The sequence below is a fragment of the Miscanthus floridulus genome, chromosome 10 (genome assembly GCF_019320115.1).
Source record: "Miscanthus floridulus cultivar M001 chromosome 10, ASM1932011v1, whole genome shotgun sequence".
In the NCBI taxonomy this organism is placed as follows: Eukaryota; Viridiplantae; Streptophyta; class Magnoliopsida; order Poales; family Poaceae; genus Miscanthus; species Miscanthus floridulus.
The window spans coordinates 121,506,987-121,558,395 of record NC_089589.1 but is presented as its reverse complement, the minus strand read 5'-3'; the positions used below and the strand labels follow the sequence as shown (position 1 = coordinate 121,558,395).

Genomic DNA, 51,409 nt, shown 5'->3' with positions numbered 1-51,409 from the left:
AAAAAGCAGAAAAAAGATCACCTCCGCCTGGTAAACAACGTAGCAGTCCAAGGCCCAGCAAAATACATAGATTGGTCCAGAGTCCCAATCACCTTCATAGAAGAAGATCTCCAGCTAGAAAGCTACCCTCACACAGACTGCAATGGTAATCAAAACAAACATAGCAGCATGGGAGATAAGCAGAGTGTTGATCGACACGGGCAGCTCAGCAGACATCATCTTTGCAAATACCTTCGACCAAATGAAGCTCAGCAGGAATCAACTACAGCCTTCGAATCCCCTTTGATAGGATTCGGAGGCAAGCAGATACAAGCACTAGGAAAGATATCACTCCCAGTGTCGTTTGGAACCCAAGCAAACGCTAGAACCGAATACATAACCTTCGACGTCGTCGATCTGTATTACCCATACAATGCCATCTTGGGCAGAGGATTCACAACCAAATTCAACGCAGCCCTGCATATGGCCTACCTGTGCATAAAAATACCAGCACTCCATGGTATCATCACAGTCCGAGGCAGCCAGAAAGAAGCAAGAAACATAGAAAAAGCAATCTACAGAGCCCAAAGAAACATCAATGCAGTCGAGTCGGCAGACAAAGAACTAGAGCCTCCGGATATGCCCAGAGGAAAAACAGATATGGCAGATCAAGAAGAGACAAAGCTGACCCCTCTAGAAAAGGAGTTACCAGACAGGAAAGTAACAATCAGCTCAGAACTGAGCAAGGCAGAGGAGCAAGTGCTCATGGAAACTCTAGTAAGAAACAAAGACATCTTCGCCTGGTCAGCCTCCGACCTCCAGGGAGTCAGCAGGGACATCATACTAGCATGAACTGGATATAAATGAAAACATGAGGCCAAGAAAGCAGAAACAAAGAAAAATGTCGGAGGACAGAATCCTAGCAGCAAAGGCAGAGGTGCAAAGATTGCTAGATGCAAAAGTCATCAGGGAAGTCAAGTATTCAGAATGGCTCGCAAATGTAGTACTGGTACCAAAGAAGAATGGCAAAATGAGAATGTGCATAGATTTCACAGATCTGAACAAAGCCTGCAAAAAAGACCCTTTCCCATTGCCAAGAATAGATGCCTCCGTCGATAAGGCAGCCAGATTCCAGAGGTTTTCTCTCCTCGACTGTTTCTCTAGGTATCACCAAATCTAGATGAAAAAAGAAGACAAAGACAAGACAAGTTTCACCACTCCATTCGGGACATACTGCTACACCAGAATGCCTGGAGGGACTCAAGAATGCCGGAGCAACCTTTGCCAGAATGACAAAGGAGGTTTTGGGATCACAGCTAGATAGAAACATCATAGCCTATGTCGATGACATAGTGGTCATGAGCAAGAACAAGGATGATCATGTCTCCGACTTACAGGAGACCTTCGCCAACCTAAGGGCAGCTGGCCTCCGCCTCAACCCAGAAAAATGTATATTCGGAGTTACAAAAGGGAAGATGCTCGGATACATCATAAGTAGCGAAGGCATCAAAGTGAACCCAGACAAAACCAGAGCAATAATGACAATGGCAGAACCCAAAAACAAGAAAGAAGTGCAAAAACTAACGGGAAGAATAGCAGCGCTCAACAGATTCATCTCAAAATCAGCAGAACACAGCCTTCCTTTCTTCCAAGCCCTGAGAGGCGGAGGCAACTTCGAGTGGGGACCCAAGCAGTCGGAAGCATTTCATAACCTGAAAGAGTATCTGGCAAGCTCACTGGTGGTCTCCGTCCCAGAATCATAAAGCCACCTACTGCTGTACGTGGCGGCCTCCGACCATGCAGTCAGCGCAGTCATAGTTCACTGAGCTTGAAAAAGAATCAGGCAAAACTCAAAGGCCAGTTTATTTTATCTCAGAAGCACTGTCCGGAGCCAAGCTAAACTACACAGAGGTGGAAAAAGTCGTCCTAGCGTAGTACTGATGGCATCAAGAAAACTAAAGCACTATTTCCAAGCACACGAAATCTCAGTTTCCAACATCACTGCCATTGCAAGACCTGCTCAGAAACAAAGAAGCCTCTGGCAGAATAGGCAAATGGGCTACAGAGCTATCACAATTTGGTATCTCATATGTCCCTAGAACAGCAATCAAATCACAAGCACTAGCCGATTTTGTAGCAGATTGGACACCTCCGACAAAGTCCAAGGTACAACCAATCAACCAAGGCTGGACAGCATTCACGGATGGAGCCTGGGGCCAAGCCGGAGTAGGAGCCTCCGCCGTCTTAACGGCACCCTCCAGCGTCAGAATGAAATACGCAGCTAGGCTAGAGTTCAAATCAACAAACAACATTGCAGAATATGAAGGCTTGATCCTAGCGCTAAGCAAAGCAAAGGCCCTAGGGGCAAAAACATTGACAGTCAAAACAGATTCTCAAGTGGTCACTGGCCAAGTAGAGAAAGAATACACAGCAAGAGAGCCGGAACTCATCAAATACCTATCCGTTGTCAAAAATTTGGAGCGAAGATTCAAGGGCTTCACCCTGAAGCACATACCAAGAGCAGAAAATGCAGAGGCAGATGAATTGGCAAAGGCTGCAGCAAACAACATGCCACTGCCACCAAACACTTTTTACTAGATCTTGAAGTCTCCAGCAACTACAGAGATACCTAAGGCACCAAAGGCAATACTACACCTGCAAAATGAAGATTGGAGAAAGGCGATAACAGAATTCCTAGAAGGCAAAACCAGTGAAGAAGATGAAGCAAAAGTAGCAAGAATACAGGCTAGAGCAAGGAATTACACAATCTTAGATGGTGTACTGTACAAGAAAGGAGTAGTCCAGCCTCTCCTCAAATGCATATCGCAGAGCGAAGGCATAGAGTTACTTCAAGAAATACACTCAGGAATTTGTGGGTCACACATTGGCTCAAGAGCGTTATCAGCAAAGGCAATAAGGCAAGGCTTTTATTGGCCAACACACATACAAGACGTAGAGAAGACAGTCAGAACATGCAAAGCATGCCAAACATTCTCTCCAGGGCAGTCAAAACCATCGTCGGAGACCCAGCTTATACCTCCGACATGGCCGCTGCAAAGATGGGGTATGGACCTAGTCGGCCCATTACCGCCATCCCAAGGAGGAAATAGATTCGCAGTAGTAGCAGTGGAATATTTCACAAGATGGATAGAGGCAAAGCCGCTGGCGAAGATAACCTCAGAAACTATCAGAAAATTCTTCTGGCAAAACATCATTTGTAGATTCGATGTACCGAGGATTTTGACAGTAGACAATGGAAAACAATTCGATTTAGAGAACTTCAAAGAATTTTGCAAAAGCATAGGGACAAAACTAGCCTTCGCCTCAGTATACCACCCAGAGTCCAATGGTGCTGTGGAAAGAGCAAACAGAATAGTGTTCTCAACAATATCAAAAACATTGCTGGGCCTACGCAAAGGAAAATGGGTAGATGAATTACCTAGAGTCATTTGGTCACACAACACATCTGTCTCAAGAACAACAGGATTCACACCATTCAAACTGCTTTATGGAGAAGAGGCCATGATGCCAGAAGAAATAAAGCATGAAAGCCTCCGCACAACAAGTCAGCTAATGTTACAAGATGAAGAATATGCAAAAGAAACAATAGAAGCAATAAGACTGGAAGCAGTCGAAAACATCGCAAAATATCAGTCCCAAACCAAAAAGTGGAGAGACTCCCAGGTGGTAAGGAAAGACATAAAACATGGAGACCTCGTACTCAGAAGAAAACCCAACGCACAACTCGCAGGCAAGTTGCAACTGAAATGGGAAGGCCCATACACAGCAACAGCAGCAGGCCGACCTGGCTCTTTCCACTTGACCGATAGCGAAGGTGTCATGACAACACACACATGGAATATCGATAGCCTTCGTAGATACTACATCTAGGCAATGTACCAAAGGGCAACCTCCGCAAAATATAAGCGGAGGCCCCTCAATCTATTTACCTTTAAGTTTTTTTTACTTCAATCAAAACAAAGTGTAAAAGAGCCTGCACTATTTTCCTCACAGGGGAACTCCAAGCGGAGGTGAGGTTTTTAACGAGGCAGGCTCAATGTAAAAATCCTCTACAAGTATAAAGAGGTAATTCCCCAAAAGAACGCCCCAAAAACCCAAAACCGAAAGCGGCCAGCTCTGGCGCCGCAATATTCGATAAACAAAAAGTACAGGTCCTTTCAAAGCGCCAGCCATAGGCACGGGCAATTTGAAACGACCTCTATGGCCAAATAGGCCTTCGACCTTGACAAAGACCTGTCCAAAGTCAGGCATCAAGGCAGCAAAAAACAGCCAAAACAGGCCTTCGACCTTGACAAAGACCTGTCCAAAGTTAGGCATCAAGGCAAAAAAATTTCGGCCAAACAGGCCTCCGACCCTTGACGAAGACCTGAACAAAGTCAGGCAGCAAGGTCAAAAAAAAGGGGGAGAGCCAAAAAGGCCTCCGACCCTCGAAGAACAAATTCAGGAGCCAAGGAAAAAACAACCTCGGCAAAACAGGCCTCCGACCTTAACGAAAAACACCCCTAGCATCATAGGCAAAAAATTTGTGGCGCTAGACCAGGAAGAAGGTCTCCAGCTAGAAAGCTACCCAAGGTCTCCGCCATCAAAAACAGGAAAAACAGAAACTGCCTGACAAAACACTGCCACCACTGCGGCGCCAGGCCTCTTTACTTCAAAAGATCTCAAGGGGAACGAATGATTCAAGCAAGATACAGGCTATTAAAGCCAAGATACGATCCAACCAACAACGTACAAAAATGTTAACACCCGAAAGCCACCACCCCGCTATAAAAACGGATTCCCCCATGCCCTTAAAAACTCAGTCAGCATAGGGTGCAAGGGGGGAGCAAGGCATAGCACAGGCAAAAGCCATAGTGACAGCCATGGAGGCAGGGGTCTCCTTAGATATCCAACTCGGCCGTAGATATTGTATGAAAACTCGTAAAATCGGAGGCAACAGTAGACAGTCGGAGGCAGTGGGAAAAGAGATAGGACCTATGGCTCGGTGATGAACAGCAGAGGCCTACGGAAGCAGGGGGATATCGCACGAAATCTCGTAACATCCCCCTGGTGCCGGAGACCTAACCTGCCATCTCCAAAGATCAACCATGTCCCACGGGTGTGCAGCGTCGGAGACCCATACCTTCAGACAGCTAAAACACCCAGCTAAAGAAATATCTAAAGTCTCCGCCGTCTGCACAAGCTGCGCCAAACCTCCAGTCGGATCAAACAACGATTCGGCAAGCCTCGCCAGGCGGACTTCAAGTACGCCTCCGCCTGTCGAAAAACTGCGGAGACTTCTACCCCGGCCATCAAGCGAGCACAGAGAATGAGAAAAAATGGGGCGAAGGTCCTGGCCACCACCTCTGTATCGCGCGCGTTCGCCCAAGCAAAGGACAACGGTGTGCGAGCTCGGGACTAGACGAGATATGTAAACTAGCACGACGGGCTCAAGCCACCGCACAAACAATCAAGAAAGTGAACCTGTCCTGTATTCCATAAAGCGTCGAGAAACATTCTTACAGGACACCAACTTGAAATAAAATCCTAACTATTGTGGCGGAGATCTGCGCCAAGCGAGCGCGTGAGTAAACCCAACGCGCTCATCGTCTATGTCAAACCTAACTGACTCGAACACGTCACGCGCAACGCTAAGGGGAAAGGCCGAACGCCAATACTCCCAAAGCTCTCCGCTCACATAAATACCGTCGTTGTAGAGAGTCAAAGGCGCAACATCTTGCGCAGGCTCCCGATTCGGAACCTGCGCAAGGTTAAAATTTTCCACAAAACCATTCAGAACAAAATAAACTTTATTCACAAAAGTCCAGTTGGACTGCAAAATACACACTAAAACAACTAAGTGCTACAAAGAGCCTAGACCTCCGGTGCATCGGCCGCAGCGGAAATCCCTGGAGCGGAGCCCGCATCAACTATGGGCGGGCATGGCGCCTGCGGCCTCCGACCACCACCACCACCACCGATCGTAGATCCCCCCGGAGCGCCACCAGCGGTGGAGGCACCGACCGCAATCGCCGAGCGCGGAACTGACGGAGGCCTGCTCGCAAGACTCTTCTGCGCATCCTACAGCATAGGCTAGAGTGCCAGGGGCAAAAGCAACGAAAGCCTTCGCAGCATCGCCAAAAACAAAAAGAAAAAGGGGCGGCTACAAAGACTACAAATACCTTCGCCCTCTTGTCCTCCGCCAGTTTCCGGGCAGCAGATCTCCCAAATGGAACCCAAAAGTGCCCAATGAAATTTCTCAAGGTTTTTCGCAAACCAAGAGAGGTCTCACCGAGCTCCTCCAGACCAGGCAGCGCCCCCTCCGGAATACTTTCGGTATGTGTACACCCGCCGCGTGCCAAAAGTTTGGCATAATTCGCCACTCCCGCTAGCGCCCCGTAGTCCGTGCAACCGTTGATCAGACCGGGGAGCTTCGCAAGGTGACGCTTTAGCCAGGAGGCGAGGGCGTACACGCTGTCTTCCTCCGGTGGAGCGGAGGTTTCGCCTCCGAGCTCGGCGACGGTGGCCCGGTAGTGGCCAACGGTTGCAGCAAGGACTCCTTTGACCGAGTCCAAATGCCTCGTCGTCAAAGACAGCTGCTCCCTCATCGCTGCTGCGGATTCCTTCTCGGAGGCAAGCTCTCGCCGGAGACCCTCGGTCAGCTCGTTCACCCTACGGGCCTGCTCGATGGACAAAACCTCCGCTTCTCGGGCCTTGGCGAGATCGGCCCTCAAGCCATCCTTTTCTCGCTCCTTCTCCGTCAGAGACAGGTGGAGAGCTATAAGAGAGTCCGACAGACCCTATTTTTCACCTTCCAGGCGCTCGATTTCCGCCTTGAGCGCTTCGATCGCGGCGTCTCGGTCGGAGACCTCGCGGGTACAGAGCTCTTCCACAACAACACCCATGTGATACCCCTACGACCAGAGGGAAAAAACCAAAGCGATCAGCAACGGAATCAAGAACAAGTCTAGAAGCGAGCATACACAAAAAAATAAAAGAAGGAAAGGGGCAAAACCACCGGAGACGCACCAGGCTCTGGTGTTCCAGGTGAACGCGGAGAAGCTGGAAGAAATGCATGTCCCTCAGACGCTGTTTGAAGCGATCTGTTCAAAGAAGAACAAACAAACACGAAACGATAAGGTGAGAAAAGCAAATCTCACGTTAAACGCACCAACAGCCAAAGACCACCTCCGACGTCTCCAAGAACGGCAAGATAACACTCCTCCCAACCTGAGATAGAAGTGTTGGAGGAGCCTATGTAAAAAAAACAACAATAACAACTCAGGTCAGAGGGCAGATCAGAAACAGGCCAAATGATGATCAAAATAAAAACATTTTATACTCACTCGGACCCGGCGCCGTCAGCCCCGGCTGCCCCGGACCGAACCTAGCGCCCGCAGCGGCTGCTCACTCCTCCGGGGTGAGGAGTCCAGCCATGACATCACCTGCAAAGCAACAGATACATAGTATTAGCACTTAGCGCAATACGCAAAGGAATGAACCGGGCGAAGACAATAAACACAAATATGTGCACCAAACAGACTTACTCATAAAAAGCCCAGGCTGGGCAGCTTGCCGCGCCCTCTGAGTAGAAGTCTCCACCATATCGTGTGGCGGAGGCCCAAAGGGCCGGACTTCCTTAGCCAGTGGTCCGGCGGGCGTAGGACTCGAAGAAGGCCGAGCCACCGGGGCCTCCTCAGCAAGCGCGGCCTCCAGCCGCCCGACGTCGGCCGCAGGCATGGGCGAAGGCGTGACAATGGCAGGGGACGAAGGAGCATGCCGCGGGATGGCCTCTGTGTCCTCTTCAGAGCTTGAGCATAGCCCACCAAGAACGTCGGGCATAGGCTCGACGGCGCTATCTTTCGGCTGTTCGCCAACGCTCGTAGCACCATGCGAGGAGCGCGCCGGGGCAGCGCTGGTTTCCGAACGCCTGGCACCGCTCACAGCTCCGCTCGTTAGGCACACCAGAGCTACGGGAGAGCCGGGATCCCCTCCGCTCGCAACCCATGCGTCCGCTAACAGGACAGAGGAGCTCTCAATGTCTTCACTGCCGGCGGTGGCCACGCCCGCACTACCGGTAGAAGACATGGCCGGCGCAATCAATGGAGCACTGCTCTTCTTCTTTTTCGTGGGCGCCCGAGCAACAACGGCGCCCTTCCTCTTCTTAGACTCGGCCTCCGCCATAACGTTCTTCGTGAAGGCCTTCTTCTTCTTTTTCTCAATCGAGGCCAGAACCTCAGCGGGAACCTCGCGCTCCCGGTAGACGATCCCGACCTCCTCAAAAACTCGATTGAGCCACGGCATGGTGCCTGCCACGGCCATCCGAGACATGTACTCACACTCGGAAATCTTGACAACCAACCCTATGGTGGCTTGCTCAACCTCGGAGATGAAACTGTCCTCCGTCACCCCCTCCCGCAAAGACTGACCAAAACGGGGAAACGGAATCCTGGCCTCCGGCCCAAAGACGGAAAGGTTGGGTTGTTTTTGCCCAGGGGCCAGTAGTTGGAGGCCATAATCTCCTCCACCAGGCCGCGGCCACCGGAGTAGCGGCACGCTGCCGCAAAAGCCTGATCACAAGACTCCCTCGTCGGAGACACCTCCTCCGGCGGATCCACACGCGTGAGCGGCGCCATCTCCTCCATCCTTGAAGTCAATGGATACTCTGAGAACTCCACGCCATCCTCGGTAGTGCTACGGACCCCGTAGGTCTTCACGTAGAACCATTGCTCAAGCCAGCCGCGGTCCCACTTGCCCTTCTGGCAGAAAGAGATCTCCAGGCGGTCCGCGCCCTGGTTTCTCTTAGACATAAAGGTGCAACTACCGTACTGGTAGATCACCTCCACCTCCTTGCCCTCTCGCACCTCCTTTTTCTTCTTCAACTACTTCTACAGCTCGTAGTACGCGCAGAAGGTATCCACATCTAGCTCGGCACCGTAAGAAACGCACGCCCAGCAAAATTTGCTAAGTGTGCGGAAGGCAGTAGGGGTCAGATGATGGAGCTGGACATTGAAGGTCTCCAACACCCGGCGAAGGAAGGGGATGTAAGGAAGGCGGAGGCCACAGGTGAAGAAGTCCCGAAAGACCACTACGTATCCCTTCTCCGGCTCCGGAACAGTCTGACCCGGCGGAGGGATTTTTACCCTGGAAGAAGGAAAACATGACTCCTTCAACATCTCCACGATTGCCTCCTCAGTAATAGAGGAGGGGCCGAAGTCCCAAGACTTTATCGCCATATCTCTGGAGTCCGCAGCGACCAGGTCTCCGATAGACGCAGAGACACTCCCCAAATCCTCCTCCGCTTGTTTTTCAAACTCCAACACGGAGGCAGAGGCAAGCATGCACTCCTCAAAGCGCGCACCCCAGCCAATGGCCCTAATGCCGAGAAGGTGGTGGTAGGGTCCGAAAAAGGCAGGCCGGCGAGTTTGGGTGGAGGCGAAAAGGAAAGCCACCGCGACAGCAACCTAAGCGCGAGACGCAAGCAGAAAGACGGAACGCGCGAGGGCAGCGAAAGGTGAAAGTGAAGAGAGCATAGAGTGATTTCTCGAATGCAATGAAAGCGAATGAGCGATGGGGGGGACCCCGCCACCAACAGCACCCTTATATAGGCAGCGGGCAGGCGGTCCGGCTCCCGCCACACAACGGTCACCTCCGGAAAATTCGCTCGCCGCACAACGGTCACCTCCGAAAAAGTCGCAGGGTATGCAATAGAAACTGACACGGCAGAAACAGCCGCGCCGTAGGGCAACGGCTAGATTTGCTGCCCAACGGCTACTCTCAACGAGACCAATGGCCACGCCAGAGCGGGCCAGGGGGGAAGTTGCGGGGCCTCGCTCGAAGACACCGATGAATATGGCCTCCGCCCCCGCGGACGCCTTTGTCCAAGGTGTTTTGAGCTCATGGCACGCTTCGGCGAACCATGGTCTCAAAAGGGGGAACTATTGTAACACGGCTTCGGCGAGTGACAAAGGCCTCCGACAGCAAGGTGTCGCCAAGGCGTCTTCGGCCGTCTTAGGGCGGAGACCTGGCGCTGATTAAAGGAAGTTTCCTGGCTATGCTCATAGGGCACTACATGAGGCTTGGCGGGCCTGTCGCGAATTTCACCCAGGCCGAGCGCTGAGACCTCCGACCTATAGTCAGGCGGACGCTGCCCCGCTTTGGCTCACCTCCGGTGATGAGGGCGGAGGCCGCCTTACCTTTGAACTAATTAAACAAACAATCTTGCCTGAGTGTGTGCAGGTACTCAAGCGCAGGTGCCCGTGGTCCGCACGAGTGCGCCAGCATGACCCCCGCGCGGCCGGGCGGAGACATATGGACGATGTCTCTGACCGGACCGGCGGAGACCCGCCAAAGTGACGGCGTGCCCCCAATGACGTAGGCCAGCGTCGGGGACCACGGCCCCCGCGCTGCCGGGCGGAGACATACGGACGATGTCTCCGACCGGACCGGCGGAGACCCGCCAAGGCGACGACGTGCTCCCGAAGACGGAGGCCAGCATCGGGAACCCAGGCCTTTGGGCCGAAGACCAAGGCACGGTGGGCCGACCGCTTATAGAGGCCCGTTACTCGGAGACGGAGTGGCAGGAATGCCCTGCAAACAAGAGACCAGAGGCAGAATATTCCAGGAATGTACCGTAGCAGTTAAAAGGCATTGTAATAAATTCCGTCAGGAAGTAGTTGAGCCCTATAAATAGGGAACACTTGTAACCGTGTGGATGGTTGGTGAATGAATCAATGAAACCCTAGCTTTCCGTGCCAACTCACTACACGCCCTCCTGTCGTGCCTATCCTGAGCCTCCGCCCAAGGGCGACGTTCGACGGGCGGAGGCCTCAGTCTCCCCCACGTTGTCTGAAACCGCCAGTTTCAACACTAGTCGGCATTCTCTTAAGATGCAATTGCTCGGACAGGACGACAGCCACGTCCTGAAATTTAATTTGTTGGCCTAGAATGAGACGAAAATTAAGCAGCACGCAGGCTCCTTGCACAACTGCAGATGCCCTCTTTGCCGAGTGCTGGGGGCACTCGGCAAAGCCAGCCAAGCACTCGGCAAAGGCTTTGCCGAGTGCCGCACTCGGCAAAGGTCTCTCGGCAAAGATTTTATCGGCAAAAATTTCTTTGCCGAGTGCCAAAAATCGACACTCGGCAAAGTCTTTGCCGAGTGCCAAGCCCGCACTCGGCAAAAAAATAACTGCCGTCAACATTTGACGCCGGCTTCGTCGAGTGCCTAGGGACTGGCACTCGGCAAAATTTGAATTTTTGCCGAGAGCCAGGGCTCAGCACTCGGCAAAAAAACCATTTTTTTTAAAAAAAATCTTTTTAAAAATAGTCTTTGCCGAGTGGTACCATCTGGCACTCGGCAAAATTGACCTCTTTGCCGAGTGCCAGGCTGTGGCACTCGGCAAAACTGGGGAAGTGGCTGTTTTTGCAGCATTTTTTTTCCAGCTTTGCCGAGTGCCACACCCCTGGCACTCGGCAAAGACTTCTTTGCCCAGTGTTGGCACTCGGCAAAGCTGGGAAATTTGCAATTTTTTTTGTTTGTTGCTTTCCTTCAAAAGCAAACACGCAAAACTCATATATAATACATGAGACAGCACACATGCATTTAGCATCACACAAAACGCATACATAATCCATCACATACATCCATAATACATCACAAGCACATCCAACATCCATCACAAGCACATCCTCCTGCATAATCCATCACACGCACATCCAATGTGCAAATCCATGACAACATCTAAGAAGTCTTCATCCAACACAAGTCCTAGATCAAGAAAAGTCAATGAAATATGAAGGGGCACCACCTACTGCCACTGATCCCAATGGGAGCCTGAAGGGGCACCTCCGTGCAGTGGTGGACCTATCCAGCCGGGGTGTGTGTGCTGAGGCGAAGGAGTCGGGTTCGAACCCGACGACTATTGCACAAAGAGAATTGAATTCATTAGTATCTACACAAGCTAAAGGACTTGATCAACCATATATATATACTCACCGGAGTGCCTAGAGCCAGAGGAGTAGGAGGCACAACTGAAGCGAGCAGCGACTGGGGCACCACCACACCCGGGAGAGTGGTGCTGAGGCTCGACATGAATGAGAACATGTCCTGCATCCTCTACGCCTCGGCCGCCCTCTTGGGCCCTCAGGACCTCCCACTCGGCCCTCTCGGCCTCCCTCTGGGCCCTCTCCCTCTCCCTCTCGACCCTCTCGGCCTCCCTCTCGGCCTCCATCCTCTCCACAGTGGCCTGCAATATTCAATCACCAACGTTTAAACAATGCAAATGCAAGGTACATGTGTAAAAGTAATGAACGGCGAATGAAATAGAACTAACCTGGAGTGCCACCATCTGCTGCAGTGTGCTCGCCTGCCGAGGTCGAATGGGGATGGAGGAGCTCGTGCTCTGTGCTCGGATCTGGGCGAGGTTGGGCACAGAGGTCGAGTCGACCATGTTGGAGGCCATCCAGTACCGGCCATGCTGCTTCCCTCCTCCGAGCCTCATCACGAGGTCGGTATCAAGGGGCTGGGTGGCGGGGTCGAAGTCCTCCCCATGCCGCTCACGAGCCGACGAGGCGTAGTCGATGAGCTTGCTGTGGACGCTCGTGTTGCTGTACGCCTCGGGCCCGTCCTCCGGGTTGTAGACAGTGTCCGGGGCTGTCGCCTTGCCCTTGTGTGCCATGGCGTACGCCATGAACTTGTTGCATTCCTGGCCATCATGCGACTGAGACAGCGAGGAAAACACAAAGACGATTAGAAGTAATGAGAATTGAGCGTTAGAACAAATAAATAAATAAGTGTGTAGCGTGTACCCAGGCCTGGGAGTACGAACTGAGGGGCCAGTTGCCATGGTGGTGCGCCGGCCCACCCATCTACAGGCGGCACTCCCGACGGAGGGCGTGCCTCTCCCTCCACTCATCGGAGACCCACTTGTCCACGATGGCCGCTCAACAGTCTCTGTGGGTGGCGCACCAAGAAGGACACATCTGCATGCCATCAAGTATTGTATTAGAAATGTTAGAATATAAAATGAAGGCTACCTATTCTTCATGGAATGAGTCAGTAACAATGTTTTATAACTTACTACGAGGTACTGCTCCCTGGTGAGTGTCATGGTCCTGGCCTCGCTCTTCCCCGGGTACCGACCAAGGACGTCGCACGAGTGGTTGATGTGGCACTACAGCCTCGCCTCGTAGTACAGGTCCGTGACTCAGCCCCTGCATGCCCTGTCCTGCACCTTCGTCACCCAGGCGGGGTCATGCCCCTCCTCCAACGTGAAGAAGTCCTGCATACAGACATCATGTGTCCTTTCATTATTTCAAGAACGTCTAATGATTTCATAGTATTGAGCAATGTAGTGTGATGTAGACTCACCCAGAACTCACGCCTGATCCTGCTCCTATACGGTGCCGTACACGGCGTCCACGGCGGAGTTGAAGTGGTCCCACGTCCAGGGAGGCAACTCAACCTGGGCATGGGTGACCAAACCAGGGTAGTGCAGGCGGATCAGGCCGCCAAGGATCCCATTGCACTACCGATGATCGCCCCCGGACACAAGTTCCTAGTTCTTACAGGAGTCAGTAAGAAGAATTGTTAGTCCGCAGTTCGGTTTTCAGCATATGAACAAGAAGAGATGCAAAATGAACGAATACTTACTTGTCGCCCTTGGGACGAATCACCGGCCTCCTCTGAAACGGGATCGGCCGTGTCGGGAGCTGCGAGGACCCACGCAAGTACGGTGCCGATGAGGTGCTCGAAGTGGAACCCCCCACCACCCCCTAGAGGAAGTGTCACCCCCTGCCACCCCCCAGAGGAAGTGTCACCCCCTCCTGTCTGGGGGGCCAGCTGCTGGTCCTCGTCGTCAGTGGTCGTTGTCCGGTCCTCCTCGGGCGGGGGGACGGCAGACGACTGCACCGCCCTCCTCGGACGGCCACGGGGGCGGCGGGCCGGACGGCTCCTCGCCTCCGCCTCCGCCTCCGCCTCCTGAGTCATCCTCGCGTAGAGCTGAGTTGCAGGTCCGGGTCCGCCTTCCGCCCGGCATTTTGTCGAGTGCCTGCAAATACAAAGAGTAAACCAGTTAGCACAATATAGACAAATATAGAGATGCAAAATGAACGAAACATAACTAGAAAATAATAATAATATAGTATTACATGAATTAGAAATAATCTTCAGGATCGGCAGCTGGCCGGATCATAAGTGTCGTCATCACTAGCAATATTGTCTAACATTTCCGCCTCATCTCCATCGTTGTCATCAATGGCAACGCCAAACCGTAATTGCTCAAGCAGTGCTAAGTCTTTGGCATTTTGCACCTCTTCTCCATCGTCCTCATCTCCATCGTCCTCATCAATGTCATTGTCTACTTCCATGCCCATCAGCGAAAACATGTCTATGTGAAACATGCCATCTAGCCCCTCAGGTTGATAGAACTCCCATGTATATGTGTTTGGGTCAAAGTTGTAATCCTCATCGTTTGGGACAGGCACTTTGCCATGCGGTGATACCAACTGCGCAAGGTACCAACCCTCAAGAGTGGGATCTTTTTGGCACGCCCATGGAAGATAATAAACTTGCGTGGCCTATTGAGCCACAATATAGACATCGTCTCCTTGATAGAGGGAATCTTGTCGAATTTCAACTTGTCCAATCTCAGAGGCTCTTCTCGTGACATTGGGATCGAACCAATGGCATTTGAATACGACTGGCTTATGACCTCCGCGAAGCTCAAAGTTGAGCTCGTATATTTCTTCGACTATGCCGTAGTAGTCGCGGTCATCGGTGCCGGGCGTACGAACTCCAGTATTCGTGGTTTTTCGATTGGGCCGACTGAGCTCGTGGCTTCTTGTGTGGAAGCGATAGCCATTCACATCATATATGGTGAATGACTTGACCCTATAGGGGAAGCCTTTGACAACCTGTTTCAACTCTTCATCCATTTCCGCATCCGTGCATGCCTGTAAGGTGAGGGCGGATAGATCATTACTCGCTCGTAGGAGCAAAGTGGGATGTCACAGATGGAAAGATGTAAATTGGATGGTACCTTCTTTTCGAACCATGAAATGAAATCGGGCACACCATCTTTGAGAAGACTATCTTGTTCTTGAGGGGAAGGATCCCTATTTCCTGTCCAGTATGTATTCAGAAATTCCCTGAAAAAGCAAGAGACAAGGGGGTTGGATAGATAGACGATAGTGACGGCGTATGTAACAAGCTCATTGAGAACTTACTGCACATAAGGGTTCACTTCGTCAAGGTTCAACAACACATACAACATGATAGTGCGCCACTCATCATTCCGCAAGGTCTTGGTGCTCGAAGCACTTGCCCTGCCAAGTTGACCTTTGAAAAGGCTGAGATTTGATGACCTCTCGTCGGTGTTGTAACGAGGGATTGGATTGTGCACGCTGGGAAGGCTATCCTTATAGTATGATGTTGTGAAGTTTGACACCTCCTCAAGAATGAATGCCTCTGCCATGGATGCCTCAATTCTAGCTTTATTTCTACACTTTTTCCGAAGAACCTTTAGACATCTCTCGATTGGATAGCACCAACGGGCTTGCACAGGCCCCCCCATTCGTGCCTCGTGAGGCAGGTGCAAAATCAGATGCTGCATTGAGAGGAAGAAGCCGGGTGGGAAGATCTTCTCCATCTTACAGAGCAACACAGGTGCCACTTTCTCTAAGTCATCAATCACGGCCTGAGATAGCTCCTTGGCACAAAGCTGGCGGAAGAAATAGCTCAACTCTGCCAGGACGCGCCACACATGCTTGGGGACGAAACCTCTGGTCATCGCTGGAAGGAGCTGCTCAATCCATATGTGGAAGTCATGACTCTTCATCCCTAACACTCGGCAAGTGGACACGTTCACTCCCCTCCTCATATTCGCCACATACCCATCAGGGAACATTAACGACTGAACCCACTGACATACTTCCCTCCTTTGGTCCTTCTTCAAAACGAAATCGACCGAAGTCCTTTTCCATTTCTTGCCAGGCGTGGGAGTCTTCATCACTTGCTTTGGTCTATCGCACAGTGCTGCCAGGTCCACTCTTGCCTTAACATTGTCCTTTGACTTTTCTGTGTCCATGAGTGTTCCCCAAAGCGCCTCGGCGATATTCTTCTCTGTGTGCATTAAATCAATGTTGTGTGGAAGAAGAAGATCGTTGAAATAGGGAAGCCTAGTCAAGCCCGATTTATGAGTCCACATGTGGTACTGACCATATCCATCAAAATGACCTTTCTCTTTATCAACTTTGAGAGCCTCTATCTCAGCGCGGATCTCGGCAGCGGTCATCATCTGAGGTGCAGGATCGGTGACTTCAACACCTTTCGTGAAGTTCTTGATGTCTCGTCTGAATGGATGGTCAAGGGGGAGGAACTGATGATGTTGGTCGAACGAAGAAAACTTGCCACCACTCTTCAGCCAAGTGAACCTCACACCTGCCTTGCATATTGGGCATGGGAACTTCCCGTGAACACACCACCCGCAGAATAGGCCATACGCCAGGAAGTCATGCAGGGAGTAGTGGTACCACACATGCATTGTGAAGTTTCTCTTTGTAGCTCGGTCGTATGTCAGTACCCCCTTTTCCCAAGCATCAATCAAATCATCGAACACAGGCTCCATGAACACACCCATATTGTTCCCCGGATGTCCAGGAATTATCAGCGACAAAAATACATTCTTGGGTTGAAAGATGACACTGGGGGGGGGAGATTCAGGGGTATCACGAACATGGGCCAACAAGTGTATGGGGCCGTGGACAATCCATACGGGTTGAACCCATCTGTTGCCAACGCTACACGTACATTGTGAGCCTCCTCAGCTTTAACACGATGTATGCCATCGAAATGGGTCCAGGCGTCACCATCCGATGGGTGTACCATCTTGTCCGGATTGTACCTTTTGCCATTTTTGTGCCATATCATCTATTTCGCGGACTCCTCTGTCATGTACAGCCGTTGGATCCTCGGTATGAAAGGAAGGTACCGTAGGACGTTCGTAGGGATACTCAGCTGTTCCTTCTTGCCATCACTAGTGTCGACCTCCAGCTACCTAGAGGATTTGCACTTTGGACAGTGCGTTGCTCCCTCGTGATCTTTCCTAAAAAGGACGCATCCATTCGGACAAGCATGGATCTGCTCATACGGCATCTTAAGTGCACAAAGAAGTTTCTGTGACTCGTACAAGTTCTTCGGCAGGATGTGATCCTCCGGAAGCAGGGATCCAAAAACTGCCAACATACCATCGAAATTGTCCCGAATCATGCTAAACTGCGACTTCAACCCCATGATGCGTCCAATTGCATCTAGCTGCGATACCGTTGTCTTTTCGTGCAAGGGCTTCTGCGCTGAAGACAGCATATCATAGAATGCCTTTGCGCTTTCCTCTGGCTTCTCCTCCAATCCTTCACCGAACCGTGCCTGCTGAATGTCATCCATCCAGTCTGCTACCCTACCATCTCCATCATAATCCTCGAGACGCTGTCTCACCACCTCCTCTCTAATACGATCGGCTTCACCATGGTGGATCCAGCGGGTATAGTTTGCCGTGAATCCATACTTGATAAGATCTTCCCCCACGAGCCTCTTAATTTTTCTTTTCTTGTTGCCACATCTGCTGCACGGACACGGCATCCGGGCTCACCCTTTAGCAGCCTCGCCAAATGCATGCTCCAGGAAAGCATTGGTCTTGGTCATCCATTCTAGGGTCATACTTGCGTGGCCCGTGTACATCCACTCACGGTTATCCATCCTCTGGCACATGCATATGTAAGCGAGTAATAAAAACTGCAGGTAAATCCACAAGGCGTTCCTACTATACATCTAATAGGTGAAGGATAGGTCCTAATCCCACCCGAGGATGCGTAGATGAGGTTGGCTTCCATGGTCCGCTCCTATCCAAGATAGAATTTCGGCAGCACCTCCCCGCTGTTCTCCCGATACACGTCCTGGCAGGGAGATTGTGTATCAGGAGAACAACGAGGAGGTGGTGCCGAAACTCTGTCTCGGATAGGAGCAGGCCACGGAAACCAACCCATCTACGCATCCGCGGGCTATCCAAAAATCGTGGACAATCCAAAACAGGTATGGAATTTGGTATGCAAAGATCTGCATACCAACGACCGTATCTCTTTCGGACGGGAGACGCCTAACTGGGGTTACACGAGATACAAGTATGGAAGATGGGTTATACCTAGGGTGTCGGTGAGGTCAGGCTAGTGGGGCGGTGGCGAGTCACTGCAGTGGCGAGGCGACGTGGTGCAGGCAGAACTGCAACGCCGACGAAGACGATCGGGGTCGCCGAGTGCCTCCCAATGGTCCTCGTCCTGCAAAGAAAAGGCAAATGGTTAGACTCCATTGAAAATTTCGGCAGCACCTCCCCTGCACGGAGAGGTTCCCAAAACCTGCAGAAAACATTGGCACGAAGGCCAACAACCACATGTATACCAAACATAGGCACGAAGGCCATCAACCACATACATACAACAATAACTACTACTAACACTAAAACTATGAACAACAACTACAACTACTACTGTCACAACGACTTGCCAGCGAGAATGCGAAGACCGAGGGCCGGCGACGACAACGGGGACGACCGCTACGGCGTGAGGGTCGACGAACCGAGACGGCACCTTTCTTCTCCTCTCTTCTCCTCTTCTCCTCTTCTCCCCTTCTCCTTCTCTCCTCCCTTCTCTTTCTTCTTCTTCCTCCTCCCCTTCTTCTCCTTCCTCCTTTCCTTCCTCCTCTTCCTCCTACCTCCTCCTCCTTCCTACTGCGGGCGCGCGGGCGCGGCAGGCGCGGGGCCGAGGCGCGTGGGCGCGCGGGCCGGGGATGATGTCCTGGTTTGTGAACACCATACGTGATGACGTCCTCCAAACGTTTTCAAATTTTTACCACCGCATATGCATGTGATATCACGACATCTCGCCAAGTTTCAGGATTTTCGGGATTCGTTTTAATTTTATAGAATTAAATAACCACTCGCACGCAAGTTCGCGATGTTGCCCCGTGAGCACGTTGATCGAAATTTGGAGACAGTTCCTAGATTTAGCATAAAGTGACACTAACAAACAAGAATAACATTTTTGGAATGGATCAAAACTATTATTCGATGCACCTGCAGTTCAAACCTACATTTTCCGGAAAATTGCAAGAAAACAAAATAAAGAGAAGAAATATAGCAAACAGCAATGAAATTGTGCCAAATTTGAACATGTTGTTCATGGTACAAATACAAATCTAAGAAAAAAAGTTGGTGGCAAAAAACAAAAAAAAAATTATTTTGCCGAGTGCCAAGGTTTGACACTCGGCAAAGTGAATATTTTGCCGAGTGCTAGCCCTAGGCACTCGGCAAAGCCAATATTTTGCCAAGTGCCAAACAGAAGGCACTCGGCAAAGAGCACGGTGTTGGGTACCGTTATCCCCGGGCGCCTCTTTGCCGAGTGCCCAACTTTGCCGAGTGTCTGGCACTGGGCAAAGTTTGGCTTTGCCGAGTGCCTTATTTTGCCGAGTGCCAGACACTCGGCAAAACCCTATTTGCCGAGTGCCAAGTTTCACCGAGTGCGGCACTCGGCAAAGGTGGCCTTTGCCGAGTGCCCGATATTTGGCACTCGGCAAAGATTTGAGCACTGGGCAAAGTCCCAGTTTCCTGTAGTGTTGATACATAGTAGTAGTATTAATTAAAGTGCATCTCAAAGCAATATTAGTGTCAAACAACGGTACACTTATTAGATACAACCAATATGGGACAGACGATCACGGAATAGATCCTTAGATGGCCTTAGCAGGCAGTGGATATTCCATAAACACTAGTTTCCTCGACCTCAAGTCAGCTGACGGTGGCCGCCACTGATGCCTTTTGACTTGTTATGCGACCAATGGATCAGTCCTCAATAATCAAGAAGCTGCACACTACAAATATAGTGTGTACAGATTAGCTATCGGCGCTAATTGGACACAAAAGAATTAATTCCACACAACTGATATATATGAAACCAAATAAACGTCCCCATGTTTTATGCACATATTATGTATCGTCTGACTTTCATTGCTTGGACATATATCATCATGGATATTCTGTTCTCTTTTCACAAACACGAATAATGTCTTCTTTGAAATATATAGTTGTTTTACACTATTCTGTCTTCAACAAACGAATATCTTCTTTGAAACAGATTGGTATTGAAATTGTTTAATTTAGGCAATGCTAACTATAACTAATCCATGCGAGAGAGAGCTTCTAAATTACTTTCTTAACTTTTTTTCCTTCTGCAGTAAATTTTGGTCCTACTATTTGTATGCAGCAAGGAAACTAAAGTACTGCACGGTCGAAGAGAATACAAACAAAGAGCATAGTTGTATAACGGAAAACTTGAAGCCTGAAATGAGATATAGTGGAGTTCGTCATGCGAAACTTACTCTAATGTTTATGTGAGACAGCTTCGCCTTGTTCTCTTCGGATTCACACCACTTCTTCAGATCCTGGTTGCACCTAATCTCTAGCTTCTGACGCTTGGTGAGTTGCTGTATGCATGGAGGCAACGACTTGATGCTCCTACATCCTTCGATGACAAGGCTTTTTAAAGAGGAGAGGTCGCCCAGCCATTCTGGCAGTGCTGATATGCCTCAGCACCAAGCCAACGTCAGTGACTCAAGAGAAGTGAGGTGCCGCATGCTTTCCGGCAAGCTCGTCAGATGTCCTTCGATACACAACTCTCGGAGGGCAGGGAAGTGGTGAAATAGCCTTATGCTCTGGCAGGGGTTGATCTCCACGAAGCTTATAGCCAAAGCCAATTTGATGGCTGGCCTAGAGGAAGAGCAGTGATGACTGGTTTTGTCTACCTCCTCCAGTGAAAATATAACTTGGTTGCTCCAATTTATAACGCACAGAGTATGTTGTGTTCCACTCCTCCAAGCCATTCATATCTCTTCGAAAGTTGACAATCTACGGAATGCTCCTTTGCCACCACAAAATCCCCTGTCCATTCTTTTAATGGCAGGCAAATTCCGGAGCGACAGCTTTTCTAGGTGCGGAAACTGCTTAAGTGGTGGCAGGTTTCTACACGTGGGCAGATCACGCAGTTCAATAGAAACAAGGTTTATGAGGTGACGAGAAATGCACATAAGCCAGCTTGGAAAGCTTGTACTGCTGTAACCTTGGAGGCACATACTCTTCAAACCTGTTGGTGGCACTAGTTGTTCCAACAAATCTTTGTCCTCCAAAATTTGAACCGAACGCTTGGTCGACCAAGCCAATGTTAACACCGAGAGATAATTTTTGTCTGACAGCATAACTTTAGTTGCTTCTTCTAGAGACCTTACTTTTTCAAGACAACATATTCTTAACTCACTAACATGGATGCCCTTGAGCAGATGAAGATTGCTGCAACCATTGACATGATCAGCACCAACCTTGAAGACTGGTAATGTTTGTGCATAATATGCCAGAAGTGAACTGGCCTGATCCTGCAGTGCATCCGAGCAACCATCCAGCACTAGAGACTTCAGCCCAAGTGTACGTATACTCTCTGGTAGGGACTTAAGCTGAGAACAATAAGAAAGATCCAGTGTACGCAATCTTTTGAGCTTACCAATACTTTCTGGAAGATATGCAAGATTTAAATTACAAGATAGGTTCAGGTGCTCCAGATTGGTAAGGGTAGCAATAAAGTCACCGCATCTCAGCTGGTAGCAGTGCCTTAACCTCAAGTACTTGAGATTATTGGTGAGGATTCACAAATCTTCTAATAAACCTTCAGGCTGACTACCCCCTAAATGTGAAATATCCAGGTGTCGGAGTGCGGTTAGGCCACTCAGACATGCCAGTTACCCTCTCCGCATGCGCCTGCAGCGTGACAAATTTAGATGCCACAAACTTTGGAGCTTCATCATTGACTCTGGCAGTCCTCTGATGTGTACACAGCCTGACATGTTTAAATATTTTATACCAAATAGGCTACCAATACCTTCTGGTAGCCCTTCAAGATAAGCACAAGATGATAAGTTCAAATATTGGAGTTGTGTTAGGCCACACAATGATTCAGGTACTGCTTTTACCCTGGAGCATCCAGATAACTCAAGATGCTGCAAATTTGTGAGATTACCAAGAGAGTCTGGCAGTTCTGTTAGCCCAGAACAACCTGACATGTCCAGATGCACCATACATTTTAAGTCACCAAATGACTCTGCCAATTCTGATATACCAGAACAACCGGACAAACATATATATTGGAGACACCCAAGGTTGCCAATTGATCTTGGTAGTTCAGTGATTTTAGAAGATCCAGTAATGTTTAGGTACTGCAGTTTTGATAGCTCAGTGATACACTCTGGGAGACTATCATTTTTCATTCTTGGAGCAATAAGACACCTCAGCTGCTTCAGTATGCCAATTGAAGCTGGCAACATTATACCAGAGCATTCACTGAAATCCAATGTATGCAGACATTTCGCAAATAAAAATGCACCAATCTGGATGTCCAGTTCGCCATTATCCAAGAAACGAAGTGCCCTCATCTTTGAAGGCATATTTTCCAACTTCACTGTCTGGTCATATTTCCTTAGCAATGAATAATAACAATATTTGTGGACATGAGTATTTCTCTGTGGTGCCACATCAAAAACTATTAATTCATCTGCCACAGTCAATCTCGCCAAGTCATGCACCAGATCATGCATGGTGTATCGCACCACATGGTCTTGAGAAGTCTGAAACGAAAATCAGAACACAACAACGTACATTAGATAACTAAAGTCCACCTTTTGTAGTGTAAGATCATGTGATGAAAAAAATGCTTTGAGAAGAAATTGGCATTGCAACGTGATTACAATTTTATGGCATAGGGTGATATGCATGTGCTGTTTATTTATGCTTCTAATAGCATGATGTTTGATACAGGGTGTAAGAAATTTTTGGATGCAGGGTGTTACATTGCCTCTCTGCCGACAAGCCAGAGTGCAAGTCGATGAACGATGGGGTGGTCAACAGAGTCATCAGGTCGGCTAGGTGGCGACTTAGTGCAGGTGTCACCAAGCTACAAATAACATGGCTAGCTAGCTGAAGAGCTCACGGTTGGTGCGCGAAGAATGGTGTGCGCAGAGGAACAACGAACGAAGCTGACAAACATATAAGTCGATCTCTTAGAGCACCTCTCTCTGCTAGAGTCCTAGTGGGTGTTCGATTCTTGCTGGAATAAAGGAAATGCAATAGCACTGGCATCGGTTTGCCCAGGAGGCCCAGAACCCACATGGAAATTGGAAGAGGGAAGCTGGTCCCTGACTGCCTGTGAGTGGAGGCTGTGCGGTTCTCCACCAATGCAGAGAAAATGGAAAAAGGAGATGCTCTGTGAAAGGCAAGGGAGATGCTCTGGGCCGAGGAGATGCCGATGATGTGGAGGAGCACTAGTTTTGCCTTTTGTATAGCTTCTGGGGCCACTACTACAGAAGAATTGGATCCTATCCTATCCCTTTTTTGGCCTTGTTTAGATTGTAAGTTTTTTCGCTCTCTCTCCATTACATCAAATCTTTGGACACATGCATGGAGTATTAAATGTAGATAAAAAAAATAACTAATTACACAGTTTGATTGTAAATTACGAGACGAATCTTTTGAGCCTAGTTAAGTCATGATTGGACAATAATTGTCAAATACAAACGAAAGTGCTACAGTGCCAAATACTGATTCCTAACCTCAATCTAAACAAGGCCTTTGTTTCCTTTTTTTCCACCACTTTTCCCATCGGACATGTTTCAATGAGGCCTTCCCCAACGCTACGCTTTTGTTTGTAGTCCAAGTGTCATGTAGAATCGGATAAAAAAAGTAGGTGTTTTATACTTGTCACAGTGGCTTGCAAAAGCTACATATACTTGGGAGAGAGAAGGTGATCCATGCTAAAAAATAAGAGGGAGAGGAAATAAACGTGAGGCACGATGAAAACAAAAAGTTTCTATGCAAACCATAAGTAATGATAGTTTGCATTGTGTGAATAATAGTCTTAATATTTTCTAGTCTATGAATCACTGTATTTATACTAGGACCACTAAGAGTGTTAGCCTCCATTGGTGATGTCCTGAGAGGCCCCGCGTGGCATCCTACCCATGAATGCAATCAAAATAATCAGCTTTTATTCAGGTTTCTTGGAAATAAAATGCGTTTCATTAGATAATAACATCGGTCATGCATGCTCTCCGAGGAGATGCCGCTGGACGAGCAATAGGTTCTTTGTAGCTGCACCGGGGCTACTGCTACAGAATTGATCCGATCTTATCCCGGTTCGTTTCATTCCAATCCATGGACCATTTCCATGAACAGGATCCACTTTTTCCATCAGACCTGTTCCAAGGAGATGCCGTGGTGTGCAAAAAGTGGATGCTGTTTAAATAAATAATGAATAAGTTTTTATGCCTTTTTTTCTAACGGAACATGTAAGCTTTAGCTTTTGTTGAAATAATATGCGGTTTAGATAATTAGGAACAATACTCTACCTGGACCTTGGAAAGCCAACGATTTCCCTTCCTATATTTTCTCACGACTTCGTTCAGAAAATCACCGACTGATCCTAAGCAAAGCTGAAGATGATGCATTGGGCCAGAACTTTGGTAGGATGGTTTCATCACTGGTTGGACCATACAAGAATGGCTAGCTGAATTTTTTATTTTTTAAGTTCTTTTTTTGAAATTTTTTCATAAATATATCCCTGGAGGAAAGATTTCAAAATCTAGACCCTTAGCTCGACGCCAGCGTCCCTGGCGCCGAGCTCTTGGACTCGAAGCAGACGTAGCGGTGACATGGCAGACAGCTCGGCGCCAGCGTGCAGAGCAGAAGTTAATGCAGAACAACTTGTTAGATTGATCTCTAATCCTAACTGGACCCAACAGTCCAGTTGGGCCTTTGATTTGCGCCCTAATAGGGGGCGCCCAGCCCACCATGGCTGGAGGGCCCCTGTCACCCTGCGCTATAAAAAGAGGTGGGGCCTGCGGCTCTTATCACGAGGTTGACCTGGGCCGAGCTCCCCACCGACAAACCCTAAACCCGATCTAAGTGAGGGGCGCAGCCAGTGACGGGAAGTACCTCCACCACTGCACTGCGCCGCCATCGATCTTCACCGCCGGCACCGCATGTCCTACCCGTCTTCCCCGGCCGTCGCTGTCCGTGCGCAGACTTCACCAATGAACCCGATGGCGGCCTCTGGATCATCCCCTCAGCGGTGTCTGGTTCGTCAGCCCTCATCCACCCCTCTCTGTTTCTCTCTCGTCGCATTAGAACGTGTTCTAGGTCTTTGATTCATCAAGCATCCCAACTAGATCTACTCTTAGTGATCCTATAAGTATAACACAACTGAGAAGCTGAACTGCAAAGCCACGTGTCCCGTGGTATCCGGAGTAAACGAGGAGTGCTTAAAAAAAAGACCTGAGGAGACCCGAAGTGTAGCACGTGGAAGGAACAGGCAAACGACTGGTGTGAAGTGCTCCTGACGGGACAGGACAATGCCAAGGCAACTGACCGACGTAAGACTATCTCACCGATGGTATCAAAATATAAGATCATTTTATATTTAACTAGCGCTACAGTTAAACTGTTGTCTTTTCTAACAACAGAATCTAAAAGACCCATTATATTTGCTTCATCGATTACCTCTCCTGTTCGTTTTCGTCGTCCATAGGCTCTGTCACAAGGGATATTCGTCGCTCCATCTGATCACCAAAATAATTAACAGGGCGTGCACATATATGTATTCAAAGCTTGACAATGTTTAATACTAAAAATCTTTAATGCGAGAGATAAACCGCAAAGTTTTATATGCCTGCATCATTGCAACGACGACTAGTCTACGTAGTCATACTGGCGAACTGCTTTTGTTTGGTTAATATAATCAATCAGCTTTCGGCAAAAGGAGGGAATGCAGATGCTCTGAGGAGACACGATGATGTGGAGGGCCAATATATAATCTGCATTTCGTACATCACGCCGTGGCCACTGCATGCATGGAGAACTCAACGTCCTTCATTTGCATCACCCATCACCTTTTCCGTTCGTCTTTTCGTCCATATAGGCCATGTTACAAAGGATAATTTGTCGCTCCATCTTATCGCCAAAATTTGTAACAGAGCCTGCTAATGTATGCAAGCTTGTATAGCAGTATTATGTATGTATGTACAACAAATTAGCTTTAATGGGGGAGATAAAATGGACGTTTTAATTACATGCCTGCATCGTTGCAATGACTACTATGCGTAGTGAAATTAGCGAGCTGCTTTTGGTTAAGAATCAGTCAGCTTTGTTTATGCAAAAGGAGGGAATTGAATTGGATCCCGCCATTTATTTAAGCGCGCGCTGCCAACTCCGCGTGTCACTAAATAAAAATCTATCGTGGCCACACTCACCAAACACGCTTTGTCATTATAGATAGTCACACACACTACGTATATGCTTGTACCGATAAGGAGTCACAATAATCTAAACATTGATCCTTGCACTCCAATTCTTAATTAGTTTCTGATCGACCAACAAACATTGCCACTTACTAGTACTGTATATACTTATTGTATGCTAAAAACAATAAAAGCAGGGCTCTACCCACCGCCACCACTACACGCACTTACTTAAAGTAAAGGCTAGCTAATAACTTATGCCCATTTACCTGACCAAAAGCTACCTTAAGGGGGTTTGCCGCGCACATCAAAAGATCATGTTCCCAACTATATCTTCTGTGCTCAAGTGTTCCATGCTTTGCGCTTCTTCTATAATGGGAAAATTCATGACAATACGGTCTTCCTCGAAGCCCTCTGCTGCTATATATTTTCCTCCGTCTTCTTACATCCTTATTGTTACTCTTCGAGTATAAGTACAACTAACTCATCCCATGGCAGCCCGATCTTCACCCCTTAACTTTATACAAGATGCTGAAAGAATTGTGACTTGCTCGACTCCAGCACCTCTTTCCTCTATTACTTGAGGGTTTGCTATTTTGGCGAGGTTTTCTTCATGAAGTTAGTTCAAAAAATGAGAAACAAGGCGAATACAATTAGAGGATAAATATGAAAAATGGTTTCTTCCCCTTGAGCATCTCCTCGAGCAGAACGCCAAAGCTGTAGACATCATTTTTATCTAAAGTGTGCTGTGTTAAAGTACATAGGGTCAGAGTATCATATATATTAAGATGCATGCACCGACAAATCCAACCGAAAAGCTTAAGCTTATGGGGAGAGGTGGGCAATGCACTTATATTCCAACACTTCCCCTCACGTGGAGGCTCCCTCAGGCCTTAGACGTGAATAGGAGCGAGCATCAATTATTTTATTTAATTACGCTAACCAGGATTCGAACTCGAGACCTCTGGCTCCGATACCATATTGAGTTAAATGCACCGACCAGTTCAACTCAAAAGCTTAAGCTGATGGGGAGAGGTGAACAATTCACTTATATTCCAACAATCTCCCTCACATGGAGGCTCCCTCAGACCTCAGACGTGGAATAGGAGCGAGCAATAATTATTTTATTTAATTACGCTAACCAGTATTCGAACTCAAGACCTCTGGTTTTGATACCATATTAAGTTGTATGCACTGACCAATCCAACCCAAAAGCTTAAGAGTATGGGGAGAGGTGGGCAATTAGGTCGATGCATGCAACTTAATATTCCACCAATATATGACATGTTCGCTTGATCGTTTCTGTGGCTTATAAACCGGCTGATGCTGTTTTGTTGTGAGAGAAAAACACTGTATCATGACTGATAAGTATGGCTGATACGATCAAGCGAAAATGGTGATATAGCCCCTTAGACCCTTGTTAAATGTTCTTTATCCTCCAGTGCGAACACATGGGGTGATATATGCCTATGTGTGACTGATGTGTGATTGGGGCTTTGGTTTAGTGTGTTGAGACTAACCAGGGCGTGAGTTGTGTGCGCAACATGTATCTTGTCTTGATCTGAAATAGTAGTATTACGTTTTAATACCTCATAACCTCTAGACCCGTTTGACATGTTTTTTTGTTGTGTTCGTTCAAGTATTTTATCTAGTTCGTTCAGAGAAAGCCAGACACGTGAGCTGGCCACCGGAGACCTGACCGAAGGTAGAGGAAGCGAAGAAGGCCGCGTCCCCAGCCAGTGTCCAGCCAGCCTGCATGGCGGGTCGATGGTCGTGTCCCTGCCCGCCATCGCCTTGGCCACCGTGGACGGGTCTCCGCCCCCAAGGCCGATGGCTGGCAGGAAATCCTTGCCCGGCAGGACACGCGATCGGTGGCCGCCTTAGATGAGAAGCAGCTGCCGCAGACCCGGAAGATCCCTGCAGAGCTTCACGGTAGATGTTTCAACTTTCCTACTCGCACCGAGTAGCGACTTGTCGGTTGCCCCGGCGTTGTCTGTGCTACGGCTTCCGCCACCTCGCTAGGGACTGCAACCGGCCCAGGCATGCTGCGGCGTCGGCGACAAAGGGTGGTGACCGGCCTCTCCACTCCGCTCTTGGCGGCAACCCACGGGTCTCCCAGCACGCGCCCCCACGGTGGCTCGGACAGGGCCGTGCTGGATGCCGTGGGGGATTTAGCTAGGGCGCGCCTGCCGACTATGTCGACTATGCTGCTCCAGCTGCTGCTGCACTCTGCTTCCTCAAGCCTGATACGCTGGGGTTGGAGCTATGAGTGAGCGCCAAGGCCCCCGCGTGGGTCGACCCTATGCTGCAAGAGCTCGCCGCCTCACTCATCATGAGTTGCCCAGCAGGAGCAAGAGCGGCTGGGTGCCTGTTGGAACTAGCGGTTTCAGACAACGTGGGGGAGACTGAGGCCTCCGCCCGTCAGACGTCGCCCTCGGGTGGAGGCTCAGGATGCGCTCGACAGGTGAACTTGTGGGAAGCTGGCACGAAAAGCTAGGGTTTCATTAATTCATTCACCATCCATCTGCACGGTTACAAGTGTTCCCTATTTATAGGGCTCAACTACTCCCTGACAGAATTTATTACAATGCCCCTCAACTGCTACAGTACATTCCTGGAATATTCCGCTACAGGTCTCTTGTTTGCGGGGCAATCCTGCCACACCGTCTCCAAGTAACGGGCCTCCATAAGCGGCCGGCCCACCGTGCCTCGATCTTCGGCCCAAAGGCCTGGGTTCCCGATGCTGGCCTCCGTCTTCGGGGGCGCGCCGTCGCCTTGGCGGGTCTCTGCCGGTCCGGTCGGAGACATCGTCCGTATGCCTCCGCCCGGCCGCGCGGGGGCCGTGGTTCCCGACGCTGGCCTACGTCATCGGGGGCGCGCCGTCGCCTTGGCGGGTCTGCACCGATTCGGTCAGAGACGTCATCCGTGGGTCTCCGCCCCACCGCGCGGGGGCCATGCTGGCGCGCTCGCGCGGACCACGGGCGCCACCGGTCTGGTCGGAGACGTCAACCGTGGGTCTCCGCCCAGCCTCGCGGGGGCCATGCTGGCGCGCTCGCGCGGACCACGGGCGCCTGCGCTTGAGTATCTGCACACACTTAGGCAAGATTGTTTGTCTAATTAGTTCAGAGGTAAGGTGGCCTCCGCCCTCATCGCCGGAGACGCCCATGAGCCGAGGCGGGGCGGCGTCCGCCTGAGCATAGGTCGGAGGTGTCTACGCCTGGCCTAGGCGGAATTCGCGACCAGCCCACTGAGCCTCGTGTAGTGCCCTACGAGCATAGCCAGGTGTAGTATTGCCTTTGTTGCCTTGGGTGTCTCCGCAGTTGCCGGAGACTTCAAGATCTAGTAAAAAGTGTTTGGTGGCAGTGGCAGGTTATTTGCTGCAGCCTTTGCCAATTCATCTGCCTCTACATTTTCTGATCTTGGTATGTGCTTCAGGGTGAAGCCCTCGAATCTCCGCTCCAAATTTCTGACAACAGATAGGTATTTGATGAGTTCCGGCTCTCTTGCTGTGTATTCTTTCTCTACTTGGCCAGTGACCACTTGAGAATCTATTTTGACTGTCAATGTTTTGGCCCCTAGGGCCTTTGCTTTGCTTAGCGCTAGGATCAGGCCTTCATATTCTGCAATGTTGTTTGTTGATTTGAACTCTAGCCTTGCTGCGTATTTCATTCTGACGCCGGAGGGTGCCGCTAAAACGGCGGAGGCTCCTGCTCCGGCTTGGCCCTAGGCTCCATCCATGAATGATGTCCAGCCTTGGCTGATTGGTTGTACCTTGGTCTCTGTCGGAGGTGTCCAATCTGCTACAAAATCGGCTAGTGCTTGTGATTTGATTGCTGTTCTGGGGACATACGAGATACCAAATTGTGATAGCTCTGGGAGTGAAATACAAGTCGACGATGTCGAAGGTTATGTATTCGGTTCTAGCATTTGCTTGGGTTCCGAACGACACTGGGAGTGAAATTTTTCCTAGTGCTTGTATCTGCTTGCCTCCGAATCCTATTAAAGGGGATTCGGAGGGCTGTAATTGATTTCTACTGAGCTTCATTTTGTCGAAGGTATTTGCAAAGATGATATCTGCTGAACTGCTAGTGTCAATCAACACTCTGCTTATCTCCCATGCTGCTATGTTTGTTTTGATCACCATTGCGTAGTTTTTAGGTTTATGTAGGTCAGGCTTGCCTCCGACCTATAGTTGCCCGCCGGAGGCTGCTGTGAGGGCGCTGACCGCCATGCTGGTAGGAATTCTGGGTAATAGGCGGAGGCCAATGTGGAGGGATGTATTTGGTTTGCGTTTAGCGCTGGGTACATCGGGCAGTACTACTGGTGGCCAGTTGTGTAGGTGGTGTTGACCTCTCTTGCGTTCTGCTATGCCAGAGGTTGGGCGGTCTGCTTGTTCTTCATTCTTTCCTTTGTCTCCTTTGTCTCCGGACAATCTTTGGTGCTGTGCCCTGTGCTTTCGCCGTGGAAAACGCAATATGGCCTGCGTTGTTTCTGGTTGTGGTTTTTGTTCCAGTTTTTGCCTTGGTAACCTTGCCTACCTTGGTTCCTGGTCTGGGTCCGGCCCTGCTGGCCCTGCCATTTGCCCTTGTTCGGGGTGAGGTTGACCCTCGATGCTGAGCACCTGCCCCTGGCCTGGTTTCTGATTTGATGTGTTCTGGTTCGTATAGCTCTTCTGTGAGTTTTTGCTATTGTTTTGCTGTCTGTTTTGACCCTGCTCCTCCAGCCTTTTCCAGAGGTCATTGTCTGATCTGCAGTACTTCTCGAACTCATCGTACAACTGCTGTATGGAAGTTGGTTTCTTTCTTGCTAGGTGTGCTGCGAACGGACCGATTTGGAGCCCTTTGATCGCTGCTTCAATGGCGATCTCTTCTGGGACGTCTGGTGCCTTCGCCTTTAGTTGCACGAATTTTCGGAAGTAGTCGTGTAGTGTCTCTCCCTGCATTTGTTTGCACTGGAACATATCTGTGGATGTCAGCGACTGTGCTGCTAGCCCCTTGAAGTTTGCCAATATCTTGTCCCGGAGATTTTCCCAAGAATAGACCGTGCTTGGTTTGAGCATGGAATACCAAGCCAACGCGTCACCTTCAGCAGCAATAACAAATGACTTTGCCAAGACGGCGTCGTCTCCGTCGGCGGAGGCTACTGCTGCCTCGTAACTCATGATGAACTGATGGGGGTCTGTCTTTTCCGTTGAACTTTGGTAGTGTGATTGGCTTGTACGCCGTTGGCCATGGCAATTGTTGTATTCCTTTAGAGAGTGGGGACTTGGGGTCGATAGGCCTCCGCATCGCCTGAGACAGCATCATGGTTGGGCTGATCATTGGCGGAGGCATGGTTGCAGTTGGTGTTGCTGCGGAGGCTGGGATCGCGGAGGTTGATGCTGGTACTGCATGCTGCATACTTAGCATCTCAGTGTGTAGGACTGCCAACTGCTGCCTTATTTCTGCTGCTTGTGCTGACGCTTGAGTAGCTTGCTGATTAGCTGCGAATGCTACTGCCATTCTGTCCCTTTCTTGTTGCGCTCTTTGCAACTGTGCTTGCAGCTGTTGCAGTTCTTGCTCGAGTGTTGTACCTGAGTTTGGTTGGGCCTCCGGCTCTTGGATCTCTTGATGTTGGGGTTCCGGTTGTTGACCCTGGGCATCTGCTCTGGTGCCATCCTCCGCTGGCGAGGTTGCGTAGGTGCTACGAGTGGTGTGCCTAGGCCTTCCTCTCTGACCCATGGTCGTTGCTGCTCTGGTGGTGGTTTTTCTTTTCCCTGCCATCGTTGGTTTGTCTCGGCCAAACCACGGTGGGCGCCAATGTTGGAACTAGCGGTTTCAGACAACGTGGGGGAGACTGAGGCCTCCGCCCGTCAGACGTCGCCCTCGGGCGAAGGCTCGGGATGCGCTCGACAGGTGAACTTGTGGGAAGCTGGCACGAAAAGCTAGGGTTTCATTAATTCATTCACCATCCATCTGCACGGTTACAAGTGTTCCCTATTTATAGGGCACAACTACTCCCTGACAGAATTTATTACAATGCCCCTCAACTGCTACAGTACATTCCTGAAATATTCCGCTATAGGTCTCTTGTTTGCGGGGCAATCCTGCCACACCGTCTCCAAGTAACGGGCCTCCATAAGCGGCCGGCCCACCGTGCCTCGATCTTCGGCCCAAAGGCCTGGGTTCCCGATGCTGGCCTCCGTCTTCGGGGGCGCGCCATCGCCTTGGCGGGTCTCCGCCGGTCCGGTCGGAGACATCGTCCGTATGCCTCCGCTCGGCCGCACGGGGGCCGTGGTTCCCGACGCTAGCCTATGTCATCGGGGGCGCGCCGTCGCCTTGGCAGGTCTGCACCGGTTCGGTCGGAGACGTCATCCGTGGGTCTCCGCCCCGCCGCGCGGGGGCCGTGCTGGCGCGCTCGCGTGGACCATGGGCGCCACCGGTCCGGTCGGAGACATCAACCGTGGGTCTCCGCCCAGCCTCGCGGGGGCCATGCTGGCGCGGTCGCGCGGACCACGGGCGCCTGCGCTTGAGTACCTGCACACACTTAGGCAAGATTGTTTGTCTAATTAGTTCGGAGGTAAGGCGGCCTCCGCCCTCATCACCGGAGACGCCCGTGAGCCGAGGCGGGGCGGCGTCCGCCTGAGCACAGGTCGGAGGTGTCTGCGCCCGGCCTGGGCGGAATTCGCGACCAGCCCGCCGAGCCTCGTGTAGTGCCGTACGAGCATAGCTAGGAAAGTTCCTTTAGTCAGCGCTAGGTCTCCGCCCTAAGATGGTCGAAGACGCCTTGGCGACACCTTGCTGTCGGAGTCCTTCGTCACCCGCCGAAGCCGTGTTACAACAGTGCCCGTCGGCTTCGGCAGTAGCCGCTCAGGAAGACACATCCCTGGTGGACACTTGCTCTCCGGTGAAGGAGGTCACTACCTCGCTCATCGTGAGCCCCCCAGCAGGAGCACTAGCGCATGGGTGCTCGCTTGCTCTGGCGGCCGCCTCTCGGGAAGCGGACATATCACTGGTGGACACCTATTCTCCAGCGAAGGTTGCCCAGTGGACAATGGACACACCTCCGTTGTCGCCTGTGCAAGGGCCACCACAGGTCACGCCGCCACAGAGGATAGCCTGACATCATGGATGCCAGGGCACTCCCTGACCCAATGCTGGTCACGACAGCGACGGACACCGTCAACCGCACTTCATCCCCTCAGATGACATCTGCCGACAGACGCCTCAAGTGCTTCACTGAGCGAATCAGAAAGGTGAGGCAGTCGCCACTCCTGGAGCTGCCCAAAGATGATACGTCCCATAACGGACGTACACCACCCGCTTGGCTCCGCAAGAGGAGCAAGCAGATAGTGGCGCAGAGCATATCTCATATCCCGGCGTCCAAACGAGGTGAGCACCTTGTCTTGATGCACCTAGGACTAACCAACGGGATGTCTCCGTCGACGTCGCCCCTGAAGGTATACGAAGAAATCTACAGCGGTGACCCCGGGAATATACAGGCACTATGTGAATTGTTCCCAATGGACGGCAACGTGGGTGCACGTTCACGCAAGCAGCGCCGCCGCCGCTCGGCAGCCCGAGCATAGGCTTCCTAGCCGGCGCCGTAATTCAAGATGATCAGTGTCCAATGTAACAACATAGCTTTTAGTACACTAGGGGATCTGAGTGTCCATGTAAAATTTATTGACCCCCTAGGGCGCCGCTAAGGCGTGTTGTAACGAACATTTTCTCTACAGAGATATGCAAACCTTTTGCGTGATTGAGAAAAAAATTTCAAAATAATAAAATCAGTGAGATGTTGTTGTCCCTATGGTTAATGTGAACATGAGATTGTAGGTGTTAGTAGTTAGTACGTACAAGGGATATGAGCTTTAGTGGGGGGTAAACAATGGGGTTGCTCATCCGTACAAAATTCAGTTACATTCCATTTTTTACCCACACATTCCAGCAGTCAGTCTACGGTTACATTTACATAGTCATTCTAACGACATTGTTTTGGTACAATCAGCATATTCCAGAGCTGTACTCGTGTACCATATCCATGCCTTGGAGATTTTGTTGCGTCCATACAACGGATCGGAGGGAGAAAGTAACAGTTGAGTCAATGAATTATCTCACACTTTTACCAACAGAGTTCCAGACGTCCACGAACCATATATCCCCTGTTAGTTGTTCCATGCATGTTTTTTCTATAGCTCAAAACAATGGATGCATATACTGGATTACCGAATACGAGCTAGTTCATGAACTTCTCAGCCGATTCAGGTTCTTGATTGAAGCAAGCAATTGCCACTGCCTCAATAGAATCCCAGTGGTAGAGCTGATTTGTGGCAAGCATTTAGGGAGGCTCCATGGCCTGCCACAGAGAACAAACAGTTGAAATTTTATGATTTCCACATTTGCTAGCTAGTATATTGATTGTAAATGGGTGTTGTCATGATGAAGATCATGCTTCTATTTTCTGAAAGCGAAAACAAAAGAAGAGAGGTACCTGGAGGGTGTGATTTAGTTAGGCAGCTATAACCATTCTGCTAGGGGTTCCTGGGCTCTGCGTTCTACTATCAGCAGAATTACCTACCAAGAACAAATGGCAAAAGGTAATGAGTCTTAGTAACCACACAATTCAAGGAAACATCAAATTCATAGCAGGGTACAAGATGGGACACATCAATTGAAGAAACTTCGTGGGTACTAGACTTTCTAATCAATATGAATCCTACAAAAGTTGATACAAAACTGATACTACGTGTGCTGCTAATCACAGCTATACTAATATTTCCTTTGACCAAAGCTAGCAGTATATTAATTCATTTTCCCATTTTCACTGATTTCAGAACTTCCTTTGCGTGTTTGTTTTAATTATTAAAATATCTATTCAACCAAAATTGTTGAGGTTATGTACATCGGTATTTTCTCACCTCGTTTGTCTGGCCGCCTTCTGCTACGCCACAATAACCGAATAGGGGTGCCTGGAAAACCAGCATCTGACCGGAGTTTCTTTTCCATGTAAGGGCGGTACATATCAGGGAAGAGCTAAGCGTCCATATAGAATGGGGGTTAATAAACTAGAGGAACTAAAGAAACAAATAAAGGAGTTGCAGGAGAAATGTTTCATTCGTCCTAGTTTGTCACTTCAGGGGCACCGGTTATATTTGTTTATCAGAAAGATGGTACCGAGAGAATGTGTTGATTATCAGTCACTAAATGAGGTTACCATCGAGAACAAATATCCGCTACCTAGAATTGATGACTTGTTTGATCAGTTGAGAGGTGCTTGTGTTTTCTCTAAGATTGATCTTCATTCTAGCTATCATCAACTAAAGATTCGTGCAACTGACATACCTAAGACAACCTTTACTACGAGTTATGGTTTGTATGAGTACACCGTTATGTCCTTTGGTTTGACCAATGCACCTGCCTACTTTATGTACTTGATGAATAAGGTGTTAATGGAGTTTCTGGATAAGTTTGTGGTGGTATTCATCGATGATATACTGGTATTCTCTAAAACTAAAGAAGAGCATGCTGAACATCTAAGGTTGGTCTTGCAGAAGCTCAGGGAACACAAGTTGTATGCTAAGCGAAGCAAGTGTGAGTTTTAGTTGAAGGAAGTTTCCTTCCTAGGCCATGTTGTCTCTAATGGTGGAATAGCAGTAGATCCAAGCAAGGTGAGAGATGTGTTGAACTAGAAGCCACCAACTGATGTGGGTGAGATTCGTAGTTTCTTGGGATTAGCTGGATACTACAGAAGGTTCATAGAAGGGTTTTCTAAACTTGCCAAGCCTATGACAACTCTGTTGGAGAAGAATGCTAAGTTTGTGTGGTCAGAGAAGTGCTAGGCTAACTTTGAGGAATTGAAGAAAAGACTGACTACAGCCCCAGTATTGGTTTTGCCAGATTTGAGCAAGAACTTCTCTATTTATTGTGATGCGTCTCGTCAAGGTCTCGGATGTGTTCTTGTGCAAGAAGGAAGAGTAGTGGCCTATGCATCCCGATAGTTGAGAAAGCATGAACTAAACTATCCTACTCATGATTTGGAGTTAGCAGCAGTGGTTCATGCTCTGAAAATATGGAGGCACTATCTTATAGGACATAAGAGTGATATCTATACTGATCACAAGAGTTTGAGGTATATTTTCACTCAGTTAGATTTGAACTTAAGACAGCGTCGATGGTTGGAGTTGATTAAGGATTATGATTTGGAAGTGCACTATCATCCTGGAAAGGCAAACATTGTCGCCGATGCTCTTAGCCGGAAGAGTTATGCCAATGAGATACAAGTGGCACCTATGTCCAGTGAGTTATGCGCTGAATTTGAGCAACTAAACTTGGGCTTTGTCACTAATGCAGTGGAGTTGATGATAGAGCCTACATTAGAGCAAGAGATACGCAAAGGACAGTTGCAGGATAAAAAGTTAAAGGAGATAGCAGAAAATATAGTGATTGGCAAGGCACCAGGTTTCCGTATGGATTAGTGAGCATTTGAATTTAGAAAAATAATAACTTTTATCAAATTAAAAACAAATATAAGGATAGTTACATGCTTGGGCATACATGCTACTGTATATTTATTTTGTGGTGTTTCATTTTGATCAAAAATGCAAATGGAATTTAAATTTGATTTGAATTTGGATTTGAAAATAAGTTTAAGAAAAAGAGAAGGGTTTTCTTCCTCTCCCTCTCACTTTTTCTTGCTTTTGGCCTGCCTCCTCTCTGCAGCCTGAGGCCCGCTCGGCCTCACTCCTTCCCCGCGGCCCAGCAAGTGAACTGGCCCAGCGGCCAGGCCAGGCCCGTTTCCACCTTCCCGCGCCCCACAGGCCCAGTCTCCCCTCAGGCCTAGCTCAGCTTTCCTCTTCCCCTCTTCCCCAGCCCGCGCCAACAGGCCGACCCAATGCCCATGCGGACGCCAGCTTTCCTCTCTGGCTGGCTCTAGGACCCGCGCTTTCTCTCGCTGACACGTAGGGCCCACACGTCAACATCGTCCTCAACCTCCCATCGTCTTCAATCCAGACTCTGCCCGGGATAGAATCCGCCGCCGCCCCGATTTCCCCAGGATTTGGCATGCTCTCCACGCTGAAGCCCCATAAATAGCGGCCCCAGGTGCGCCGTCCCATTCCCAACCCTAATCGCAAGCCGTCGTCCTCGGTCCAGATTCAAAAATCAGATTTTATTTATTTTAATTCAAAAACGAGTTCGGTTTAAATACAATTTTGCCACTAAACATGTTTTAAGCATAAAATCTTCGTTTTAGCTCCAATTTGAGCCGTTCAACTTGCGTTAGGTTCATAATTCCGTAATCTACATGTTCATCCTACTGTTAGATATGTTTTCAACTTTTGAAATTTGAGGTTAGATTTAATCTATTATTTTATTAAAGGAAATCTTGTTTAATTCATAACTTCTCCGTTATAGCTCCGATTTTTGTGATCTTCGCGTCTGTGGGATCATAGCGAGATGTTGATACGTTTTACAAACTTTTCATCTTGGTTTTATGCTGTTGGTATACTGTTCTAATCTATAGCCTTTGTTTGCTATACATGATTGCTTCTAGATGCTTGTATGTTGCTGTGGTGATCGAATATAGACGGTGAGCAATTCGTGGGTGATCAAGGGTACTATTTTGACGAGCAAGATCAGCAGGAACACTTTGATCAAGGCAAGTATAGCATGGGATTATCCTTGTTTCCTATTCATCTTAATGCATTTAATTCATGTTTGCATGTGTCACCTTGATAAGGATTTTCTAGAATTAGACTTATACCTTGTCTCCTATGGGTTTTGCATTGGGTAGTTATTGCTAGTGCTCCACTAAACCATGATCTTGTAACTTGACTAATGATATATGCAATAAACATTAAAACATGACTTTTTAGCAACTTGGAACAAGGGGGCTGGAGTATTTAGCTACTTTCTAAATTCTCTAGATTCCTCTCCCTAAGGACTTATCTATAAGTGATCATCCGGGACTTACAGTACAACTATGAGGGCCACATGGCTCTAGCTTTAGCTCAGTACAAGGACCTTTTCTTACTTGTTAGTGGTTACCTTTATGGCGCAAGAGGGGCTTGACGAATTGGGTATAGTGCGGCTCTTGTCTTTATGTGTATAGCCTGCGCGGAATGTACCATTTAGAAGGAGAGCTCTACATCTGTTTGTCAATTGGAAACCTAGCAGCCTTAACTTGTTAGATGAACCTTTGAAATGTTTTATAGTGTACCCTATCTGCTCACCTTGGAAGTGTTTTGAGAGTTATAAACCCGGGCATATGAGTAATCACGACTCACAAGTCAAAGTGTACAACCTCTGCAGAGTGTAAAACTGTTATAACAGCCATGCTCACGGTCACGAGCGGCCTTTGAACCCTTATGGAATAGATAATCACTATTAATAATTGGTTTATGCTATTCATTGTTCATGTTTACATTGATCATGTGCTTTACTTTGGGATTATGACAACTCGATGCTACTCTTATGCTAAAATTATGATAATTAAAAGCTAAATGATGTTAAACCTGTGTCAAGCCTTTTGAGCCTCATGAACCCCATGTTACACTTGTTGAGTGTAACACCCTAAAATTTGAATAAATTTAATTTGGCTAAAGTGATTTATTTTTATTTATGTGAGCATTTAACGTAGGCCAAATAAAAAATTTATAAAAATAAAATCAATCTCAAAGTTAGATACATGTTTCAGCATTCATGTTGGTGCATACTTTTTGTTGAGTTGGTTTGGTTTTGTTCAAATTAAAAAGGGATTCAAATCTGTTTGAAAATGGATTCAAAAGTTTAAAAAAAAGTAAAACCCTCACCCTCTCTCTGCCTGGCTTCTGGCCCACTCGGCCTGTTTCCCTTCCTTCTGGCCCAGTCCAGCAGCGCGCCAGCGGGCCGCCCGGCTCCTTCCTCCTTCTTGGGCCGCAGGCCAACCCGGCCGCGAGCGCTAGCAGCAGCAGCCGCCTCCTTCCTCTTTTGTGCCGCCGACAGCTGGGGCCCACACCCCATCTTCCTCCTCCGGCTCGGTGTCGAACTCGAGTCTGACCGAATCACGCGGTCCACGCGCCTGGGCGTCCGCGCCACGTCCTGCCCCTATAAAGGCCGAATCACCGCGCCCATAATCTGTTTTCCCTGAGCCCTAGCGCATGCGCCACCCTCGCCTGAGCTCTCCTCGCGAGCCAAAACCCTAGGCCGCCGCGCCGTCTAATTCCACCGCTACGGTCCTTCATCATCTTGGTAAGCTATCTAGGTACCTTCATCTTGACCCCGCGCATCTTCTTGAGTTTTTTTTCCCGGTCCAATTTTGGCTGAACGGCGACTTCACCGTGCACAGGAGCTCCGTCGCCGCCGTGTTGAGCCGCACGCCATCGGTGACTGCCCTCCGCCTCCATCACCTAGCTATGTGAGTCCGCTTCGAGCTCCTCGTTCGAATGGACCCGGTCCCGTGCCAAATGGTGGCCGGAATCGCCCAAACCGGCAGCGCCGGCGAGAACCTCACCGCCGGCCATGTCGCGCCGCCGCGCTGGCCTTCTTCTCCGGTCGGCAGCGCCGCCCCTCCCTCCCGATCTAATCCGGTCCGTTCGGATTGGATCCAACGGTCCGAAACGCACCGTACCCCTTCGGCTGGCCTTTTGGCTAAAGAGCCCCTGGGTTCTTTAGATGTTGAACCCGCAGTCCAAAGCGGATTCCATATAATACGCTTTCTCTTTTGGAAAACGTATTTTTCATTTAACAGATTCAAAATCAAGTTCCATCTAATTACAGTTTTGCCACTACCTTTAATTGCTCATAACTTATTCGTTTTAACTCCAAATTGGACCGTTCAACTTGCGTTAGATTCGTCTTTTCGAGATCTATCTGTTCATATAGTTTGTCACCATGTTTTTTGTCACACCCAGTTTTAAGGATAAAATTGAATGCGCAAAACTCGTGTGTGCCTAGGAATCAATCACATACACAAGCTGACAAATTACATAAAGTATCATCACGGTGTCTCATACATCAGAATCATAATATCACTTAGTCTTATACATCACAGCGGATAATAAAAGGTAACTCTCTCGTGGGGCTTCATCACAAGGAAGGTTAACTGGTTGACCACAAGCCTAAAAATCCTCCGGGAATTCCTCATACCCATTGTCATCTGTTACCCATCCAGGATTTTTATCCAAATAAAGAAAATAAACAAGCGTAAGTACATCCCGTACTTAACAAGTTAACATGGGGTTATGAAGCTGAAAAAGGTTGACACTGGTTCACTGCAGTTAGCATTTTTAGTACGACAAGCTTTTATTATCAGATATTATCAAATTATGCTTAAGCTCCCATTTAATCCCATAAGAACTTATATCAGGGTCAAGTGTACCATATATCATCATAGAACAACTTAAATGATCAACAACAAGTATCCAGTTATTCTATGAGTTTTCCGGGCCGCTCGTGACCGTGAGCACGGCTGTTATAACAGTTTGTTACCCTCTGCAGAGGTGGTGCACATTCACCGCGAGTCGTGATTCCCATATGCCCGGGTTAATTAGTCCCATGTCACTGCCAAGGTGAGCGGGCAGGGTACACTATGAAGCCATTTCATAGGTTTCTCTAACAAGTTAGGGTCACTAGGTTTCCTTGGCAGGCAGATGTAGGAACCCCCCTTTCCTATGGCACATATCCATCGAGGCTATACTCATAGGAACTGAGGCAGCCCTATACCCAACGTGGCAAGCCCCATTTGCGCCAAAAAGGTAAACTCTAACTAGCTAGAAAAGGTCCTATTACTGAGCTAAAGTCAGAGCCATATGACTCTCCCGATTGCACTGTCAGTCCTAGCTTTTGCCGACAGATAAGTCCTTATGGAGGGCCGGGAGCAACATGATCAAAAGTCATCTGCACTGTCGCCCTATGGAACAGTTGTTATAAATCATGTTATACTTTTAGTTCCATAGAATCATTCATCATCGTATAGATCATGTTCATTTAGAGCACTAGCAATCTACCCATATGCAAATACCCCATAGGAGACAAGGAATAGGATAAACAATCACTAGGATGTCCTTACGGGTATCAAATTAGACATGCAAATGAGTAATTGATTAAAGTGAAATAGGACATCAAGGTAGGCCCATGCTATACTTGCCTTGGTTCACAAACTCTTGCTGGTCCTGCTGGTCGTCGAAGAATTCTTGGTCTCCAACGTTCTCCTCACCGTCTGAACGCGACCAACACGGCAACATACAACATTCCCAAAAGCATTCATGCAAAGCAAACATTCCTATCATTAGAACAGTACACCAACAGTATAGAAAACAAGATAAAATGTTTGTGAAAATAATCTACGTCTCGCTACGATCACGTCAACGCGAAGTTCACGAAAAACGGAGCTAAAATGCGAAAGTTACGATTTAAACGGGATTTCCTATAGCAATATATTTAATTAAATCTAACCATGAAATTAAAATGTTCCAAACTTGACTAACAGTGATTCTAACATGTAGATTATGAAATTACGAAGCTAATGCGACTTTGAACGGATCAATTCGGAGCTAAAACGACAATTTTATAAGCAAAACAGTTCAAATAACATTTCTGTAAATACTGAAAACGTATTTTAGACTAAAGCAGTGAACTTTACGCTTTCAAAATGAGAATGCGTACTCGGGGAAATACGCTTTGGACTGCGGGTTAGGACTTAGAAAATTACAGGGTCTCTTTAGCAAATTGACCCCCGAAGGGGTATCGGCCAATCAGAGCCGTCGGATTAGAAAGGAACGGCCAGAAACGAATCCGGGGGAGAGAGAAGAAAGGGGTGGCCGGAACAGTAGCTCTGGGCGGCCAGGCGCCATGGCCGACGGCGAAGTCTCACCGGCGAGCTCGGTTATGGGGCTAGGGTTCACGATTTGAAGAATCGAAACCACCGGATGAGAGAGGGGGAGCAGGCCAACACGTCCAGGCCAAAGAGGTGGCCGGAGAGTGCGGCCGTGGCGGCGGTCGCCATGGACGGCGGCCGGAGATCCTCGGCGCATGCGGCTACGGCGCTAGAAGCCAAGAAGCACAAAAATAATGGCACGGGAAGATAGAGTGGAGCAAGGGGGTTCTCACAGCAGGGAAAAACGATGCCGATGGCGGCTTGGGGACGGTTGTCCACGTGGACGGGCGGACGATGATCGGCGGAGCTCCTCCGTGCAGCGGTTGCGACCTCCGTGGCGTGGGCGAGGGCGAAAACGGAGTGGGGAGAGGCAGCAGGGGGGGGCGGCTCGGGTGCGGGCTCCAATTTAAAGAGGCCAGGCATGGGGAGGGGCGCTCCCACGATGCACGACGTGGGCGCGGGCGGTGGTTGCGGCTGACGCGCGCGTAGGCGGTTGCGGGACGCGCGGGAGGAAGGGGACGGCGCCGACAGGCGGGCCCGGTCGGTCAGTGGCCGGGAGAGGGAGGCGCGGCAGTTGCTGCAAGGCCGTTCGGCTGGGCTGGGCCGGCGGTACTGGGCCAGCGCGGAGCGCAAGGGGGAGGCCGAGCTGGGCTGGCGCGGTGAGAAGAGAAGGCATGTGGGCCGAAAATAGAGAAGGAGAGGAAAGGAAAGAATTCCCTTTTTTTCTTTTTCCAAACAAATTTTCCAAAAGCCTTTTAAATTCAAATTTCAATTCTCTTTGAGATTTTTGATCAATACCAAGATGCACAAATTAATATGCAGCAGCATGTATGCATCACTTGTAGCTAATCTTATATTTGATTTTGGTTTTATAAAAATTATTACTTTCCTATGTTAGAATGCCCACAAAAATTGCTTAAATAAATCAATTTGACTATTTTTTTGAAAATGCAAAATTAGGGTGTTACATTTTTGAACTTTAAATTTCGAGTTTAGATTTAATCTATTTCTTTCATAGGAAAACTTGTTTTAATCCTAACTTTCTCGTTGTCACTCCATTTTTGTGATCTTCGCGTCTGTGTGATCGTAGCAACGTGTAGAATAGTTTTATGAACTTTTCAAAACTGTTTGTCTCTATTGGTGTACTGTTCTAATTAAATTTATTTGTTTGCCTCGTGTATGATTGCTCGAATGATTGTATGTTGCTGCTTGGTGATGTTGATCGAGTTCAGACGGTGAGGTTTACGTTTGTGATCAAGAGAACTTCTACAATCAGCAAGACCAGCAAGACTTTCAGGAAAACTTTGATCAAGGCAAGTATAGCTAAGGACCTTCCTTGTTGTCCTATTCATGATGCTCATTAAAATACATATGCATGTGTCTTTCTTGCTACCTATGGTAGGATTTCCTAGATTTTGAATACTCAATTACCTTGTTACCCTAGGAGGTTTGCATTGGGTAGTTCTATTGCTAGTGCAACAATCATGATCTTGAAACTTGATTAATGAATATGCTATAAACATAAACAAGATGACTTTTTAGCAACAGAAGGATTTGTCTTGTAACTGATTATCCGGGATTAACGTACAGCTATGAGGGCTATATGGCTCTGGCTCTAGTTGCTTGAGAAACCCTTTTCTAGCTTGTTAGAGGTCTGCGAGTTGGGTATAGGACAGCCTCTGTCCTGTTGAGCCTAGCTTTGGAAGCGGCCTTTTACTTTATTTTTGGAAGGGGGTTCCTATATCTGATGACCCTACGGCCCTGGCCGATTAGACGAGCTCTTAGGTGGCTTTATATGGTTTCCGGTGTTTTGGACCTTGCAAACCCATACATTTGGAAATCATGACTCACAGTGAAAGTGTACACCTCTGCGCAGAGTTAACAAACTGGTATACTAGCCGTGCTCACGGATACGAGCGACCTTGGAACACTTACATTAAGGGATAATGACTTTACTTGTTAAGATGATCATTTATGTTAATGGTTTAAGTTATTGATTATTCATGTTCATTGATCATGTGTTATGGGATTATTGCTACCTTGATGTTAATAAATGCTAAACTTGATGATGACTTAAATGCTAACCGCAGTAAACCAGTGTCAGCTATTTGAGCCTCATGAACCCTTAGTTATCTTGTTAAGTACGACATGTACTTATGCCTTGCTTTATCTTTTATGTTGGAAAAATCCCAGATGGGTAACAGATCAAGATTGGATTGAAGATTATCGTGATGAGTATTAGGCTTGGTGTTCACCAGTTGACGTCCCTGTTGGAGCTTCCGCAAGAGAGTTATCTTAGTAGTTATTATATCTATGTTTGAGACTATGTGTTGAATATTTATTCGTTATGTAATAAACATTGTGTTGGTACAATTCACAATTTGTCCACTTATGTGTGCGACCGTTCCTGGGGTGCACATAAGACTTTATACATCCTCTTCTGTTCTTAAAACTGGGTGTGACATTGAGTACAAGATGTACTTACGCTTGTTTATTTTCACTATTTGGAATAAAAATCCCAGATGGGTAACAGATTGCTATGGTAATGACGACTTTCCTGAGGATTACTAGTCTTGTGGTCCTACCAGTTGACATCCCTATGCTATGGAGCTTCTGTGAGAGAGTTATCTTTTTACTTCCGCTATATTTATGTGAAGACTATGTGATATTATTCATGATGTAATAAACACTCGTGATGATACTTCCTATAATTTGTCGGTTTATATGTGTGGTTGATCTCTGGACGCACATAAGATTATGCATCATATTTTATCCTTAAAATTGGGTGTGACAACAAGTACCAACATAAGCCTACCTATGGTTGATAATTGCTTATTCGTGTGGGTTACTGGTTATCTCAAATGTGTCAGCAGCTAGGATTGAAGCTTGTTATTTGTTTATCTGCACGAATAATGAGCTTTTCTTTCATTTAATCTTGAAAATCGAGCAAAATAATTTTCGTCCGATCTGAAATAGTAATATTATGTTTCTAATATCTCATAATCTCGAGATCCGTTTGACGTGTTTTTTGTTATGTTAGTACAAGTATTTTATGTGTTGGAGTTATTTTAGGGTAATTTGTTAATCACAGGAAATCTTATTTAACTTTCATAATCATTCACCCCCTCTCATTACTTATCTATATGTGAACAATCAGAAAATTAAATAATCATTCACACGATCAGAAAACTTCCTTAGAAAACTCGGAGGATATCAAGCCTTGGCAAGAATGCTGGTAGAAAGTATGGGCGTAAATCTTAGGCTGAATAATAATATATATATATGTGGTGTCTTTGATGTTTCTGGACCTTCCACTCCTGAGAAAGAAAACCAGGGCAAACTGGATAGCCTTTGGGTGTGCTGAAAATATATGAAAACCAGAGTAATTCCAATAGCCTTTGGGTGCTCTGGAAACCAGGTATGCTTGTTGATAGCTGCAGATCTCACTATGTAAAAAGAGCACATCATAGACACATGTTTAGACACATCACAGACGCGCTAATAAGAGCTTATTATTACACACACGTCGCGTCTGTAATGGGAACACGCGTCTGTGGGAGTCACAACAGACGTGTCAAGTTAACACGCATCTGTGACGACCCCTTATCACAGACGCGCATAGCCAATGCACGTCTGTGATAATGATTTACATAGTGTCTGCTCGAACGTTGGCGCTTCGAGCTGTGGCCACTGTAAGGATTTTATTATCTTCATCGATTACCTCTCCTGTTCGTTTTCGTCGTCCATAGGCTCTGTCACAAGGGATATTTCGTCGCTCCATCTGATCACCAAAATAATTAACAGGGCGTGCACATATATGTATTCAAAGCTTGCCAATGTTTAATACTAAAAATCTTTAATGCGAGAGATAAACCGCAAAGTTTTATATGCCAGCATCATTGCAACGACGACTAGTCTACGTAGTCATACTGGCGAACTGCTTTTGTTTGGTTAATATAATCAATCAGCTTTCGGCAAAAGGAGGGAATGCAGATGCTCTGAGGAGACACGATGATGTGGAGGGCCAATATATAATCTGCATTTCGTACATCACGCCGTGGCCACTGCATGCATGGAGAACTCAACATCCTTCATTTGCATCATCCATCACCTTTTCCGTTCATCTTTTCGTCCATATAGGCCATGTTACAAACAGGGGTGGATCCAACCCCCCTACTCATACCGGAGCAGTGGAACCCCTGGAGCCCCATGAATTTTAAGGCAAAGTTCTATAGTGTAGCTGAGGGTTGAGACTTAAGATCGAGCAGCAGTCGGAGATATGTGTTGTTCAGCCTCCCTAAATTTTTTCCTAGATCCGCCGCTGGTTACAAAGGATAATTTGTTGCTCCATCTTATCGCCAAAATTAGTAATAGAGCTTGCTAATGTATGCAAGCTTGTATAGCAGTATTATGTATCCTGACTGCCTGTGAGTGGAGGCTGATGCGGTTCTCCACCAATGCAGAGAAAATGGAAAAAGGAGATGCTCTGTGAAAGGCAAGGGAGATGCTCTGGGCCGAGGAGATGCCGATGATGTGGAGGAGAACTAGTTTTGCCTTTTGCATAGCTTCTGGGGCCACTACTACAGATGAATTGGATCCTATCCTATCCCCTTTTGTTTCCTTTCATCCAGCACTTTTCCCATCCGACATGTTTCAATGAGGCCTTCCCCAACGCTACGCTTTTGTTTGTAGTCCAAGTGTCATGTAGGATCGGATAAAAAAAGTAGGTACTTTATACTTGTCATAGTGGCTTGCAAAAGCTACATATGCTTGGGAGAGAGAAGGTGATCCATGCTAAAAAATAAGAGGGAGAGGAAATAAACATGAGGCACGATGAAAACAAAAAGTTTCTATGCAAACCATAAGTAGTGATAGTTTGCATTGTGTGAATAATAGTCTCAATATTTTCTAGTCTATGAATCACTGTATTTGTACTAGGACCACTAAGAGTGTTAGCCTCCATTGGTGATGTCCTGAGAGGCCCCGCGTGGCATCCTACCCATGAATGCAATCAAAATAATCAGCTTTTATTCAGGTTTCTTGGAAATAAAATGCGTTTCATTAGATAATAACATCGGTCATGCATGCTCTCCGAGGAGATGCCGCTGGACGAGCAATAGGTTCTTTGTAGCTGCACCGGGGCTACTGCTACAGAATTGATCCGATCTTATCCCGGTTCGTTTCATTCCAATCCATGGACCATTTCCATGAACAGGATCCACTTTTTCCATCAGACCTGTTCCAAGGAGATGCCGTGGTGTGCAAAAAGTGGATGCTGTTTAAATAAATAATGAATAAGTTTTTATGCCTTTTTTTCTAACGGAACATGTAAGCTTTAGCTTTTGTTGAAATAATATGCGGTTTAGATAATTAGGAACAATACTCTACCTGGACCTTGGAAAGCCAACGATTTCCCTTCCTATATTTTCTCACGACTTCGTTCAGAAAATCACCGACTGATCCTAAGCAAAGCTGAAGATGATGCATTGGGCCAGAACTTTGGTAGGATGGTTTCATCACTGGTTGGACCATACAAGAATGGCTAGCTTGACCGTACCGTCGGGGTTTCCGAATTTTTTATTGTTTAAGTTCTTTTTTTGAAATTTTTTCATAAATATATCCCTGGAGGAAAGATTTCAAAATCTAGACCCTTAGCTCGACGCCAGCGTCCCTGGCGCCGAGCTCTTGGACTCGAAGCAGACGTAGCGGTGACATGGCAGACAGCTCGGCGCCAGCGTGCAGAGCAGAAGTTAATGCAGAACAACTTGTTAGATTGATCTCTAATCCTAACTGGACCCAACGGCCCAGTTGAGCCTTTAATTTGCGCCCTGATCGGGGGCGCCCAGCCCACCATGGCTGGAGGGCCCCTGTCACCCTGCGCTATAAAAAGAGGTGGGGGCCGGCGGCTCTTATCACGAGGTTGACCTGAGCCGAGCTCCCCACCGACAAACCCTAAACCCGATCTAAGTGAGGGGCGCAGCCAGTGACGGGAAGTACCTCCACCACTGCACTGCGCCGCCGTAGATCTTCACCGCCGGCACCGCATCTCCGACCCGTCTTCCCCGACTGACGCTGCCTGTGCGCAAACTTCTCCAACGAACCCGATGGCGGCCTCTGGATCATCCCCCTCCGCGGTGTCAGGTTCGTCAGCCCTCATCCACCCCTCTCTGTTTCTCTCTCGTCGCATTAGAACGTGTTCTATGTCTTTGATTCATCAAGCATCCCGGCTAGATCTACTCTTAGACTAGCCACAATGTTGCCGGGGCTAGAAAATTTCTCTCTCTTCCACCTCATACAGATGCCAAGATTCTAAATATAGCCACAGCGTGGCCACCGGTGCTTAGGTTGACTGTGGACCCCGCCAAAAAAATCCGGTCCTTCTCCCCATCCGTCCCCTCCATTCCAGCGGACGGCGTGCTCCTCTCACCTTCCTCGTAGTTCGGGATTGAATTTTTTATGTTTCAGGCACCGTGGAACGAACATGCCCCGATGCCAAGATTTTTTGAAACTGGGCACCGGCCACAGCGTTAAGCACCGGTGCTTGAACGCTCTCTCTCCTTCCTTGGCACCGACAAAAGCCCACATTGTGGCCAGTCTTAGTGATCCTATAAGTATAACACAACTGAGCAGCTGAACTGCAAAGCCACGTGTCTCGTGGTATCCGGAGTAAACGAGGAGTGCTTAAAAAAAAGACCTGAGGAGACCCAGAGTGTAGCACGTGGAAGGAATAGGCAAATGACTGGTGTGAAGTGCTCTTGACGGGACGGGACAATGCCAAGGCAACTGACCGACGTAAGACTATCTCACCGATGGTATCAAAATATAAGATCATTTTATATTTAACTAGCGCTCAGTTAAATTGTTCAATATCTGTTTTGTCTTTTCTAACAACAGAATCTAAAAGACCCATTTTATTTGCTTCATCGATTACCTCTCCTGTTCAGTTTTCGTCGTCCATAGGCTCTGTCACAAGGGATATTTCGTCGCTCCATCTGATCACCAAAATAATTAACAGGGCGTGCATATATATGTATTCAAAGCTTGACAATGTTTAATACTAAAAATCTTTAATGCGAGAGATAAACCGCAAAGTTTTATATGCCTGCATCATTGCAACGACGACTAGTCTACGTAGTCATACTGGCGAACTGCTTTTGTTTGGTTAATATAATCAATCAGCTTTCGGCAAAAGGAGGGAATGCAGATGCTCTGAGGAGACACGATGATGTGGAGGGCCAATATATAATCTGCATTTCGTACATCACGCCGTGGCCACTGCATGCATGGAGAACTCAACATCCTTCATTTGCATCATCCATCACCTTTTCCGTTCGTCTTTTCGTCCATATAGGCCATGTTACAAAGGATAATTTGTCGCTCCATCTTATCGCCAAAATTAGTAACAGAGCCTGCTAATGTATGCAAGCTTGTATAGCAGTATTATGTATGTATGTACAACAAATTAGCTTTAATGGGGGAGATAAAATGGACGTTTTAATTACATGCCTGCATCGTTGCAATGACTACTATGCGTAGTGAAATTAGCGAGCTGCTTTTGGTTAAGAATCAGTCAGCTTTGTTTATGCAAAAGGAGGGAATTGAATTGGATCCCGCCATTTATTTAAGCGCGCTGCTGCCAACTCCGCGTGTCACTAAATAAAAATCTATCGTGGCCACACTCACCAAACACGCTTTGTCATTATAGATAGTCACACACACTACGTATATGCTTGTACCGATAAGGAGTCACAATAATCTAACATTGATCCTTGCACTCCAATTCTTAATTAGTTTCTGATCGACCAACAAACATTGCCACTGTGACTAGTACTGTATATACTTATTGTATGCTAAAAACAATAAAAGCAGGGCTCTACCCACCGCCACCACTACACGCACTTACTTAAAGTAAAGGCTAGCTAATAACTTATGCCCATTTGCCTGACCAAAAGCTACCTTAAGGGGGTTTGCCGCGCACATCAAAAGATCATGTTCCCAACTATATCTTCTGTGCTCAAGTGTTCCATGCTTTGCGCTTCTTCTATAATGGGAAAATTCATGACAATACGGTCTTCCTCGAAGCCCTCTGCTGCTATATATTTTCCTCCATCTTCTTACATCCTTATTGTTACTCTTCGAGTATAAGTACAACTAACTCATCCCATGGCAGTAGGGATGAAAACGGTACGGATATTTTCCGACCGTATTCGAAACCGAATCCGTTTAAAGGGGTTGAGATCTGTCCGTATCCGAGTCCGGATATCCAACATCCGATACCGTATCCGTATCCAAATACTCAAACCGCATATTTATGATGTCGATATCCAATCGTATCCTATCCGACATAGTTGACACTATCCGTATTCGAATCCGAATCCGGACAAAAATATGAAAACAAATGTAATATCGGTGATATCCGTCCGTATCTGATCCGTTTTCATCCCTACATGGCAGCCCGATCTTCACCCCTTAACTTTATACAAGATGCTGAAAGAATTGTGACTTGCTTGACTCCAGCACCTCTTTCCTCTATTACTTGAGGGTTTGCTATTTTAGCGAGGTTTTCTTCATGAAGTTAGTTCAAAAAATGAGAAACAAGGCGAATACAATTAGAGGATAAGTATGAAAAATGGTTTCTTCCCCTTGAGCATCTCCTCGAGCAGAACGCCAAAGCTGTAGACATCATTTTTATCTAGAGTGTGCTGTGTTAAAGTACATAGGGTCAGAGTATCATATATATTAAGATGCATGCACCGACAAATACAACCGAAAAGCTTAAGCTTATGGGAAGAGGTGGACAATTCACTTATATTCCAACACTTCTCCTCACGTGGAGGCTCCCTCAGGCCTTAGACGTGGAATAAGAGCGAGCAGCAATTATTTTATTTAATTACGCTAACCAGGATTCGAACTCGAGACCTCTGGCTCCGATACCATATTGAGTTAAATGCACCGACCAGTTCAACTCAAAAGCTTAAGCTGATGGGGAGAGGTGAACAATTCATTTATATCCCAACAATCTCCCTCACATGGAGGCTCCCTCAGACCTCAGACGTGGAATAGGAGCGAGCAATAATTATTTTATTTAATTACGCTAACGAGGATTCGAACTCGAGACCTCTGGCTTTGATACCATATTAAGTTATATGCACTGACCAATCCAACCCAAAAGCTTAAGAGTATGGGGAGAGGTGGGCAATTAGGTCGGTGCATGCAACTTAA

The 51,409-nt window shown here is 47.9% G+C and overlaps 1 protein-coding gene and 1 pseudogene across 1 annotated transcript; both read right to left on the bottom strand.

Moving 5' to 3' along the window:
* Nucleotides 1-11,590: 11,590 nt before the first annotated feature.
* On the bottom strand, nt 11,591-13,756 carry LOC136485541 (uncharacterized). The gene is made up of 7 exons (XM_066482399.1): nt 13,631-13,756; nt 13,349-13,541; nt 13,059-13,259; nt 12,787-12,960; nt 12,312-12,698; nt 11,975-12,224; nt 11,591-11,897 (listed from the first exon to the last, which is right to left on the bottom strand). Exons 4-7 carry the CDS (start codon nt 12,844-12,846, stop codon nt 11,752-11,754), a joined length of 843 nt encoding a protein of 280 aa, XP_066338496.1. The 5' UTR covers nt 12,847-12,960; nt 13,059-13,259; nt 13,349-13,541; nt 13,631-13,756; the 3' UTR covers nt 11,591-11,751.
* Nucleotides 13,757-13,814: 58 nt separating this feature from the next.
* On the bottom strand, nt 13,815-32,009 carry LOC136487243 (uncharacterized; annotated as a pseudogene).
* Nucleotides 32,010-51,409: the final 19,400 nt, after the last annotated feature.

Excerpts from the sequence above, each read along its gene's own strand:
- LOC136485541 (XM_066482399.1), bottom strand. The coding sequence starts at position 12,846 with ATGGGTGGGCCGGCGCACCACCATGGCAACTGGCCCCTCAGTTCGTAC. Across the intron at positions 12,699-12,786 it reads GTTCGTACTCCCAGGCCTGG|TCGCATGATGGCCAGGAATG; the intron begins GTACACGCTACA and ends TCGCTGTCTCAG. Across the intron at positions 12,225-12,311 it reads AGCAGATGGTGGCACTCCAG|GCCACTGTGGAGAGGATGGA; the intron begins GTTAGTTCTATT and ends TGAATATTGCAG.